General features: G+C 39.0%; 2 protein-coding genes across 8 annotated transcripts in view; one reads left to right on the top strand and one right to left on the bottom strand.

The window, feature by feature from the left end:
• Nucleotides 1-14,023, top strand: part of ZNF283 (zinc finger protein 283) — a 16,708-nt gene extending 2,685 nt beyond the window's left edge. For 3 of the 7 annotated variants that reach the window (XM_033224849.1, XM_033224848.1, XM_033224850.1), the window contains 4 exons: nucleotides 1,619-1,682; nucleotides 5,774-5,861; nucleotides 7,997-8,123; nucleotides 12,064-14,023. In XM_033224849.1, the coding sequence (XP_033080740.1) occupies nucleotides 1,669-1,682; nucleotides 5,774-5,861; nucleotides 7,997-8,123; nucleotides 12,064-13,766 (1,932 nt within the window). In that variant the 5' untranslated portion in view covers nucleotides 1,619-1,668 and the 3' untranslated portion in view covers nucleotides 13,767-14,023. Of the gene's footprint in view, nucleotides 1-1,618; nucleotides 1,683-3,584; nucleotides 4,219-5,773; nucleotides 5,862-7,996; nucleotides 8,124-12,063 lie in introns of those variants that run through there. The other 4 variants (XM_033224852.1, XM_033224853.1, XM_033224854.1 and 1 more) reach the window with 3 other exon arrangements.
• A 27,645-nt stretch (nucleotides 14,024-41,668) lies between these two features.
• Nucleotides 41,669-64,880, bottom strand: ZNF404 (zinc finger protein 404). The gene is given in 8 exon segments (XM_033224857.1): nucleotides 41,669-42,634; nucleotides 42,636-42,912; nucleotides 42,915-43,268; nucleotides 49,932-49,943; nucleotides 51,108-51,139; nucleotides 51,141-51,220; nucleotides 63,412-63,505; nucleotides 63,588-64,880. Coding segments are annotated over 7 exon segments (1,695 nt in total). The 5' UTR covers nucleotides 63,466-63,505; nucleotides 63,588-64,880; the 3' UTR covers nucleotides 41,669-41,748.
• Between the last annotated feature and the right edge of the window lie 1,675 nt (nucleotides 64,881-66,555).

Raw genomic sequence — 66,555 nt, 5'->3', positions numbered from 1 at the left:
ATACGAAGTTGATTGTGACAGGTGCTTGCAAATTAACAAAAAAGTGGGGGCTGAGTGTGGTGGCTCACACCAGTAATCCCAGCACTTTGGGAGGCCAAGGCGGGTGGATCACAAGGTCAGGAGTTCGAGACCAGCCTGGCCAGCATGGTGAAACTCCGTCTCTACTAAAAATACAAAAAATTAGCCGGGATGGTGGCAGGTGGCTGTAGTCCCAGCTACTCGGGAGACTGAGGCAGGAGAATTGCTTGAACCCAGCAGTTGGAGGTTGCAGTGAGCTGAGATCGTGCCACTGCACTCCAGGCTGGGTGACAGAGCGAGACTCCGTCTCAAAAAAAAAAAAAAGAAAAAAAAGTGACCAGATACTCAAATGATCTAGGACAGGAAAACTTTAAAAAAAAAAAAAAAAAAAGCAGGGTCTTGGCCTTTTGCTGAAGCTGGAGTACAGTGGCATGATCATGGCTCACTGCAGCCTTGGCCTCCCAGGCTCAAGCAATCCTCCCACCTCAGCCTCCCTAGTACCTGAGACTACAGGTACGTGCCATGAAGCCTGGCCAGTTTTTGGATTTTTTATAGAGAGGGGATTTTACTATGTTGCCCAGGCTGGTCTCAAACTCCTGGACTCAAGCAATCTACCTGACTCAGGCTCCTCAAGTGCTCGGATTACAGGTGTGAGCTACTGTGCCCAGCCTTAGGACAGGAAGTCTTAACCTGAGGTCTTCTTGTTCATTGACAAGCTTCTAGGTGACCAAAACCCCTTGAAATCGAGACCAAATTTTTGTAAATATATGTAAATGTGTTTTTTTAAGTGGGCAAAGTGTCTGTAATTTCATGAGATTATCAAAAGTGACCATGACCCAAAAAGATCTAGCTCCATTGTTCTGGAAAAAAGACTGTAATTACTGAGAAGGAGCTTGAAAAAAATTAGTCCAGCTGGGTGCAGTGGCCCACGCCTGTAATTCCAACACTTTGGGAGGCGGAGGCGGGTGGATCACTTGACGTCAGGAGTTAGACCAGCCTGACCAATATGGTGAAACCCCAGCTCTACTAAAATTACAAAAATTAGCCGGGCGTGGTGGTGTGGGCCTGTAGTCCCAGCTACTCAGGAGGCTGAGGCAGGAGAATCGGTTGAACCCAGGAGACAGAGGTTGCTGTGAGCCAAGATTGCGCCACTGCACTCCAGCCTAAGTGACAGAGTGAGACTCCATCTCAAAAAAAAAAAGAAAAAAAAATTAGTGTCCAATAGAATGGAAATAGTCAAGTAAATTGCAGTGTATCTAGTGATGGAATGATATGCACCTAATAAAAATTACGTTTATAAAGAGTCAAAGGAAGGAAAAATATAAATGATGCAATTTTAAGCAATCGTTATAGTTATAAACAAAAGTGCTCAAGTATATTGTGTTACCTGTCAATCCCATCTAATAAGACAGGGTTTTGGAGATGTATTTCAAGGATTACATCTAAAATATTACTTTAATTCTTCATTCAGTGAAGAAGTGGAGAGGTGCAGCCATACTTATTGAGCATCTGCTGTGTACCAAATACTGTTTTGTTTATGCACATTTATTTTCTTCCTCAGACTTTGAAGGTGGTTTATCTAATTTGTGTTGATTTACAGGAGAATCTTGACAGTGAACATGTCTCATTACATTGAATAACAGCTACAGGATGTTCAAGAGCTGGTAGGTGTGAATTGTTTCGGGCCCATTGATTTTCCGTGTTGTCGCCGTTTGTTCAATTTTCTTCATGACTGAAATATATCCCTCCTGTCACTCAGTTTTTTACGTTTGGAAATGTCTTTATAGTTCCAATTATGGAATTAATGCAGGCTTGGTCCAAAAAAACCTCAGCAATCCAGGAGACATCGAGAAGGAAGCTAAAAATCGCATCCTCTAGAGTTAATCATTTTTAATGTTTTGGTGTTTTTTTTTTCTTTTTTGAGTAGTAGTGTCTCACTCTGTCACCCAGGTTGGAGTGCAGTGGTACAGTGTCAGCTCACTGCAGCCTCCACCTCCCAGGCTCAAGCGATCCTCCCACCTCAGAGGGAAGGTAGCTGGGACCACAGGTGTGTGCCACCATGCCTGGCTAATTTTTCCTGTTTTTGGTAGAGCTGGGGTTTCGCCATATTTCCCAGGCTGGTCTTGAACTCCTGAGCTCAAGCAATCTGCCTCCTCTGGCCTCCCAAAGTGCTGGAATTACAGGCGTGAGCCACCGCACCCGGCACTTTGGAATATTTTTGTTTAAATCCTTTTTCCTTTGAGCCTATGGGTCTGTTTTTTTTTTTTTTTTTTTCCTGCAGAATAAAATTATAGTAATTCATGATGTAAATGAATTGAAGACTCTTTAGTTCTTAGTTTGAAAAAGAAACAACCCAGATCTAGGTTGTATGTTAATTTTGAATATTTAGGGATAAGAGGGAAGTGCTAGTGATTCCCTTATTTGAAAATCTTCAAATATGTACAACTTCTGGGATTACAGAAATGTCATTTAAAAATGAATTACCAGGCCAAAAGGAGTTTTAGAATTATATTATTTTAAAGGTTACCTCTACAGACAATGGCAATAATCTCCAATATAGAGCCATCTTACAAAAAATACATTTTACAGATAATATTTCCAAAGACAAGTGTAAATATCAGGAGGTAGAAAAAGAAGGTTATGGCTGTAAATGTTTAAACCACCAATTTGTACAGAAGAGTAAGACTGAGCCTCTGGTTAAGTTCTCAGCTTGATACCTAATCAGGTTGTATTTTCTGATGCAGCTTAATGATGCTGAATCTCTATTTATCTTCTGGGAGGAAGTGGTGTTTTCCTCTGCATGTTTCTGAGAACCTGTTTTTCTCACATTGTTATTTAGGAAGAGTACACAGGCTCAAGGCTGACCTGTGAAATTTGAGTTTGTGTTATAAGAAAGCAGGTCTGAGAAGGACACGTTTTACTGTGAGCAAAAGAGAGTAGCATTAAGTTTCTTTGTTATAACAGGATAAGGGACAGTAATATTCTTCATTTTCTTTTCTTTTCTTTTCTTTTTTTTTTTTTTGAGATGGAGTCTCACTCTGTCGCCCAGGCTGGAGTGCAGTGGCGCGATCTCGGCTCACAGCAAGCTCCGTCTCCCGGGTTCACACCATTCTCCTGCCTCAGCCTCCCAAGTAGCTGGGACTACAGGCGTCCACTACCATGTCCAGCTAATTTTTTGTATTTTTAGTAGAGACAGGGTTTCACCATGTTAGCCACGATGGTCTCGATCTCCTGACCTTGTGATCCACCCGCCTCCGCCTCCCAAAGTGCTGTGATTATAGGCGTGAGCCACTGTGCCTGGTCATTTTCAATAATAATGATGACAACGTGGGCAAGCCTAGTGGCTTACACCTGTAATCCCAGCACTTTGGGAGGTCAAGACAGGAGGATTCCTTAAGCTCAGGTGTTCAAGACCAGCCTGGACAACACAGTGTCTCTACAAACAATTTTAAAAAATAATAATTAGCAGGGCATGGTGGCATGCACCTGTGGCTCTAGTTACTGGGGAGGGAGGCTGAGGTGGGAGGATCACCTGAGTCCAGGAGGTTGGGGCTGCATTGAGCTGTGTTTCTGCCACATCATTCCAGCCTAGGCAACAGAGCAAGACCCTGTCTCTGAAGAAAAAAAAAAAGACAACTTATAAACAATTATCATATACCATTCAGTATTTTGTATGGATTTCTTACTCTTCTATGGTGAACACTGTTCTCACCCCTCTTATTGATGGGGAAAAAGAAGTGTTGAGAAATTGGTAACTATCAAAGCTCAAATTCACATCCTAAAGGTCTGACACCAGATCTTGTATCTCAATTTCAACAGAATATACCTCCCACATTATGTTAGTCACAAACCTGCCTGCCTAAGGAATTGATCATATATGTCTTTCTTCATCAATTAATATGAACCAACACCATCATAACCAATGAGGGTATGGTGGGTCATAATTTATTAAACCTTTTGTTTACTATTACCTAGTTTCTCATTCTTAGTGATCAGAAGTTATTTTTGGTTGAATATCCTTGTGTATTCCTCTTGTGTGCTTCTTTGTTCTTCAGCAATTTCTTAAGGATACATTTCTAGAAGTGAAGTTTTGGGTGAAGAATTTGCCCCAAATGCCTGACCCTGTAATACTTGTACTTAGGGGGTAATACAGTGTTTGGAAGACATAGTTGTTACCTTGGAGACCAAATATGCCTTGGGGTAAGTGTAAGGCAGTCAGCAGCCAGCAACAAAAGCCAGTAGGCAATCCAGGGGACCTGCTTTAGGAACTCATAGGAAGGGAGTTACAAGCAATACTGTTGAATCATGATCAAGTATTTGGAGGCAAATGGAATTTATTCTGTAAAGTTTATACTACTAATGTTAGTTGCAAAGTGAGCCTAATAGGATCAGGTGATTCAGCAGTTACCTGAAGGATACCATGTTTAAGACAGGTTCAGATACAAAATAAGTCTATCAGTCAAGATAAGAAAAGCAGAATCAAAACCTCATTAATGGAGGGCGAACAAAAAAAAAAAAAAAAAAATAGGCCGTCCACGGTAGCTCAAGCCTGTAATCCCAGCACTTTGGGAGGCCGAGGCGGGCGGATCACAAGGTCAGGAAATCGAGACCATCCTGGCTAACAGGGCGAGACCCCGTCTCTACTAAAAAATACAAAAAATTAGCTGGGCATGGTGGCGGGCACCTGTAGTCCCAGCTACTTGGGAGGCTGAGGCGAGAGAATGGCGTAAACCCGGGAGGCGGAGCTTGCAGTGAGCTGAGATCCGGCCACTGCACTCCAGCCTGGGCGACAGAGCGAGACTCCGTCTCAACAAAAAAAAAAAATAAATAAATAAATAAATAAATAAAATAAAACCCCCAAAAAATAAAAATGAAAAGAAAAGATGAAATTCCCCAACTTATGCTATGGATATATTCATATTATACACTAATATTATTCTATTAATATATCCATGGCATAACTTGGGGAATTTCATCCTTTTTTTTTTTTAGGCAAGACATAGGCATATGCAGAAATTATACAGTTCCTGTAATGCATGGCCATGGTTACAATGATTATGTGGATTACCTAAACAAAAAACATGATCGTAAGGAAAAGATAAATGTTATTAATATATATAGATATGTAATTTATTTTTTATTTTTTGTTTCTTTCTTGAGATATATAACTCTAAACATTTTTTATCTATTGATGTGATTGTCAGTCTTTCTGTATTGATATGTATGTATTTTATAAATGTAATCATACCATAAATCTCATAACCTCCTTTTTCTATTGAGTATATCTTATTTCCCTAAGTTAGCATGTACTCATTGCATGATGTTCCGTGTCATGAATATTACTGATATATGCATTGGAAAGTCAGCTTTTTGGGTTCCCGATGAATTCTTTATACATCCTGTCCAGCTCCCCTGTCTTGATCAACTTCTTTCAGTCCTGAGCCCGTGAAGGACATTCTAGCGTGGACCATGACAGGTATTCCTGAGAGGTAGGAATGGAAGGAGGATGATCTGATCTCCTGGGCAGGACTGAATCGTCAGATCCCAGGTCCAGGTTCACATCCTCAGAACCAGACACTGCCAGAAACCTCCCTGCTGAAGAACTTTGGGGTTTAGGTGAAAGTTTGGATTCCATAAATGGCACGTGGGGTATGTAGCACAAGCAGGCATGGAGAAGATAAGATCTTCTATTAGCGTAAGTCAGGATGGGATCACTGAGGCACACCTGGTTTAACACTTGGTTTTCCCTCCCCAGTTCTGGCTTTTCTGGATTCTGTGCTTCACCAATAGAGGAATCCCATGGAGCATTAATTAGTTCTTGCAATTCCAGAACCATGACTGATGTAAGTTGGTATTTTTCTCTCCATGAAATACTGTGATTTTCAGGGCGTGTGAATCTTTTTTTTTTTAAATTTTCCTGAAGCCTTCTCTCTGACAGAACTCCATCCCTGAACCCGCTTCTCAGTTCTTCCTATTCCAGTGGAGGATGGTGCCAAATAGCATAGTGTCCTCCCCTTGTACCCCTCCCCTTTTTAATCAATGTCATATTCATTGAAGATGTTACTTAACATCTCCTGTGTTCCCAGTCTTCTAGTAAGAGCAGTGATAGAGCAGTGGCGTCTTCTGAGGGAAATACTTAAGCTTCTGTTAAGGATAACTCAAAGAAATAGTTAACAACACACTTTTACTTGAATGCAAAGAAAACCAATAGTGCATTGATTTCCTCCATCAAAGGCACCAACGCGAGTCATATAAAGGAGGAAAGGGAAGAGAATGAAAGACTGCAGGGATTTTGAAAACAGCAGTATTTTTTAATTTAGGGTAAGATGCTGATTTTAGAAGGTGGCTACCAAAGACACCCTGTCATTAGACAGCTGGATGGTCACCTGGAAGAGTGATGTTAGTTGTTTATGCATTCTCTGGGAGCACTTTCATGTTTAACCATCTTGACTGTCTTGGGTGATGCCTTTTGGTATCATCTCTGATTGGCCACATCGGCACCATTTCCCTTACCCGAGTTTCTCATTCCCATGTCAGGTCTGCAGTGTGATTAGTTAGTGATGAGGGTCCCATTGGACCACATGCAAAACCTTGGAACTTCTCCATAGACCCAAGTTTTCCACAGAGATAAGATGGACTTTGGGGTTTCTTGGTCTCAACCTCGGTTTATGTGAAGTTGCATGTGTTGCGAGGTGCTTCAGATTAGAGAGAGGGGAGCTAGTGGTTCTTTCCAGGAGTTTCCTAAGAGATGAAGACCAGTGTTCTCTGGAGTCACCAAAGGACTCCATCACCAGTGGATTTTGAACCAGTTGACTTTGAAGTCATTTTGTCATCAACCAGGATGTGTAGGTCATGAGTGACATTTGTGTCATGTGCAATATCCTGTATCAGTGTCCTCATGTGTCCTGTATCAGCATCCTCTAATTCAGGAACAAGTAACGTACTAAGCGAGGGGTAGTTGATAGTAACAGATAAGATGATGTCTAAGGTCTAGATGATAATATATTTCCACAATCAAGAAAATCTACAGAAGTTTTGTTCAGCCTAAATGTACAGATGTAATTGAGTGATTAAGCTCATATATTGAGAGGATAAAATGAATTGCAACAAATAAAAAAATTTATTCATCATAAGAAAAAATGCTTATGATGTAATCTAACAGTGATGTATTTGAGTCTTGTTGATAGTCCCTAATTTAATGGGAATCGGTTTTATAAAATAAAGATTTTGTAGTACATTTGGGAAAAAGTTTTCATGTTTTCCTATTTCTTTCTTTCTTTTTGAGACAGAGTCTTGCTGTCACCCAGGCTGGAGTGCAGTGGTGCAACCTCGGCTCACTGCAACTTCCACCTCCCAGGTTCAAGCGATTCTTCTGCCTCAGCCTCCCAAGTAGCTGGGATTACAGGCATCTGCCACCACACCTGGTTAATTTTTGTATTGTTAGTAGAGATGGGGTTTCACATGTTGGCCAGGCTGGTCTCGAACTCCTGACCTCAAGTGATTTGCTTGCCTCAGCCTCCCAAAGTGCTTGCGATTACAGGCATGAACCATTGCACCAGGCCTTGTTTTTATTTCTTAAAGGGGAAAGATGGTGAGCAATTCACTTTTACAAATAATTTATGAGAAAGGCACATAGCACATTGTCAAATATGCATGATGTATACACCCATGCACTTTTTATTTAACAGAGAAGAAACTGAGATTTTAAAAATATATTACCAGACAGGTCTGGATAGCTGAGTTATCTTATAGCATCCGGGAAGTTTATCCTGCTGTAACAGGAGTCTTCTAGAACATGTTGACATTCTGCTTTAGTCACACTGATTTTCTTGCTTTTTCCTACCTATATCAGAGGCTTTCAGCCTCCTTGATTGTTGTATTTCTCCCCTTCTTTGTAGTTTATCCTTCATACCCTCTTTTTCCCTCTTGGAAATGTTTTCTTTAATTTCACAAGTAATACATGGGTTTTTGGTTTTAGGGGTTGGTGACATTCAGGGATGTGGCCATCGACTTCTCTCAGGAGGAGTGGGAATGCCTGGACCCTGCTCAGAGGGACTTGTACGTGGATGTGATGTTGGAGAACTATAGTAACGTGGTGTCACTGGGTAAGGTCATCTGCCTGAAATAATTTAGTCTCCTGTTTGCATCATCAGTTTTCTGCACTGGAAATTCCAGGGCTATCTTTGAAGAAACCAGGTGAATTTCTTCTCCCCCTTCCCAAGGGTATGTTTTTATACTTGCTGGGTTAGAAATGGGTTCGTTAAACACATTGACCTTCCCCATGCCTCAGTGAGCTTTACACCATTCTTGGGCCCTCCCTACAATCACCTCTCTCCTTTAATGGCCAAGGGGCTGGATTTGCATTTTAGGACATTTATTTCGTAACCATTGTCAAAGAAACCAGATTTCATAAATTCTGCAAATATTATATCGAATATCTACTTCTGGCCAGCCTTATGCTGAGCACTATTAATTGAATCATGAACAAGTTTTAATAACTTGCCTATTTTCATGCAGTTTACTTTGTAGTAAAGGAGAAACATCAAATAAGTAAGTGAATAAATAAATAGTGTGTAATGAACCAAATTCTTTGGAAAAGGTAAACAGTGTAAGGGAATAGAAAATGATGGGGACGGACAGGGCTAATTTAGATAAGATGGTCAAGGAACGCTTTCTTGAACAGATGTTCAATAGAGATATTCAAGCTATGTGAATATGTGGGAGAAGAACAGATCAATCACAGTGAACAGCAAATGCAAAGGCCCTGTTGTTGGAAAGGAACTTTACCAGAAGTCTAGGGTAGAGTTATTAAAGGAATATGTACTAAGAAATTACTCCAGGGAGATAGGAAGGGGCCAGATAATGTATTGTTTTGTTGTTCTTGTTTGTGGAATTTGGATTGTTTAGTCTCTTTCAGTTTGAAACAGTTCACATGTCTTTCCTTGACTTGCACATATGTCTGTGATGCTTTTGAAGATTACAGGCCAGTTATTTTGTACAGTGTTCCTCAGTTTGGGTTTGTCTGCTCTTTCTTCATGATTAGATTTAGAGTATGGATCTTTGGCAGGATTATCACAGAATTGATGCTGCATTCTTCTCCCTGCATTTTGTTGGGTAGTATGAATGATTTGTCATTACTCATGTTATTCACTCTGAGTACTTGATTAAGGTGGTGTCTGCTGGCTTCCTCCTTGTGCAGTTGCTTTTTTTCCCTTCCATAAGTATTCTATAGGGAGGAACTTTGAAACTATTAAATATTGTAGAACTGGGCACAGTGGTGGCTCAAACCTGTAATCCCAGCACTTTGGGAGGCTGAGACGGGTGGATTGCTTGAGGCCAGGAGTTCAAGACCAGCATGGGGCAACATGGCAAAACCCCATCTCTTTAAAAAATACAAAATAATTAGCTGGGCTCTGGTGGTGCACACCTGTAGTCCCAGCAACTGGAGAGGCTGAGATGACTGGATTGCTTGAGCCTAAGAGGTTGAGGCTGCAGTGAGCTAAGATTGTGTCACCACACTCCAGCCTGGGTGACAGAGCAAGACCCTGTCTCAATAAATAAATATTGTGGTCCTCATCAAACTTTCCATTTATTCATATGTTGGATTTCTAGTCAATGGGCTATATTCTGTTTTTTCTGTTATTTATTTTGAAGCTCAAAGTGTTGGAGCTTGTTCCAGATTTGGTCAGTGGGAATCCTTTCATGATATGGCTTTTTGGCATACTCTTTTAAGTACCTCCTGATTTTCTGATAAACAAGGTGTCAGAGGTTCATCTTGTATGAAATTTCTCTGCTCTAGTTTTATAATCAGCTATTGCTTTGAAATGCCGGGTTACTTTAAGACAGATTTATAGTTATTATTTTATGCATTTGTCTTTTAAATCAACAAATCAAAAGTACAATAATACTAACTTTTATATTTACTAATGTAGTTACCATTACCAATGTTCTTTATTTCTTCTTATGGCTTGTAATTACTGTTTTGTGACCTTTCACTTGCGCCTGAAACACTCCCTCTAACATTTCTTCTAGAGTAGGTCTACTGGTAATCACCTCTTTCGGCTTTTGTTTTTTCTGGAAATGTCTTAATTTTACCTTTATTCTTAAAGGACAGTTTTTGCTGGTGTAGAATTCTTGGTTGACAGTGTTTTTTCTTTTGGGACTTTTCAGTATACCATCCTACTACTTTCTGTTCTCCATGGTTTCTGATGAGAAATTAGCTGTTAGTCTTGTTGAGGATTCTTGTATGTGTTAGGCTTCTGCTTTCTTCCTGTGTTCGGAAGTCTTTTTGTCTTTGGGTTTCCATAATTTGACTATAATGTGTCTAGATATGAGTCTCTTTGGGTTTATCCTGCCTGAAGTTGTTGCGTCTCTTGCATATGTGTATTCCTGCCTTTTGTCAGATTTTGGAAGTTTTCAGACATTCTTCACATTTTTTTTCTGTACTTTCATCTCTCTTCTTTTTCTGCGACTCTTAAGATGTGTATGTTGGTGTACTTGATGGTATCCCATCAATCCCTCCGGCTCTCTTCATTGTTCATTATTTCTTTTTCTTTTTGCTCCTCTAGTGCAGTAATTTCAAATGACTAATTTTCAAGTTTGCTGAATCTTTCTTCTGCTGAATCCACTACTGAAATTTTCATTTCAGTTGCTTTACTCCAGAATTTGTTTGGTTCCTTTTTTTTTTTTTTTTTTAATAATTTCTATCCTTTTATTGATATTTTCATTTTGTTCATATATTGTTTTCCTGATTTCCTTTAGCTCTTGGTCCATGGTTTCTTTAGGCTCATTGAGCATATTGGATAGTTCACTCAATGTCTAGGCTTCCTCTGGAATGGTTTCTGTCAAATTCTTTTTTTCTTGTGAACGGGCACCCTATTTTCCTGTTTCATTGTATGCTTTGTAATTTTTTGTTAGAACTGGGCATTTTGAGTATAATGTGGTACCTCTGGAGATTCAATTTTCCCATTCCTCAGGCATGGCTGATTTCTGCTTGTTGAGGGCTGGAGCTGTCAGACTTTTTAAAACTCTTTTGGCAAATTGTATATTCCTTATTGTATGTGGTCACTGAAGTTTCTGTTCCATCATCTCTGCAGTCAGTTAGTACCAGACAAAGATTTACTTAAATATCTGGCTATAAAAAGGGGGAGAAGAAAAGGTCCATTAGCCCTTTAATCTTCCAATAGATGCTTCTGGGGAAAGCTTCTGTGACTGATGGAGCTAAAATCGAGGCAGTCATCTGTGCTGGTCCCTCAAAGTAACACAAAACCCACCAAACTGCACAACCCTGAAGTTTTTGGAAGACAAAGTCACACTGCCCACCCAGGTCCCAGCTGGCTGTTCCAGGAATACAGGCTGCTGCCCTCCCCAAGTTGTGGTGGGGCTGAGGAGTAAGGGATGTGATTAGCTGGTACACACCATATCTGTGAACTTTTCATACTATGTTACATTAAAATCATTGCACTTTGAATAATCTTTTATCCATGCGTAATTTTGTAACATCATACACCAAATCCACCTGTTTCTACAAATAAAGTTGTATGGAACATAGTCTTACCCATTTGTTTATATGTTTACATATTGTTCGTGGCTGCCTCGATAAAATGACAGAGTTGTGACAATTGAGTTGTTAAGACAAAAGAGTTGTTAGACAAAACAAAATCAGCCAAAGCTCATTATGATAAGAATTTGATTCCCATTAAGATACATACCTAGCAGGGGACACTGGATGACCACAACTGGGCACATAAGGGCTTGACTGATGGAAGCTGACATTTGGTTTGAGGCAACATCAGCATGGGAAAATGAGGGACTTGTTGAAGTGAACTTTGTGGAATCCTCCAGAAAACTATAAAATCAGAACATTAAGATCACAAGAGCTGCAAAATCAAGGCTAAGTTTGTTATTTAATAGGGGAGTGCCTTGATACTCAGGAGTGAGTTCAGTAAAGTCACCTAATTTGTCATATATTTCTACTGTAGTTTTTTTTTTCTTTTTTTTCCTAGTGAAGGAAATAAAATATGTGGTTTTCTTGTTTTCTTTCAGATTTGGAGTCAACAACATATGAGACCACAAAAATATTTTCAGAAAAGGATATTTTTGAAATAAATTTTTCCCAATGGGAGATGAAGGAAAAAAGTAAAACCCTTGGCCTTGAGGCATCCATTTTCAGAAATAATTGGAAGTGCAAAAGCATATTCGAGGGACTAAAAGGATATCAAGAGGGGTACTTCAGTCAAATGATAATCAGCTATGAAAAAATACCCTCTTACAGAAAAAGTAAATCTCTTACTCCACATCAAAGCATTCATAATACAGAGAAACCCTATGTTTATAAGAAATGTGTGAAGGCTTGCAGTCATGGCTCAAAACTTGTTCAACACAAGAGAACTCATACAGCTGAAAAACACTTTGAATGTAAAGAATGTGGGAAGAATTATTTAAGTGCCTATCAACTCAATGTGCATCAGAGATTTCATACTGGTGAGAAACCGTATGAGTGTAAGGAATGTGGGAAGACCTTTAGTTGGGGATCAAGTCTTGTTAAACATGAGAGAATCCATACTGGTGAGAAACCCTATGAATGTAAAGAATGTGGGAAGGCCTTTAGTCGTGGCTATCACCTTACTCAACATCAGAAAATTCATATTGGTGTGAAATCTTATAAATGTAAGGAATGTGGGAAGGCCTTTTTTTGGGGCTCAAGCCTCGCTAAACATGAGATAATTCATACAGGGGAGAAACCTTATAAATGTAAAGAATGTGGGAAGGCCTTCAGTCGTGGCTATCAACTTACTCAGCATCAGAAAATCCATACTGGTAAGAAACCTTATGAATGTAAAATATGTGGAAAGGCTTTTTGTTGGGGCTATCAACTTACTCGACATCAGATATTTCATACTGGTGAGAAACCCTATGAATGTAAGGAATGTGGGAAGGCTTTTAATTGCGGATCAAGTCTTATTCAACATGCAAGAATTCATACTGGTGAGAAACCTTATGAATGTAAAGAATGTGGAAAGGCCTTTAGTCGTGGCTATCACCTTTCTCAACATCAGAAAATTCATACTGGTGAGAAACCTTTTGAATGTAAGGAATGTGGGAAGGCCTTTAGCTGGGGTTCAAGCCTTGTTAAACATGAGAGAGTTCATACTGGTGAGAAATCCCATGAATGTAAAGAATGTGGAAAGACCTTTTGTAGTGGGTATCAACTTACTCGACATCAGGTATTTCATACTGGTGAGAAACCCTATGAATGTAAGGAATGTGGGAAGGCTTTTAATTGTGGATCAAGTCTTGTTCAACATGAGAGAATCCATACAGGGGAGAAACCTTATGAATGTAAAGAATGTGGGAAGGCTTTTAGTCGTGGCTATCACCTTACTCAACATCAGAAAATTCATACCGGCGAGAAACCTTTTAAATGTAAGGAATGTGGGAAGGCCTTCAGTTGGGGTTCAAGCCTAATTAAGCATGAGAGAGTGCATACTAATGAGAAGTCTTATGGATGTAAAGACTGTGGGAAGGCCTTTGGTAGTGGCTATCAACTTAGTGTTCATCAGAGATTTCATACTGGCGAGAAGCTTTATCAATGTAAGGAATTCGAGAAGACCTTTACTCATGGCTCAAAACTTGTTCATGAGAGAACTTGTAGTAATGCTAAACCCTACAAATATAAAGAATGTGGGGAAGCCTTTCTGTGGACAACTTACTCAAATGAGAAAATTGATACCAATGAAACCTTATGATTGAAAGTTGTAACAGAACATTTTGTGTGTGTATACAGACAATTCATCATAATAAGAACTCTTACTCTTAAGAAACCTTGTGAATGTAAGGGATGTGCAAAAGCCATTCATTTCTGTTTATGGACAATTATCTTGCTATCTAGCAATTCATACTAGTGAGAAATATTTTGAATATAACTAATATGAAAAGGCCTTTAGACTTCTGTACAGTCTTATTGGATATCAATTTATACTGATGTAAAATCATTTAAATGTAAGGAATGTGTGAAGATCTTTATTCATGACACAGAGTCTGATTAACATCAGATAATTGGTATTTGTTAAAAAGAGTTTAAATGGAAGGAATGTGGGAAGGACCTAAACTTAATTCAGTTCTTGCTGCACATCAGAGAATTCATACTGCTGTGTAATCCTATGCACATAAGGAATTTGGGAAGGCTTATAGACATAGTAAATATCCTAGAGTACATCAGAGAATTCATCCAAATGAGAAATCATTTGAATTAGAATTATAAGAAGGCCTTTAGACAGATGCTATTCAAATTATTATCCAGAGACTGGTGCAGTCATAAAATTGTCATCTGTCAATCATGAGATAAATGTGGAAAGTGAGTAAATATTTGGAACTTTTATAGCATTTTGACATTTCCATAACATTCTTATTCTATTTTACAAAATTATCAGTCCATAAATGATTGAGAATTGAAAACAAAGTTTGTTCTCTTCCAGAAATAATTTTAGAGACAAGAGTCACATTTTTCAAGACATGAGACAAGTCACATTATAATTTAATTTAAATAAGAAATTCTTCGCTTGCACCTCTCTGATTAGAATAGCAGAAGTCATACTATAGCAAGATTTGGCAAATGAGGGAATCAAAATTTTCTAATGCCTGTAACAGCATAAGATAATTTATACCAGATACGTTAAATGTACAGAAGCCTTCTAACACTATTCAATCTTTGTTAAACTTCAGTAAATTCATCCTAGAGAATAACTCTGTTAATGTAACAAATGTAGGAAAACCTTTATCCATGGTATATACTATACTGTCATCACCATTTCACCTCCATACTACCTGTAGGATGGTGAGCAAAATGCTTATCTCCTCTAGACATGATGTTTAAAATGCTGATGGTAACTAATAATGCTGTTACAGAGATTAGATGGATTTAGTATGCATCGTATCCTTGGAAGAGTATCTGGTATGTAGCCTATGCTCAAAACATATTAGCTATTGTTCATATTGCCTTTATTATTAGTATTACTACTGGTGAATTCTTAGGAGAAGCACAACCATTTGGAGGAACGAATTCAGAAAAGCTTCCTATAACCACTCATCCATTTGAATTTCAGATAGTTCATTCTGGATAAGATCTAGTACAGTATAAAGAATTTGAGGGGATTTTAATTTAGAGTTTATCCCTTAAGCTGAGCTAAAAATTGAGACTTGAAAAAAACCCAGACTTTTGAAGAGTTTAGGAAAGCTGTTTTATAGAATGTCACACATTAGTTTCTTTCCTCGTGGTGAAATTTGATATTGCCCTCTTCTTCACATTTCTCATAACATGAAGTTGGAAATAGAGGCTTAAGCATTTTTTACCAGAACACTTCCTAGATGGTGATGTGTACTTCATCTTGCAATACATCAGAAGCAGATAGGATCCATTTCCCCCACTAGCACCAGTGCCAAGTTTGATCACTTACGATAACTACTAGAGTTGTCCGTTGTAAAGATCTATTATATACCTAATAGGATTGGTCAACCTTAATCAATGATCTTTGGAAATGTGTGATCATATGGTATGTATTTTACTTTTTTTTTTTTTTTTTTCTGAGACAGGATCTCTCTCTCTGTGGCCAAGGCTGGAGTGCGGTGATGTGATTTTGGCTCACTGCAACCTCCACCTCTTGGGTTCAAGTGATTCTTGTGCCTCAGCTTCCCAAGTAACTGGGTCCGCAGGTGTGCACCTGTGTGCTAATTGTATTTTTAGTAGAGATGGGGTTTTGCCATGTTGGTCCAGGCTGATCTTGAACTCCTGGTCTTAAGCAATCCACCTGCCTCAGCCTCCCAAAGTGTTGGGATTACGGGCGTGAGACACTGTGCCTGGCTGTATTTTACTATTTGGAAATCACAGTGCATCTTAAAATTGATGGCTTCTTGTAACCACTTTCAACCAGGTGGCTGGCATGATTTAGTGCTAGCATCAAGGCAGGTTAGTTACGATGAAATACAGTGTGTGTTTATATACTCACACAGTTAGAAATCGACCCTTTTAAAAATTATGTCTTTTTAAAAATAATGTTAGTTCCATCAGAACTAATGCATTGATAACTAAATGTCTGGGGTTCATTGTCATAAGTCTACACCTGACCTCTCTATTTTGTGCACATAGGGAATTTGTAATATCACTGTTCAATCAGTCATTCACCCTTTAGTGATCATCATTCTACATGATTGCACTTTTTCAAAGGCATAAAAAGCCAACAACTGCACTTTTAATAATCAAGTGTAACACAAAGCAGAGTACTTTGGGAGTTTTAACAGGATATATTATTGGTAATTGGCTATTATGCCACTCCCTCTGGGTACCACATTTGCCTGTTAACCAAGAAATGTAGACATGGTGCCTTATCCCAACATTTCTGAAATTATATCTCAAGGAATCACCAGTGCTTACGAGTCTTGAAAATGAAGGAGGATTTTATAGTTAAAGAAACTAAAGAAGCTTATAAAGTAGCATCTATTAAATCCCCTCTTAAGGAACAAGCAAAAGCACTTCACCAGCTTATCAAAAGACTAAAGAGAAGAGGAAAAAAAAGACTATTCCAGTGAAGAAAATGGTTGAACTTTGTTTAAACTGGTGTGTGGCAAACTTCATTGCTGAAATACTGATTCCCATGACTATTATCTTTGTAGGTGGGTGAAATTGCATTGGGAAATGCTGCTATAACCAAAAGATAATTTCACTCACCATGTCTGGTTGTTAGCTGTGATGGAATGGCTGCATCATGCTCTCAGTTACAAGTGAAAATCTTTGTTGTAGCTAAGTAGGGGTGCCTCCTGAGTTTAATTAAATGCCATTTCACTATCTCTTTCTACACTTGTATGGTATTTAATTTGTTAATGTGATGATTTATTCTGACAGATTCACTGACCTTTTCCCCATTCCTGGATATTCCAGTTAGTCACGGTATCCTTCTGATGCATTGCTTGATTTCATTTTGCCATTTTATTTAGTTATTTTTGCATCTCATGAGTGACATTATATAGTAGTTTTCTTTGTTATTGTATTTTTGTTTGTTTTGGTATTGCAATAACCTGTTCTTTAATATTGTATGATCCTGTTAGGTTATTTTGTTTGATCCTTGACTACTTTTCTAGTTCCATCTGTTGCATTTTTTTTTGGTCTTTTAATTCCTACTTCAGGCATAACAGATTTATTGAGTGTTCAGCACAGTTCCTTTAAGGAACCTTCATAGCCATGTAGTACTAGCCAAGATCCATATAAAAGAAGCATCCCAACATGGCCCCTTGTTGAAAATCTTTCATTATGTGTTCTTAAGTATAATGTGTTGGGAAGTCAGAACTTCCTTATAGGGCTGTTATGTTCATACTTGTACATGTCTTTTGGAGCACACCTGTACACGTTTCTTTCTGTATACACGGGGAGTGGAATTGCTGGGGTGTGGTCATGGATACATATCTGTTCAACTTTTTAGTAAGTTTAAGTTCTTCTGAACAGTTTGCCAAACAGATGAACTGACTTATACTCTCACCAGCAGTATACCAATGTTCTGCTTTCTCCACATCTTTGATAATACTTGACATCATCAGTTTAAAGAATATTTTCATTACTCTTATAGGTAATAGAGTGGCATTTGATTGTTGATAATTGTGGCTTAATTTTCCATTTTCTGATTGTTGCCTATTTGTATATTCTTGCAATTTTTCTCTGCTCCTTGCTCCGGGCATTGGATACCTTCGATGTGTCTGTTTCTTACAGAGCCTCTGTTCAGTTTGGAGGACAACAATGAACACCTAGGCCATGACACATGACATTCTCTCTCTCTGTCTCTGTGTATGTGTGTGTGTTTATTCCCCACCTGATAGTGAGCTGGTTTTGATGGCTGTGATGGAATCAGCTTTATCTCTGCATCTCCAGTTCCCAGTATGAACCATAACCCTTAGTTGTTTGATTCAGTTAGGATACACTTCGTAGAAATTAAAATACCACACTGGGGCCAGGCGCGGTGGCTCACGCCTGTAATCCCAGCACTTTGGGAGGCTGAGGCAGGCAGATCACGAGGTCAGGAGATCGAGACCATCCTGGGGAACACGGCGAAACCCCGTCTCTACTAAAAATACAAAAAAAAAAAAAAAAATTAGCTGGGCATGGTGACTTATGCCTTTAGACGCAGCTACTCGGGAGGCTGAGGCAGGAGAACGGCATGAACCCGGGAGGCAGAGCTCACAGTGAGCTGAGATAGCGCCCTGCACACCAGCCTGGTGACACAGTGAGACTCTGTCTCAAGAAAAAAAAAAAAAAAAAAAAAACCACACTGGCTAGAACAATGAGGAAGTATATTGAATGATATAACATGCTTTCAGAGGGACAGTGGGTTCCAGATATTTTTGCTTCATCAGCAAAATTAAGTTTTCAGAGGCTCAGTTTCTCTTCCATTTCCCACTCTGCACTCCCCACTGTTGGCTGGCACCATGATGGCTGGCAGGCTTCCCGATATTACAAACAGACATGACAACATCCACAGAAAATAATAAGGGAGAGCATCTCCCATGACAGAAGCAAGGAAACATTTCCCATTAGCCAGCAGCGTACATCTGCTTTTAGTTGCTCAAATGGGTTATATGTAATTCCTGAAATAATCATTGGTATTACTTTAACCATAGACTCTAAAAGGTTTTATTTAAATAAAAAATCAGACTCTTAAGTTTCATTAGCTTTTTATATATATGTGAGACATAATAAGTGATCCTTCATTTTAAAAAGTAAAATTACAAATATGTATAAATTTCATAAGATAATTTAAATTAAATGTATATATTAAGACCACCAAACATAATTTCAGCTTTTTAGAGATTAATGTTAAATTTTTTTTTTTTTTTTGAGACAGAGTGTCGCTCTTTTTGCCCAGGCTGGAGTGCAATGTCGCGATCTCAGCTCACCGCAACCTCCGCCTCCCAGGTTCAAGCGATTGTCCTGCCTCAGCCTCCCGAGTAGCTGGGATTACAAGCATGTGCCACCACGCCTGGCTAATTTTGTATTTTTAGTAGAGACAGGGTTTCTCCATGTTGATCAGGCTGGTCTCGAACTCCCGACCTCAGGTGATCCGCTCGCCTCGGCCTCCCAAAGTACTGGGATTACAGGCATGAGCCACCGCGCCCGGACTTAATGTTAATTTTTAAAAGCAGAAATCCTGAAATATAAAGTCTATATTGTTAGAACATTTACTAGGAATTTTTCGTGATATAGAATATTATCTGATTGTTTGTAGATGTAGGGGACAGGGAAAATATTTTTGGTCTAACCTTGTTAAGTATTTTTTCTTCCAGACTCAGAGGAGTCTACGCTTAATTTCTGGAATTCTGTTAGTTAACCTGAAGACTGAGAAGGCCAAGATTTACAATGTGGAAATGAAACCAAGTTGTAATTGGAATTTGGGTGTGAAGGAGGCCAGCCCCTCCGCAGCCTGTGGGTGTTTCTTGTCAGGTGGGATGAAAGACTGAGAAAAGAAATAAGACACAGAGACAAAATATAGAGAAAGAACAGTGGGCCCAGGGGACCCGTGCTCAGCATACGGGAGGACCCACGCGCCGGCTCTGGTCTCTGAGTTCCCTCAGTATTTATTGATTACTATCTCTACCATCTCGGAGAGGGGGATGTGGCAGGACAATAGGGTAATAGTGAGGAGAGGGTCAGCAGGAAAACGTGAACAAAGGTCTCTGTGTCATAAATAAGTTTAAGGAAAGGTGCTGTGCCTGGATGTGCACACACACAAACATCTCAGTGCAATAAAGAGCAGTATTGCCGCCAGCATGTCTCACCTCCAGCCCTAAGGTGATTTTCTCCTGTCTCAGTAAATAGAACATACTATCGGATTTTACACTGAGACATTCTATTCCCAGGGATGAGCAGGAGACAGATGCCTTCCTCTTATCTCAACTGCAGAGAGGCCTTCCTCTTTTACTAATCCTCCTCAGCACAGATCCTTTACAGGTGTCGGGCTGGGGGACAGTCAGGTCTTTCCCTTCGCATGAGGCCATATCTCAGGCTATCACATGGGGAGAAACCTTGGACAATACGTGGCTTTCTTAGGCAAAAGTCCCTGCGGCCTTCCGCAGTGTATTGTGTCCCTGGGTACTTGAGATTAGAGAATGGTGATGACTTTTACCAAGCATACTGCCTTCAAGCACTTTTTAAACAAAGCACGTCCTGCACAGCTCTAAATCCATTAAACCTTGAGTCAACACAGACCATGTCTCTGCAAGCACAAGGTTGGGGCTAGGGTTACAAATTAACAGCATCTCAAGGCAGAAGAATTTCCCTTAGTACAGAAAAAATGGAGTCTCTTATGTCTACTTCTTTCTACATAGATGCAGTAACAGTCTGATCTCTCTTTCTTTTCCTCACAGGGTGAACATATTTACTCAATTCATTTTTTTTTTTTTTATTTGAGACAGAGTCTCTCTCTGTCACCCAGGCTGGAGTACAGTGGCGTGATCTCACTGCAACCTCTGCCTCCCAGGTTCAAGTGATTCTCCTGCTTCAGCCTCCCGAATAGCTGGGACTACAAGCGTGCACCACCGTGCCCAGCTAATTTTTGTATTTTTAGTAGAGACAGGGTTTTGCCATGTAGGCCAGGTGGGTCTTGAACTCCTGGCTTCAAGTGATCCACCTGCCTCCACCTCCCAAAGTGCTGGGATTACAGGTGTGAGCCACCACACCCGGCCTCAGTTCATTTTTACAGCACACATACATAGCACTAAATTCAAAAGAAACAAAAATCTTATCTCTCATCTTTTCTGAAGCTATAAAATCATCCTTTTCAGAGACGACTACACTTTCCAGCCTCTTCTGTGTTCTTGAGCAGATAGTCCATGTAAATAGCAGAGTACATTGCCTTAGAGTAGACATTCAAGATTTGAAAGTATTCCTTTAATATCTCATAATTCAGTGTTAGTCATATACCAGTGTCATTATGGATTTCATCAATAAAAATTTTGGTTCAGTTTATTTTCACTGTACCCAAGTAGTGGAGGAAGGGTCTGCAGTGTCCTTGGCCACATTTTAAAAATATAGTTCATTCTGGACTGTTTGCCCAGATCTCTGCCTGGTACACAAGAGATATTGTGGCCTCCACCACCATCACCATTGGGATTCTCTTCACCTCTCTCCTCTACTGAATTTCTTGTTTTCTACTCATTCATTTTGGTGGAAAATCCTGTCCACCTGCTTTCTTTGAAGAGGTGACTTGGAAATAATTCACGTGGTTGAAAGGATTTTATTCTACCCTTCTGTTTTTGGTGTCTCCCTATTCTTGGCCAGCAGGTTCCTAGGCATGTTCTTTTCATAGTAGATGGCAGAAACACAAGAGGCTGAGCCAAAGCATGTTTAAAGTATCTATATCCATTGCAATCCACCCAAATTCTGTTGACAGACACATGGCCAAGCCCAACACCAATGGGGCAGGGATGAGCTCTGCCAAGGGCGGACAGTAAGGGAAGAATTGTGGGCAAATACTCTAAGCTACCAGACTCATACCAACATTACTGGCATCACTGTGAGTCAACACATTCCACTGTGGGGGGCAACTGAGAAGTCATTAATGGTTTCATTGAGAATAGTTTATTCCCATGTCTTTAGTCAACTGGAAAATATAAACCTTTACTATAAAAATGTTCCCAGTTGGGCCAGGCGCAGTAGTAGCTCACGCCTGTAATTCCAGCACGTTGGGAGGCCAAGGAGAGCGGATCACAAAGGTCAGGAGATGCAGACCTTCCTGGCTAACATGGTGAAACCCCATCTCTACTAAAAATACAAAAAAAAAAATTAGCCAGGTGTGGTGGTGGGCGCCTGTAGTCCCAGCTACTCGGGAGGCTGAGGCAGGAGAATGGTGTGAACCCGGGAGGCAGAGCTTGCAGTGAGCCGAGATTGCGCCACTGCACTCCAGCCTGGGCGACAGAGCGAGACTCCGCCTCAAAAAAAAAAAAAGTTCCTGGTTGTTACATGAATATATAAAATTTCTATCTATTTTGTACATGTTTAACAATAGCAAAACAGTTGAGTAAATGATTCTATATTAATATTGCTTAAAATGAGTATTATGGCTTGTAGCAGAATGATTAAAGTCACAAAGTATGTCTGTTCATGAATAATTGTGGGGATAAAAACAGGAAGAAAGGAGAAAATCTGACCATTTTGGTTTGAGTGAGAAGGAGAAAGATTTTAGGAGAACATGTCTTGTCTGTGCGTGTTAGTTTTGGAATTATTTCTACAGCTGCAGACTTCTAGAGAGAATTTACAGTGAATTTTGGGGTGGTCATTCAACAGTGGAAAATCTGTGCCTCACTGCCCCATCCCATAGTACAGCTTATTAAACTAAAAGCAAAGCAGTGTGCTCAAAGCAAAGCTAATTTTCTGTCTGCAAACTTGGGCACGATGCCTATGTATTCTTTCTACATTTCCTCTTGGGATGTTACTAAAAGTTTCCAGTCTGCATCAGGGACTCATATTACAAAAACCACATCCTCAATTTCTGTAATTTGCAGGTTAATGTTTTGGATGGGGACATTTATCCTGCACACAGTCCTGTGCCAGGACAGAAACAGTCAGAAGTCAAGAACTCTACAATGAGCAGTGATTCAGGATCAACTAGAGGCTTTTTCTAGGGGGAAAATGCCCTCCAGTCTCTGGGGGGCATAAATGGTAAAGGAATCAGATTCTTTTCTAAAAGAAGTGCAGTGATGTGTGTACCAGGGAATAGTGTGCTTTTAAGCTGCAGTTGTGCTTAAAAATTACTTTGCAAAATTGCAAATTGGCATTTAGCAGGAATGGGAATCTATCTTCCTTACAGAGGCTCTCTGAGATGCCTTCTGTCTGTATACACTTGCATTCCTGTATCCAACTGAAAAACAAAATTTTAAAGGGATTTGAAATATCCTTCTTTCTGTCCTTGATCCCTTATTATCTTTACAGAGCAACGGGATGAGGATGAGAGAGTTGGGAGTAATGATGACTCTGCCCCTGGGATTCAGGAAACGAATAATGGGTGGGTTTAGTGAGATAAGGATAAATAGGTATATAGAGGTGAAATTACTTTTCCACATAATTTCCCATTGCAACAGTGGCTCCATGCCTCGTGTTCCAGAGAGAATGTCAGTGGGGTTTTTTGGGGGGGACACAAATTTAGGGGTTTCAAATTTCATGAGATAGAAGCAAGATTAACAAGCTAATTTTATATTGGTGCATTATTTCTTTTGTTGTTATTTAAGTATCTCTAGTGCTAAGCCCCTCCAAAGGCTTCCAATCACAGTTGGAATCAAATTTAAACTCATCATTAATTCCTACAGGTCATATATGGTCTTGAGTACAGGATTCTGACATTATTTCTATGGCTCCCCTCCCCTCACTGCCTGCCATGGTCTACTATACTCCATCCAGGATGAAGCATTTCTGTTCCTTAAAAAATAGCAAGCTATCACTTGCTGGCCACTCTGTTGGAATGCACCTCCTCAGTTCTTCACAGGCTTCTTGTAATTCGGGTCTCTGCCCAAATGCCACCTGATTGAACAACTCTTTCTTGACCACCCACTTGACTAGCCCCACCCTTCTGTCAGTCACACTCTTTTGGATTATTTAAAAAATTTTCTTCATTGCACCAAACACTAAGTGACATTCTTTTATTTTATGTATTTATTTAATTTTTTGAGATGGAGTCTTGCTCTGTTGCCTGTGTCGGAGTGTAGTCGCACGATCTCAGCTCACTGCAACCTCCCGAGTTCAAGCAATTTTCCTGCCTCAGCCTCCCGAGTAGCTGAGATTACAAGCATGTGCCACCACATCCCGCTAATTTTTGTATTTTTAGTAGAAATGGGGTTTCACCGTGTTGGTCAGGCTGGTCTTGAACTCCTGACCTCAAGTGATCACCTACCTTAGCCTCCCAAAGTGCTGGGATTACAGGCGTGAGCTACCGTGCCCAGCCAGGCATTCTTTGATTTTAAATAACGTGTCAGAGAAAGTGACATTATTTGTCCCCATGCTGATTGTCTATACTCTTGGTTATAAGTTCCAAAGGATCAGGGAATATGCTTCTCTTGCTATCATTGTATCTCCAGTATCTAGAGAAATGTATGGCTCAGAGAAGATGCTCAAATATTTGTTAAAGGAATAAAAGAGAAAATGGATTGATTCATATTTAGACTCTAAATAGAGGTGGAGTACTGCTGCCTCCTTTAGAGAATAAAACTCAAGGCTCTGAATAGTATGAGTTTCTCATATTAAGGGAAGGAAAATATGTGAGGACCAAAGTGGAGTTAAATGCACTGAGGAACCTAATATTTATGAGGATGCAATTTGGAATAATATTACTTCCTGGATTTAATTAACTTCTGGTAATTTGAATGTAGTGTGAAGGAATCAAACCTTATTCTTTGATTCTGGAACTCACACCACACAAAATAGTGCAGTGGTTGAGGGCATTGTCTCAGAGACTAAACCTCCACCACTTACTGGTAGTTTCCTCAATGTCTTAATCTCAATTCACTTAATCTTTAGTATCTATAATAGAGATATAACAATAGTATAACTATGTCATAGCACTGTGGAGGGTGTTATATGAGTGAAAACATGTAGCATGGTTAATGCACTGCCTGTAAATTCTGTATAAAGGCTTCTCACAAACCTCTAGATCTGGCTTGCCAAGACTGTAAGTGGCATCCAAAAGGCATGGGCAAAAGCCCTGAATCCATACCTTTTCTGAAGTCTCATATTAGTTCTAATAATTTATCTGATGATTTTTTGGTGTTTTCTTAGTTTATTATATTATCTAAAATATTAATTTTATCGTGTTCTTTTTATGTATTTTCTTTCTCTGGCTTTATTTATATATTTTTTTGAGACAGGGTCTTGCTCTGTTGCCCAGGCTGGAGTGCAGTGGTATGATCATAGCTCACTGCAGCCTTGAACTCCTGGGCTCCATTGGTCCTTCCACCTCAGCCTCCCAAGTAGCTGGGACTACAGGCACGGGCCACCATGCCTGGCTGGTTTTTAAACTTTTTGTAGAGACAGGGTCTCCCTATGTTGCCTGGACTAGTCTCAAACTCCTAAGTTCAAGAGATCCTCCTGCCTCAGCCTCCCAAAGTGTTGGGATTACACGTACGAGCCGCCAGGTCTGGCCCTAGTTTTCTTACTTTAAAGCAGGGGTCCCCAAGACTGTTAGGAACTGCGCCACACAGCAGGAGGTAAGCAGTAGGAGAGCAAGCAAAGTTCATCTGTAGTTACAACCACTCCCCATCACTCACATTACTAAGGTCCCCCTTCTGTCAGATCAGTAGAGGCATTAAATTGTCATAGTAGCATGAACCCTATTGTGAAATGTGCATGCAAGAGTTCTAGGTTGTGTGCTCTTTATGAAAATCTAATGCCTGATGATCTGTCAATGTCCCCATCACCCCCAGATGGGACGGTCTATTTGCAGGAAATCAAGCTCAGGGTTCCCACTGATTCTACATTATGGTGAGTTATATAATTATTTCATTATATATTATAACGTAACAATAATAGAAATAAAGTGCACAATAAATGTAATGTGCTTGAGTCATCCCAAAACCATCCCTTCCCTGGCCCCAGAGCATGGAAAAATTGTCTTCCAGGAAATCGGTCCCTGGTGCCTTTAAAAAGGTTGGAACCACCACTTTAAAGTGTTGGACAGTAGCTCCACTACTAATTTAAAAGAAGCAGTAATGAAGGACATTCTTGCTTTTTTTCCTGGTATGAAGTGAAATGAAATAAATTTCCCCAGTATTAATTATTGCTAAAGGTTTTCTGACTATAACCTTGAATAACTCCAGGAAGTGCTCTATTTCTAGTTTGCTAATTAAAAAAATAATAGACTGATTTAAATCATTGAAATCTATTGAGATAAACTTCTCATTTTTTTTTTTTCTATCAGACAGTTAATGTGGTAAATTACATTGACAGACTTTATAATGTTCACCCATACATTCATTTCTCCTGGTTATAAGATGGATATGGTCAGTTGGCCCTCTGCATGCATTTCAGCCGCCTCCTAATGTGCCTTTCTGTACTCAACAACCTGAAACACTGAAAACTAAGTTTACCAGTTACTTTCCCGCTTACATTTGTGGGTACAATATAGGGTTTTAAAAATTCTTATATTTAATCATTTTTTAAAATTTTGTGCTTGAAAGGATGCACTTAAGAAAGTGAAAAGGCAACTCACAGAGTGGGAGAAAACATTTGCAAAACATATATCTGATATGGGACTTGTATCTAGAATGTATAAACAACTCTTAACAACTCAATAATACAAAGACAAGTATTATATTTAACAATGGAAAAAGGATCTGAATGGGCATTTCTCCAAAGAAGACATACAAATGGCCAATAAACACAATAAAAGATGCCAGCTGAGCAGCCTTGCACCCACCTCCTGGGCCTGAGAAATAGCCCACTGGGGCCACCCACAGCAGACACACCCAGGCCAGCTGGGAAACTGTATGGCTATGTTTTGGATCTGAGAAACAGTTCCATGGCTGCAACTACTAGATACATGCTGAGGCTGGCCAAAAAACTGTGTGCTTATGTTCTGGGCATGAGAAACAGCCCTGCAGACCTCCCCAGGTGAGCACACTCCCAGGCAGCTGAGCAGCCTTGCACCTGGGCCTGAGAAACAGCTCTAGGGCCTCAATTTTGGCAAGCCAGAATTGAGTGGGTTGACCCACTATATGCATGCATGTGCCCCTGACTTCAGAAACAGCCTGGTGAGCCCACTACCAGTGAAGCCACATCATTACCACGACAAAGTCTCATCCTAGGCCACTGACACACTCATAAGTGTCACTAGCATGGATTACAGCTGAAAAAAGTACACGGGGACCACACTGCTATGTTTACCAAGAATGAAAGGCAACACATTCTACCAAATGACATTCCAAGACCCACCCAAGCAGGTAAGTCTTTTCCTATAAAACCTATTCCAAAATATTGGAAGATGTGAGTTTCACTAGATGACTAGAAATCAACATAGGGAAACATCAAACATGAAAATGCAAGAAAACATAACACCTCCAAAGAAACACAATAATTCTTCAATAATAGACCCAATCATAAGGAAATATATGAAATGCCAGTACAAAAGTTCAAAATAACGATTATAAGAAAATTCAACAAGGTACAAGAGAACACAGATAGATAATTCAACAAAATCAGGGCAACAATTTATGATTTGAATGAGAAATTCAACAGAGAGAAACATCATAAAAAAGAACCAAACAGAAAATTTAGAGCTGAGGAATTCAATGAATAAAATAAAAAATACAGTCAAGTGCTTCAAAAACAGACTAGGCCAAGCAGAAGAAAGAATTTCTGAACTTGAAGACAGGCTGTTTGAAATAACATAGGCGGACAAAAAAAGAAAAAAGAATGAAAAAACCTTACAGGATTTGTGGTACACTATTCAGTGTACAAATATTCACATTATGGGCATTCCAGAAGGAGAAGAGAAGGAGGAAGCTGAGGGAAACATATTTAATGAAATAATAGCTAATTTATTCATAGATGGCAGAAATAAAAATAAGTAATAGCTGAAAACCTATAAACACCATCATGGAAACATGCAAAACTATAAAACTCACTGGTAGAGCCAATGCACAAGAAAAGAAAGGAATCAAACCTTATCACTACAGAATACCACCCAAACAAAAATAAACAAGAAGAAGTAAGGAACAAAGAATATATAAAACAACCAGAAAATATTCAATAAAATGACAGGAGTATGCCCTCACCTATTCATAATAACTTTGCATGTAAACAGATTAAATTTCATATTTAAAATATATAGACTAGCTAAATGGATTAAAAAAAAAAACCCAAGACCTACCTATACGCTGCCTATAAGAAACTCACTTCACCTATAAAGACACACATAGGCTAAAAGTGAAGAGATGAAAAAAAGGTATTCCATGCAAATAGAAACCAAAAGTGAGCAGGAATAGCTATATGCATATTAGACAAAACAAATTTTAGGTCAAAAACTGTCAGAAGAGACAAAGAAGAACATTATATGATAATAAAGGGATCAATTAAGGAAGAAAATATAACAATTGTAAGTATATATGCACCCAACACTGGAACATTCAGATTTATAAAGCTAATATTATTAGATCTAAAGAGAGAGATAAAGCCAAATACAGTAATAGTTCAGGACTTTCACACTTTACTCTCAGCATTGGACAGATTATCTAGACAGAAAATTAACAAAGAAATATTGGATTTCAACTGCACCATAGATGAAATACAACTAACATATTTATGGAATATTTTGCTCAGTGGGTGCAGAATACACATTTTTTTCATCAGCATAATAAATACCTGCATCAAAAATAGAAAATTTCCAATAAACAACCTAATTATGCATCTCAAGGATCTAGAAAAGAAGAATAAGCCCAATTAGTAGAAAGACAGAAATAATAAAAATCAGAGCAAAAATAAAATTGAGAGTAAAAAATACAATAGAGCAATGAAACAAAAAATTGTTTTTTTGAAACAATAAAATCAACAATTAGCTAGACTAAATAAGAAAAGAGAGAAGACCCAAATAAATAAAATTAGAAATGAAAAATGAGACATTACAATGGATACCACAGAAATAAAAAAGGATCATTAGACAATACTATGAAAAAATATATGCCAATACAATTTTAAAATTAGAGGAAATGGATAAATTACTAGACATATACAACCTCCTAAGATTGAACCATGAAGAAACAGAAAACCTGAAAAGACTAATGACAGGTAACGAGATTAAATCAGTAATAAACTCCCAAAAAGAAAAGTCCAGGAATGGATGGCTTTAATTACTGAATTCTACCAAATCTTTAAAGAATTAATACCAATTTTTCTGAAAATATTTCCAAAAAATTGAAGCAGAGGGAACTGTTCCTAAATCATTTTATAAGACCAGCATAAATCTGATACCAAAGTCAGATAAGAATGCAACAAAAGAAAACTATAGGCCAATATCCTTGATGAACAGAGATGCAAAAGCCTCAGCAAAATACTAGCAAATGGAATACAACAATACATCAAAAAGACAATATACTATGATCAAGTGGGTTTATTCTGGAAATGCAAAAATGGTTCAACATATGGAAATCAATAAATGTGATACATCACACCAACAGAATGAAAGATAAAAGCTATATGATCACTCCAATAGAAGCAGAAAAAGCATCTGATAAAATTCAACATTCCTTCGTGATAAAAACTCTCAATAAATTAGGTATAGAAGAAAAGTTCCTCAACACAATAAAGACCATATATGACAAACCCAAAGCTGTCATCGTACTGAATGCAGAAAAGCTGAACGATTTTCCTCTAAGATCTGGAACAAAACAAGGATGCCCATTCTCAGCACTCTTATTCAACATAATACTGGAAGTCCTAGTTGGAGCTATTAGGCAAGAGAAAAATAATGGGTATCCAAACTGGAAAGAAGGAAGTCAAATTGTTCTTGTTTGCAGACAAGATAATTTTCTATATAGAAAAACCTAAAGACTCTACCAAAAAACTCTTAGAACAGATAAACAAATTCACTTAAGTTGCAGGATACAAAGTCAACATGCAAAATCAGTAGCATTTCTACACATGAACAACAAACCAGCTGAAAAAGAAATCAAAAAGGCAATCTCATTTTCTAAAGCTGCAAAAACATCATCAACAACAACAAAAACCTAGGAAGAAGCTTAACCAAGGAGGTAAAAGATCTCTATAAGGAAAACTACAAAATGCTGATGAAAGAAACTGAAGAGGATACAAGTAAATGTAAAAACACCTTATGCTCATGGATTGGAAGAATTAATATTGTTAAAATAACCATACTACCAAAAGGAATCTATGGATTCAGTGAAATCCCTATCAAAATACCCATGACATCTTCACAACAGAAAAAATCTCACAATTTGTATGGAACCGCAAAAGACCTCAAATAGTCAAAGCAATCTTGAGCAAAAAGAACAAAGCTGGAGACATCATACAATGAAACTTCAAATACACAACAAAGTTGCAGTATCCCAAACAGCATGGTACTGGCATAAAAATGCACACAGACCAATGGAAAGAATAGAGAACGCAGAAATTAATCCATATATACACAGTCAACTGATTTTTGTCAGAGGTTGAAGAACACTCATTGGAGAAAGGACATTCTCTTCAATAAATATTGCTGGGAAAACGGAATGTCCATATGCAAAAGAATGAATCTAGACACCTATCTTTCATGCTATACAAAAATAAACTCAAAATGGATCAAATATCAAATGTAAGACCCCAAACCACAAAACTAGTAGAGGAAAACATACAGGAATGTTTCAGGACACTGGTCTGGAAAAATTTTAATGAATTTTTTAAAATAAGATCACAGGTGACAAAAGGAAAAATAAACAAATGAAATTATATCAAACTAAAAAGCTTCTCACAGCAGAGGAAACAATCATCAGAGTGAAAAGACAACCTACAGAATTGGAGAAAATGTTTGCAAACTATTTATCTAACAGGGGATTAATATCCAGAATATACATTTCAACAGCAAAAAAATTTTTGGTTAAAAAATGGGCAAATTATTTGAACAGGCATTTCTCAAAAGAAGACACAGAAATGAATGACAAATATATGAAAAATTCCCAGCCTTATCATCAGGTAAATGCAAATCAAAACCAAAATGAAGTGTCATCTCATCCCACTTAGGATAGTTATTATCAAAATGACAAAAAAATTAAGTGCTGGCAAAAATGTGGAGAAAAGGGAACTCTTATATACTGGTGATGGGAATGTAACCGTGTATGGCCACTATGGAGAACAGTATGAAGGCTCCTCAAAAAAACCTATGAATAGAAGTAACCATACGGTCCAGCAATCCCACCCAGACATTTATCAAAGGACAGGATATCCATATATCCAAGAGACATCTACATCCCCATATTTATTGCAACACTATTTATAATAGCTAAGACATGAAATCAACCCGGGTGCCCAACAACAAATGAATGGATAAAGAAAATGTGGTATATATATACACAATGGAGTACTAAGCCATAAAAAGAATGAAATTCTGTCATTCACAGTAACATGGATGGAAGTGTGTTATGTTAAGTGAATAAGCCAGGAACAGAAAGTTAACTGCCACATGTTCTCATTCATATGTGGAAACCAAAAAAGTTGATCTCATAGAAGTAAAAAGTAGAACAGAGGATACTATAGGTTGGGAAGGGGAGAATATGAACAGATTTGTGAAGGATAAAAAAATCACAGCTAGATAGGAAAAATAAATTCTAGTATTCTATACTACTGTGGGATGCCTATAGCTAACAGTAATATAGTTTCAAATAGTTAGAAGAAGGATATTGAATATTCCCAACACAAAGAAATGAAATATGTGAAATGATGGCTATGCTAATTACTCTGATCTAATCACTATGCATTATATATATGTGTGTGTGTATATATATATATAAACATCACTATGTACCACATAAATATGTACACTTGTCAATTTTTAAGTTTCTATAAGTAAAATAATAGGTTTTTAACCCATAAAGTATTTCATAACAATTTAATTGTAATCAAGCAAATGAATATATACTTAGGTGCTAATTAGGAAAAAGTTGCTAGAAATAATTTAAGTATTACATATCTTCACAAGTATTTCTCTACTTTCAGAGGTGGAGAGGGAAGAGAGATATATCACTAAGTCAGAGCAAGGGGATTGGGAATTCATATGTGTATCAAGAATTATCTGTATACTGCATAAATAATAATTCTTGAATGTATGTAGCAATCTTTAGATATAAAGATACTGTTTTAATAAATGACAAAATTTTTAAAAAGTTAAAATATATTAAATCTCATACACACAAACACTTACAGACCATACATGGTACCATTTGCAGTTGAGAGAAATGTAATTATTGTAAAAATGCAGTATTAAATTATAACTGCATAAAATTAACTGTAGAGCATACTGTACTATTACAATAATATCATAGCCACCTTCAGTTGTTATTGCAGTGAATGAAAGTGTTGCAAGTATTCACTTAAAACACTATGTGATACTAGTCATTTCTGTGGGACCAGTTTGTCTCTCCAGTAATTATGTATTGCAGTAAAAAGTGATCTCTTTTTTTCATATATTTTTCATTATGTGCAGTGCAATACAGTAAACCATGAATAACAGCATGGGGCCCATACAAAGCACTGCTAGTGACATTCGAAGTGCTCCCAAGAAGCCGAGAAAAGTTATTACATTACAAGAAAAAGTTGAATTCCTTGTCATGTACCATAGACTGAGGTCTGTGGCTGCAGTTGCCTGCCATTTCAGACAGATGATTCATCTTATAAACAGATTACGTAAACATGTTTTGATAAATACAGTACAGTACTATAAATGTATTTTCTCTTTTTTATGATTTTCTTTAAAATATTTTTCTTTCTCAGCCAGCACTTTGGGAGGCCGAGGCAGGCAGATCACCTGAGGTCAGGAGTTCAAGACCAGCCTGGCTAACATGGTGAAACCGTCTCTACTAAAAATACAAAAAATTAGCTGGGCATGGTGGTGTCTGCCTGTAGTCCCAGGTACTAGGGAGGCTGAGGCACAAAAATCACTGGAACTCCAGAGGCAGAGGTTTCAGTGAGCTGAGATCACACAACATTGCACTCCAGCCTGGGTGACAGAGTGAGACTCTGTCTCGAAAAATTTTTTTTTTCTTTCTCTAGCTTACTTCATTTTATGAATACAGTGTGTAATACACATAGCATACAAAATTGTGTTGCCTGTTTACGTTATTGGTAATGCTCAATAGTAGGTTATTAGTATAAGTACTAATTGGTGCAGTCAAAAGTTGTATGTCGGTTTCTGACTGTGCAGGGGGTTGGAACTCCTCTGGACTTTCAAGGGTCAATTGTAGTTGTTATACTGTATTTTTAAAATTTTGCATTTTTTATTGTTGTTTTTTTTTTTATGGTCCTTGGTTGAATCTGCAGATGCATAATCCACAAATACAGAGGGCAGACTGTGTTTGCTTTACGAGTATTTAATTTTGGTTAATGTGCATGTGTGATTTATGAATGATGGCAATAGCTATGCAGTGGCAGCAAGTTGGACGTTTATGCCCTATAATGTGTTTCTGAAGGCAGAATACCGCTAGGTGAAATTGACAAGACCTAAATATATAGAGAAATATACCATGTTCATGGATTGAAATACTCCACATTGTTAAGATGTTTATTCTTCACATATTGATATGAAGATTCGATGCAATCCTAACAAAAATCCCAGCAAACATTTTGTAAATCTTTCCAAGCTAATTCTAAAACGTACATAGAAATAAAAAGGTCCAGAATTGCCAAGAGCAGTCTTGAAGAGGAAAAACATTGGAATATTTAGCTTACCTTGTTTCAAAGCTTAATACAGAGCTATTTCACAGAGTGTAGTAGTTGTATAAGGAAAGTTAAATATATCAGTGTAACAGAAGAGAGGCTCCAGAAATAATTCCAAATATATGCAACCAATTGATTTACAAGAGTCACCTATGCAAATCAATGAGGGAAATAATTTTTTATCTTAAAAAATCTATTTGGAGAGATTTTATAATAAAAAATTCCTGCAAACTATTCAAAATCCATCAATAGAAGAACAGATGAATAAACTATGGTATATTCATACCTTGAATATTACTAAACAATAAAAAGCTATAAACTAATCTAAGCAATAACATAGCAGAATCTCAAATTTTTATACTGAACGAAAGAATTCAGGCATAGTAGTATTCATAATGTATGATTCCATTTACATGAAGATCAAGATAAGGTAAAACACATTAATTGTAATAGAAATCAGAACAATGGTAGCCTTAGGAGAATGAAAGATAAGAAGCAAGAGAAAACTTTTAGGACTGATGGAAATGTTCTATAAATGTCTCCCTGTTGCAGATACTCAGAATTTTTTGATGAGTTGGCGATGAGTCCTTACATGGAAACACTCATGGAAAGTATTAGCTCTGGTTTGTTTTTGTTTGTTTTATTTTTTGTTTTTGACAAGAGTCTCGCTCTGTTGCCCAGGTTGGAGGGCAGTGGCACCATCTCGGCTCACTGCAACCTCTGCCTCCCAAGTTCAAGCAATTCTTGTGCTTCAGCCTCCTGAGGAGCTGGGATTACAGGCATGCATCACTGCACCAGGCTAATTTTTGTATTTCTAGTAACCTCGGGGTTTTGCCGTGTGGGCCAGGCCAAGAACTCCTGGCCTCAACTGATCTGCCTGCTTCGGCCTCCCAAATGCTGAGATTACAGGCATGAGCCATTGCACCCTGCCTTGATGTATTTATTTGAATACTTTGAAAAGAACAAGAGTTACGGTGATACTAAAGAAATCATAATTAGTAATTAAATGTAAATACTTAGTAGTTTATAATTAAATTATTATTCTAGGTTGAAAAATAAGTATGGACAAGTTTTAAAATTTAAAATGAAGGCATATTACGCAGAATTGAGTGGAGACCAGTACTATGCTCAGAATTGTAAAAAATGAGCCTGGAAGGTAATATACTATTAATTTCATGATTAATGTCAATTGCAATTTGCTGTGAGACAGCAAAACAAAAAGTTGTTTATTACATAACAAATTAAATTGTTAAAGAGGAAAATATTGTGAAACATTTTCAGCAAATATGTAGTAAATTTGATGAGACTTTTCTTTTGATAAGCAAAATGGAATCAATGAAGTTAGTTGCCTGAAATTAGAATTAAATGTCCAACCAAAATATTTAAACAATTTTTAAACAGAATCTGAGTTTGTAGCCTTTTTGAGCTATAAAATGGCTCTGATTCTTGCACAAAAAATAAATTTTGGATATAGAGATAAGATAAATTATTAGTTTAGTTGCAAAAATCTTGTTAGCAAATTCTGAGAAAGACTAACATGATCTTATAAAAAGTAAAAAAATATTTAAGTCACCTAAAAACTGCTCATAGAATACAAGATATTTCTAACAATATCATGGATCAATTAATTCAAAGTTAGCAAAAGCTTCAAGTCCTCCTCTTTAGCCATATATGAATTGTGCAATATAAGATAATGTAGCCCAACTGATACTGTGGGTACATTTTATCTCAAAAGAGCCCCAAATAAAAAAAGCTGTAAATTCGCAGCCTACAAAACCAGAGTCATGATATAGATATTTTTGTCTTTTATATCTGTCAAAGAAAACTTTCTGTTAGGTATGAAAAAATATTTCTATCACAATAGATGATACACCAGCTATATTAGGTTAAAAATCTGAATTCCTTGAAATTTTAATGCAAGAGACCGATGTCTCCCTAACTGCTTTGCTCTACTGTATAAAGAGTATACCTATGAAGTATATACATGTAAATATTATGAATCACGACTACTTCATGGAACTGTTAAAAGAAACAGAGGCCAGGCGCGGTGGCTGACGCCTGTAATCCCAGCATTTTGGAAGGCTGAGGTGGGCGATCATGAGGTCAGGAGATCGAGGCCATCCTGGCTAATACGGTGAAACCCTGTCTCTACTAAAAATACAAAATATTAGCCAGGTGTGGTGGTGGGCACCTGTAGTCCCAGCTACTTGGGAGGCTGAGGCAGGAGAATGGAATGAACTCGGGAGGTGGAGCTTGCAGTGAGCTGAGATCGTGCCATTGCACTCTAGCCTGGGTGATAGAGCAAGACTCCATCTCAAAAAACATAACAAAACAAAACAAAACAAAACAGAAATAGAGAACAATTTATCTTATGTTCTTTCCCAATGCTCACCTGTTTAATGGTATAAGAGATTTACAAAGATTTCTTGTACTTTGAACTTCAGTTCAAGATTTTCGTTAAGGAAAGTTTCCCAAATATTCAATAATCAAGGGAAAAAAGACAGTGATGGCCGGGCGCGGTGGCTCAAGCCTGTAATCCCAGCACTTTGGGAGGCTGAGACGGGTGGATCACGAGGTCAGGAGATCGAGACCATCCTGGCTAACACGGTGAAACCCCGTCTCTACTAAAAAAATACAAAAAATTAGCCGGGCGAGATGGCGGGCGCCTGTAGTCCCAGCTACTCGGGAGGCTGAGGCAGGAGAATGGCGTAAACCGGGAGGCGGAGCTTGCAGTGAGCCGAGATCGCGCCACTGCACTCCAGCCTGGGTGACAGAGCGAGACTCCGTCTCAAAAAAAAAAAAAAAAAAAGACAGTGATTTTTTTCTCACCAGTATCACACTGCATATGAATAAACAAAATCTGAAACTCCAAGGAAAGGAAAAGCTTTTTTCTGTGACCTAGTCAAAATAATAGGAACATTCACTGAAATGAAAACTTTTCACAGTATAAGTTCATAATGATTTTATATATTTTTCTAGTATGAATCAATATATAGAGGATTTTAACAGGACTTAAAAGCCTTGTGAAAAGATGCATGCAATGAAGAAACAGGTAATCTTAGTAAAGAAATAGGAACTATAAAAGTACTAAAGGAAAATTCTAGAACTAAAAAATGTAATATCTGAAATTAAACAATTTGATAGATAGGCTTGGCAGCAGAACTGAAATGATAGAAAAAAAGAATAAGTGAACTTGAAAATAGAGTAACAGAAGTTGTCCAAGCTAAAGAACAGAAAAAAATTACTGAAGATAAATAACAAAGACAGTGACCTGTGGGACAGTACCAAAAGATTTAATGTAAGAGTACAGTAAATGCAGAAAAAATATTTGAAGATATAATGGCCAAGAATTTCTGGAATTTGGTGAAAGGCACATGTGTACAAGTTTCAGAGGCTCAGAGTATCCCAAGCAGAATTAACACAAAGAAAACCATACCTAGGCACATCATACTCAAACAGCTGAAAACCAAAGGTAATAAGAAAATCTGGAAAGCACCCAGAGAAAAAGGACACATTACATACAGAGAAAAAACAATTCAAATGACTTCTTCTTGCAATCTATGGAGACCTGAAGACCAGAAGTCAGTGATTTATATATATATGAAACAATATATATCTCTTTACCTTTGTAAGTATATATATGTGTGTGTATTGTGTGTATATACACACACATATATTCATATATCTCCAAAAAACTGCCAACCCAGAATTCTATAGCCAGAAAAAATCCTTAAAAAATAAAGGCATTTCAGTAAAAGAAACTATGAAAATTCATCACCAGCAGATGTTCACTCCAAGAAATGCTAAGTTAAGTTCCTCAAAGTGTAGGGAAATGATATCAGAGGAAAATTCAGATCTCTGGAAAGAAATAATGAGCATGGGAAATAGTAAATATACGGGTAAATATAAATGATGAGGATTTTCATCTTAATTTCTTTAAGCAACTGGGTGTAGCACTGTGTGCCTATAGTCTCAGCTACTCCAGAGGTTGAGGCAGGAGGATTGCCTTAGCCCAGGAGTTCAAGGCTATAGTGTGCTATATCACATCTGTGAATAGCCACTGAATTCTAGCTTGGGCAACATAGCAATACCCCATCTCCGAAAATAGAATACAGAAGACTGTTTAAATTTCCAGCATGACTTTCCATGGATTACTTATTTAATTGCAAAGAAAAAATTCGCCCATAAAATGGAAGGAGCTGGTGGTCAATACATGAATCAAGGGATAAAACCTAGTTTCACTTGTAGGCCACCTGACATTTTACAATATTAAGTACATGATACAATCTATGAAGTAGTCTTTTAAAAATGTTTAATATGAAACCCAATGAAGCCTCTAATTATAACCTCCAGGTCACAGTAAATATAGAGGACAAAGAAACAAGTTAATCACACCTTCAGAAACAGTAAGACAAACACAGGATGTGCAACACTATTTAGGTCAAATCTAAAGTCTTCAAAAAGTCTGTATCACAAAATGATGAAGGGTAGGCTCTTGACTAAAAGAGACTTAATAAGCCATAATCATATAAAATATATGAGATTAGTTTGGTTCTTGACTTGTAAAAAAGCCAGTGCTAAAAGACATTATTTTAAAAATTGGAGAAATTTGCAAATGGAGTGAATATTTTAAGACATTATAGGGTTATTTACTTTTTTTGTGATAATAGTTAAGTAGACATCTAGAAGATTATCTTTGATCCTAGCAGTTGTATGTTGCTTTTTAGAGGTGAATGATACCTAAAACATTCACTCAAAAAACAGGAAAAATTATGTATGTAATATATATATTCATGTGTAATAAGTATGATATATATGTCTATGTATATACATAGATATGAGACATGTATGGGTATATATGTATTTGTGTGTATATGTGTGTTAGTATATACATATAAAAAAGAGAGACATCAGATGTACTGAAACTAGGTGAAGGGCAAACAAGCCTTCATTGCACCACTGTAAACAGTTACCTTTTCTCTAAATATGTAAATCTTAACATTTTCATAAACTTGGGGAAAACTTTTCCAAGTTAATATCCATCTTTTGGCTACCTAACTGTTCATTTCTAGTAGAGGATGCCAAATGTATGTTATCTGTATTATAGAATTTGTGAAAAAATTTCTTTAAACCACTCTCTAATTTTCAACAGCTATACTTTCATTATTCAATAAATACACAGTATTTATTCCAGCATTAATCTTTAGGGGTATGAATTTTGAATTTAAAAATTTCTCATTTAATATATTCTACAGGATTTTGTCCAGAATAAATTATATGAAGTGATGATAGAACATTTTCAAAATATCACGCTCATAGGGTCTTCCTTCTATAAAATTTATTTTTAGTAATTCTAACAATTATCATAAAAATAATATATTTAGTAAGCAAATACTATGTGCAAGATGCCTTTCCAAGTGTTTATATTCTATATTAACTAGTTTAATCTTCTCTATAGGCTGGGCGTGGTGGCTCACACCTGTAATCTCAGCACTTTAGGAGGCCAAGGCAGGCAGATCATGAGGTCAGGAGATCGAGACCATCCTGGATACATAGCGAAACCCCGTCTCTACTAAAAAAATACAAAAAATTAGCCAGGCATAGTGGCGGGTGCCTGTAGTCCCAGCTGTTCAGGAGGCTGAGGCAGGAGGATGGCGTGAACCTGGGGGGCGGAGCTTGCAGTGAACCCAGATAGTGCCACTGCACTCCAGCCTGGGAAACAGAGCGAGAATCCGTCTCAAAAAAAAAAAAACATCTGGGGCGGAGCAAGATGGCCGAATAGGAACAGCTCCAGTCTCCAACTCCCAGCGCAAGCGACACAGAAGACCGGTGATTTCTGCATTTTCAACTGAGGTACTGGGGTCATCTCACTAGGGAGTGCCGGACAATCGGTGCTGGTCAGCTGCTGCAGCCTGACCAGCGAGAGCTGAAGCAGGGCGAGGCATCGCCTCACCTGGAAGCGCAAGGGGGAAGGAAATCCGTTTTCCTAGCCAGGGGAACTGAGACACACAACACCTGGAAAATCGGGTAACTCCCACCCCAATACTGCGCTTTAAGGAAACAGGCACACCAGGAGAATATATCCCACACCTGGCTGGGAGGGTCCCACGCCCACGGAGCCTCCCTCACTGCTAACTCAGCAGTCTGCCGCGATCTGTCGGCAAGGCAGCAGCCAGGCTGGGGGAGGGGTGCCCGCCATTGCTGAGGCTTAAGTAGGTAAACAAAGCCGCTGGGAAGCTTGAACTGGGTGGAGCTCACAGCAGCTCAAGGAAGCCTGCCTGTCTCTGTAGACTCCACCTCTGGGGAGAGCCCACAGCTGAAGTCCAATAGGGAAAGCAGCGGGGGCCGGTGCAGACGCGAACGACTCTGTCTGACAGCTTTGGGGAGAGCCGTGGATCTCCCAACGCAGAGGTTGAGATCCGAGAACGGACAGACTGCCTGCTCAGGTGGGTCCCTGACCCCTGAGTAGCCTAGCTGGGAGACATCCCCCACTAGGGGCAGTCTGACACCCCACACCTCACAGGGTGGAGTCACCCCTGAGAGGAAACTTCCAAAGGAAGAATCAGACAGGTACACTCGCTGTTCAGCAATATTCTATCTTCGGCAACCTCTGCTGCTGATACCCAGGCAAAAAGGGTCTGGAGTGGACCTCAAGCAATCTCCAACAGACCAACAGACAGTCCTTCTGACTGTCAGACGGAAAACGATCAAACAGGAGGACACCTATACCAAAACCCCATCAGTACGTCACCATCATCAAAGACGGAGACAGATAAAACCACAAAGATGGGGAAGAAGCAGGGCAGAAAAGCTGGAAATTCAAAAAATAAGAGCGCATCTCCCCCTGCAAAGGAGCGCAGCCCATCGCCAGCAACGGATCAAAGCTGGTCAGAGAATGACTTTGACGAGATGAGAGAAGAAGGCTTCAGTCCATCAAACTTCTCAGAGCTAAAGGAGGAATTACGTACCCAGCGCAAAGAAACTAAAAATCTTGAAAAAAGAGTGGAAGAATGGACAGCTAGACTAATTAATGCAGAGAAGATCATAAACGAAATGACAGAGATGAAAACCATGACACGAGAAATACGTGACAAATGCACAAGCTTCAGTAACCGACTCGATCAACTGGAAGAAAGAGTATCAGCGATTGAGGATCAAATGAATGAAATGAAGCGAGAAGAGAAACCAAAAGAAAAAAGAAGAAAAAGAAATGAACAAAGCCTGCAAGAAGTATGGGATTATGTAAAAAGACCAAATCTACGTCTGATTGGGGTGCCTGAAAGTGAGGGGGAAAATGGAACCAAGTTGGAAAACACTCTTCAGGATATCATCCAGGAGAACTTCCCCAACCTAGTAGGGCAGGCCAACATTCAAATTCAGGAAATACAGAGAACACCACAAAGATACTCCTCCAGAAGAGCAACTCCAAGACACATAATTGCCAGATTCACCAAAGTTGAAATGAAGGAAAAAATCTTAAGGGCAGCCAGAGAGAAAGGTCGGGTTACCCACAAAGGGAAGCCCATCAGACTAACAGCAGATCTCTCGGCAGAAACTCTACAAGCCAGAAGAGAGTGGGGGCCAATATTCAACGTTCTTAAAGAAAAGAATTTTAAACCCAGAATTTCATATCCAGCCAAACTAAGTTTCATCAGTGAAGGAGAAAGAAAATCCTTTACAGATAAGCAAATGCTTAGAGATTTTGTCACCACCAGGCCTGCCTTACAAGAGACCCTGAAGGAAGCCCTAAACATGGAAAGGAACAACGGTACCAGCCATTGCAAAAACATGCCAAAATGTAAAGACCATCGAGGCTAGGAAGAAACTGCATCAACTAACGAGCAAAATAACCAGTTAATATCATAATGACAGGATCAAGTTCACACATAACAATATTAACCTTAAATGTAAATGGACTAAATGCTCCAATTAAAAGACACAGACTGGCAAACTGGATAAAGAGTCAAGACCCATCAGTGTGCTGTATTCAGGAGACCCATCTCACATGCAGAGACATACATAGGCTCAAAATAAAGGGATGGAGGAAGATCTACCAAGCAAATGGAGAATGGGTTCTGACGAGTTGATGGGTGCAGCACACCAACATGGCATAAGTATACATATGTAACAAACCTGCACGTTATGCACATGTACCCTAGAACTTAAAGTATAATAAAAAAAATAATAAAAAACAAAACAAAACAAAACAAAAAAAAAACATCTTCACTATAGCATCATAATAGTGACAATGGTAAAAGATGTGCCATGGCTAAAGGCTTTCCCTCTTATTACATTAAGAATCTCTCACCACGGTGAAATCTTTGATGTTGACTAAGTTGATAGCAATGACTAAAGGCCTTACCAGATTCTTTGCATTTGTGTGGTTTCACACCAGTATGAATTCTCTGATGTTGAGTAAGTCGATCACTACGATTAAATGCCTTACCACATTCTTTACATTCATAGGGTTTTTCACCAGTATGAATTCTCTTATGTTGAGAAAGACCTGAGATAGAACGAAAGGCCTTCTTACATTCTTTACATATATAGGGTTTCAAACCAGTATGAATTGTCTGATGATAAATTAGTTGAGAATTAAGTCTAAAGGTTTTTCCACATTCCTTGCATTCATAGGGTTTCTCCCCAGCATGAATTGACTGATGTATCTTAAGGTCTCCAACACGACTGAAGGCCTTCCCACATTGCTTACATTCATATGGCTTCAAATCAGTATGAATTATCTGATGTTGAATAAGATATGAATGAAGCTTAAAAGTCTTCCCACATTCTTTACATTCATATGGCTTCTCACCAGTATGCATTCTCTGATGCTGTGTAAGTTGAGAGCCTCTACAAAAGGCCTTTCTGCAATCCTTACAATCATAGAGTTTCTCACTACCGTGAATTCTCTTATGTTTAAGAAGGCTTGAGCCCCTACTAAAAGCCTTTCCACATTCCATGCGTTCATGAGGTTTCTCACCAGGATGACTTCTTTGATGTTCAACAAGTAGATAGCTGCGAACAAAGGCCTTTTCACATTGTTCATATTTATATGGTTTCTCACCAGAATGAATTTTCTTATGTTGGTAAAGACTTGAACGATGACCAAAACCCTTTCCACATTCTTTACATTTATAGGGTTTCACACCATGATGAATTTTCTGATGCAGACACATGTCGACATAATCTAAACGTTTCCCCACATTCCTTACATTCAAAGGGTTTCAAGCCAATATGAATTTTCTGATGTTCTGTAAGGTGAGAATGATGTCTAAAAGCCTTCCCACATTGCTTACATTCATAGGGTTTCATACCAGTATGAATTATCTGATGCTGAATAAGCTGTGAATAAAACCTAAAGGCCTTCTCACATCCATTGTATTCATAGGGTTTCAAATCAGTGTGGATTTTTCGATGTCTAATAAAATGCTAGGAAATTACAAATGCTTTTCACATTCATTACATTCATAGGGTCTCACACCGGTATGTTCTCTCAGGTGTTCAGTAAGGTGTGAATATTTTCTAAAGCCCTTCTTACATTCCTTACACTCATATGATTTCTCTCTTGTGTTATTTCTCTGATGTAGGGGAAGGGATTTATGTTTTTTGAATATCACTTGACTAAAACATCCCACTTTAGGTTCCTGTTGTCTCCCAAATTCAATTGTGTACTGTGGGTCATTTCTGAAAATAAACCTCATAAGGTTGAAGGTTTTCCTTCTTTTCAGTGTCTCCTGATGGTATGCATTTACTTCATAATTTCTTTTTTCTGAAGACAACTTGTCACTTTCAGTTGTGAAATCAAGGTCTGGAAGAAAATGAAAAAACAAACAAATGCTATTTTCTGATAATAGGGGTAGGGAGAGGACATCTATACTAAAAATAGTGATAAACTAAAAGTGTATCTGGCCGGGCGCGGTGGCTCACGCTTGTAATCCCAGCACTTTGGGAGGCCGAGGTGGGCGGATCACAAGGTCAGGAGATTGAGACCACAGTGAAACCCCGTCTCTACTAAAAATACAAAAAAAATTAGCCAGGCACGGTGGCGGGCACCTGTAGTCCCAGCTACTCAGGAGGCTGAGGCAGGAGAATGGCATGAACCCGGGAGGCGGAGCTTGCAGTGAGCTGAGATCCGGCCACTGCACTCCAGCCTGGGCGACACAGCGAGACTCTGTCTCAAAAAAAAAAAAAAAAAAAAAAGTGTATCTGTTAGTAGTAAAAGAGTTTAGAAAATTCTAAAATACTGCCATGCAATTTTTAAAAGGCAAGAAGGGCTCAGAAAATTATGAAAGTACACAGGAGGATGCAAGATTTATGAGTAGGCAAAGAGAAAGTCACTAGTTCTCATATTTAGTTGCAAATCAGAATTACCACAGGAGCGTTTTATGTATACTACCTTTTAGATACCCACTCAGACTGAGTGGGTCAGAATACACAGGAGTATATCCTGAATATCTCCATTCATAACACTATCACATTGCTCTCTACATAATATTGTCAGTGGTTTTTCTTTATCTTAGAATGAAAACCAAACACATAACCATGAATAAAAGGCCCTGTCTCATCCACACAAATTCATTTCAAGCCCTTGATGTCTGCTCCCTATATTGTACCACATTGCATCTTTTCAGCTATGAGAACACACCACAAATCTTTCCCATCTCCTGGGGTGTTACACAGATGTTCCGCCTTTCAGAAATCCTCTTAAGTGGCTTCTTTAAATAATCGACTAACTTTAAGCAAATTCATATATTTAAGTCTATATTCCAATTTCCAATTATTTGCCTTTATACTGCTTCTCTCAGTTGTGTATTTACTAAATCTCATTTGTTTTACTACTTATTTTGTTACCCTAAAACATAAGCATAGATGCAAATCTTCTTTCAACTCCCATTGAAAAATAAGTCCCTACCATATGGTAAGTATTACGTAATTCATTGTAGAATAAAATGTTGAGTTAAAAATGTAAATTGGATGAAAATAAAGGTCATTGAAAAAGACAGCTGAGTAAAATAACCATTTCATTTCTGAAAATTATATAAAAATTATTAAGTATCTCTCCCTGACTCTAATCTCTCACTCCTTATTAATTTTTTACCTCACATTTGCTTTACAGGTGAGAAAAATGCACTTCCAAAATAGCTCAGTCAAAAATATAAGTGGTTGCCAGGCGCGGTGGCTCAAGCCTGTAATCCCAGCACTTTGGGAGGCCGAGACGGGCGGATCACGAGGTCAGGAGATCGAGACTATCCTGGCTAACATGGTGAAACTCCGTCTTTACTAAAAAAAATACAAAAAACTAGCTGGGCGAGGTGGCGGACGCCTATAGTCCCAGCTACTCCGGAGGCTGAAGCAGGAGAATGGTGTGAACCCGGGAGGTGGAGCTTTCAGTGAGCTGAGATCTGGCCACTGCACTCCAGCCTGGGCGACAGAGCGAGCCTCCGTCTCAAAAACAAAAACAAAAAATAAGTGGAAAAGGCTGATATGTGGCCATTCTGCAATAACCTGTCCCCTTAAAAATATACATGCCTCTATCACTGGTGTTCATTCCTTCCTTTGCATAGCTATGCTTTTCTGTTTCTATCTCAATCAAAGTAATCACATGTTGCATTAACTTTTTCAGTAATGTTTTAAATAATGTTTTTTTTATATCTACAAATAAAGCCTGTAAGGTTGAAGGGTTTACTTCTTTTCATTCTACACATGTTCAATCTGTTGTGTTTCTTCAATGCCTTTCCCAAATTCTCCCTTCTATTCATTTAAAGCCAAGGTGAATCATTCTTAACTTGTATAGAAATGCATCTCAGCAATTTTTCAGGAATTGCACAAATTAATATATTGAAAGGCTTATCAAAGTCAAAGCAAATAAACTTGGGGATATTAGGAAAAATAAAGTAAAAAATGGGGCAAGAGTCTAGGAAACTGAGTGCCTAGTACTTTGCAAGAAAGAGTATGTTGGATGTAGGCTGAAGATTGATAATCTGTGTGAGGGAGCAGCCTTTGAAATCTAATATGCTAAATGGGTCAAGTATTGAAGACATGTGGAATTCTTCTATGAAAAAAGTATAAATTTAAAAAGCCAAAACAATACAGATATTATCCTCTGATGCAATAAAGGATAAGTAGCAATATCAAAAAGCCAAAACACTTCCTATTTATAAACAAAAAGCACTCAACAACTACTGTTAGGTCAAAGAGAAAATATAAACTAAAACTGTAGAATTTCTTGAAGACAGTGATAATGGACATACTACATATCAGAATCTATGGCTTTCAATTATAATGCACTGAGGCAAACTCAAAGATTAACATGCTTACATCCAATTAAAAATAAAAGAATTAAAATGAATAAATGAAGCATCTCATTTAAAAATTAGAGAAAACAGCCAGGCTCAATGGCTCATGCCCGTAATCCCAGCACTTTGGGAGGCCAAAGCAGGCAGACTGCTTGAGGCCAGGAGTTCAAGACCAACCTGGCCAACAATGGGAAACCTAAAATTACAAAAATTAGCCAGGTGTGGTGGCACACACCTGTAGTCCCAGCTCCATGGGAAGCTGAGGCACAAGAATCATTTGAAACCAGGAGGTTGGCCGGGCGCGGTGGCTCAAGCCTGTAATCCCAGCACTTTGGGAGGCCGAGACGGGCGGATCACGAGGTCAGGAGATCGAGACCATCCCGGCTAACACGGTGAAACCCCGTCTCTACTAAAAAAAAATACAAAAACTAGCCGGGCGAGGTGGCGGGCGCCTGTAGTCCCAGCTACTCGGGAGGCTGAGGCAGGAGAATGGCGTAAACCCGGGAGGCGGAGCTTGCAGTGAGCTGAGATCTGGCCACTGCACTCCAGTCCGGGCGACAGAGCGAGACTCTGCCTCAAAAAAAAAAAAAGAAACCAGGAGGCAGAGGTTGCAGTGAGCTGAGATTGTGCCACTGTACTCTAGCCTGGGCGACAGAGGGAGATTCTGTCTCAAAAATAAATAAATAAATAAATAAATAAATAAATACAAGAATTAGGGAGACATTAGGAAAAGAATGATAAACTGATGGACTGCAGAAAAGGAAAATACAATAAAAGCAAAATTTAAATAAAACAGTAGAATTAACATATACAAACCATTATTTCCTTTATACCTCAGGAACAAAAGATGGGGGGAAAATCCAAACCTAATGACAAGGGGGAAATGACCATCAATAAAGAAATAAAGAATGTTAAAAAAAATCATACAACTGTGCTAATATATTTCAAATGTACATGAAATGATGACTCTTCCTGAAAATAAAATTAATCAGAAGTGACACCAGCTAGGCTTACTGACTGGTTTCTAGCAAACAGAGTATGAAAAGGGAAAAATAATAACTTTACAATGAAGAACAATGACAGACACCACCTTAAACAAATTTATAAGGTTAATACCCCAGCAATAAATCATGCTGATATCATGTATTTCTGATATGATATGATGAGAAAGGTACTTCTCTGATATTCTTCCCCAAAGCCGATAATCCCAGTCTAATCATAAAAAATTCAACAAACCCAAATTGTTGAGCACTTTACAAAATACCTGACTAGTTCTCTTCAAAAAGTATCAAGGCCAGAAAGGACAAGGAAAGACAAAAACTATCACAGATAGGAGAAAACGAAAACACATGATGGCTAAATGCAATGTGATATCCTGGATTGAATCATGGAATAGAAAAAAAGACAGTGGAAAAACTGGTACAACTGAATAAAATCTATAGTTTTGCTGATAGTTTGTCTATAGTTTTGTTAACAATGTTAACTTGTTAGTTTGCATAAATGTACCATGGTTATGTAAGATGTTATCATTACAGGAACCTGTTATACCACATTTGTAACTCATCTATAACTCTAAAATTATTTCAAAATAAAACGTAAAACAATAACAACAATAAATAGACTCCAGAAGAGATGGAAAATCTAAACAGACCAATTTCCATGAAAAATAAAAGAAAAAAATTTTAAAATATTTTTCCCCACAAAAAGCTGGTCACAGTTAGTTAGCTCCCTGTTGGCCAGGCTTGTCTCTATACACTATTTCCCATTAATGTGAGCTAGGGTGCGCTGGAGAAATAGCTAATTCTTAGTTCAGGGAGGGAAGATACAAGGCCAGTCTGGAACCTCTTGTTCTAAAATGCAAAGAAGCTTTTAAAAATCACAGTCAGTAACTCGTGCTTTTGTTATGAAACATTAAGAGGGATCAGATTTCCCCTTTTACTTTAAATAACTAAACATAAACAAACAAAATATAGGAAACAGGAGCTTTCAGATACAGGGCAGTAGGGAGTGCAGAATAGGGAAACAAACGAGGTGAACCTAACAGTGCTACAACTGGCCGGGCGCGGTGGCTCAAGCCTGTAATCCCAGCACTTTGGGAGGCCGAGACGGGCGGATCACAAGGTCAGGAGATCGAGACCACCCTGGCTAATACGGTGAAACCCCGTCTCTACTAAAGAATACAAAAAACTAGCCGGACGACGAGGCGGGCGCCTGTAGTCCCAGCTACTTGGGAGGCGGCGGCAGGAGAATGGCGTAAACCCGGGAGGCGGAGCTTGCAGTGAGCTGAGATCCGGCCACTGCACTCCAGCCTGGGCGACAGAGCCAGACTCCGTCTCAAAAAAAAAAAAAAAAAAAACAGTGCTACAACTGACTGCCTAGAGAATTTCCAAAAGAAAGCACAGGCAAGGGGAGCCGGAGCAGAGTCCAGCAGTATGCCCAAGCAGAGGAGGCAGAACACAGAGTGCGGGGACAGTAAGGTATACAGAAATTGCAAGACAGACTACCAGAGAGGAGGGAGCTGCACAGAAAGAGTGAGTTCTGGAGATGTGTAGAGGGATCCCCTGGAGACTCTGGCTGAGTACTGATATGAATATACATGTGAGCAAATTAATGAGGCAAAGCAAAGCACCACGATATAGGGGTAGGCAGAACAATACCTGAAAGTCACTAAGGGTAGGTAGGGGATAGTTCCTGTTTCCACCAGCCAGAGTAGAAAGAGACTGTAACAATGAGGCATCAAACACAGTCCCCAAAATGGTATTGCTTGTTAGGATTGATCCAGGACAGCTTTTGGTCTAGACAAAAGCTTAAAAGCAAACCACGAAAGGATAAAATAGGTTCCAAATTACATCACTGCATCCCTGAACAAAACACCAAAATATGCCAAAGAACATTAAAAATCTGGCATTCCAACAAAGTAAACTTCACAATGTCTAGTATCTAATAAAAATGATCAGGCAGGCAAAAAAAGGGAAAATATTACTAGTAGAAAAGTCACCCCAAAAAAGATACCAAGGAATGACACAGATAATAAACAAGGATATTAAATGAGCTATTATAAATATTCTTTTTTTTTTTTTTTTGAGATGGAGTTTCACTCTTGTTGCCCAGGTTGGAGTGCAGTGGCGCGATCTCGGCTCACTGCAACCTCCGCCTCCTGGTTTCAAGCGATTCTCCTGCCTCAGCCTCCTAGTAGCTGGGATTACAGGCATGCGTCACCACCCCTGGCTAATTTTGTATTTTTTAGTAGAGACGGGGTTTCTCCATGTTAGTCAGACTGGTCTCGAACTCCTGACCTCAGGTGATCCGCCTGCCTTGGCTGCCCAAAGTGCTGGGATTACAGGCGTGATCCACTGCACCTGGCCTATTATAAATATTCTTCATATGTTTAATAAGATGGTTATTTTTCTGCATATCTCTTACTTTTCTGTAATTGATTCTTTGTTACACTCAACATGCAAAAGAGCTCACAGAAAAAAAATTCCCCAAATTATTGCATGTTCAAACTATTGCATTCAGACTTTCATGACAAACCATCTAGGGCTAAATTATCCAGTTTTGGGGGAAGATGTTGATGACTGATCCAGTTTCTTTAGTAATACATACAAGGCTTTTCAAGTTTTCTATTTTTTTCTAAAGTCAAGATTTTATAGATTAAAATTTCCTAATAATTTATTTCATTTATCAAAATTTCTGACATAGTCTTTCCAAAACATCATCATATTTTCAAGGCTTCGTGATTTGTAAAGACAGCTCCCTTTTTTCCTTACATAGATTTTTTTCTTGATTCATGTTGAGAGAGTTGCACCAATTTTGTGAGTTGTTCTTTTGTATGTTTGTGCTTTATTTAACTAATTTCTGTTATTTTTTTATTATTTCCTTTCTTCTACTTTCTTTAAGTCTACCATGCTCTTCTTTTTCTGATTTTTCATATGGATGATTAACTTATTAATTTTAAGCACTTTTCCTGGAAACAAAACATTCATCAGGATAAGAAGCTTAAAATAAAAGCAAATAAGCAATAACAGCCACTAAAGGAGTGGTAAGTTGGCCCTAAGTCTCTACAACTACCTTTCCCCTGAAAAAACTCACTGATTCTAAGTACAGCAAGAGTTAAAAGAACAGTGATTACAAAGAGGTAGCTGAGCATTACCAAACTGAAAACCAGCAGTGACCCAGTTTAATTCCTAGTTGTATTATAGTCATCAACCTGCATTCTATCAGACTAATAGAGGAAAACATAAATACCCTCTGGTGGAAGATACCATCATCTGAAACCTCTTCCGTTATTATATATGTAACGTCCAGTATACAATCACAACCACTAGTAACTTGAAGAGGCATTAACAAATGACGAATAACAAGAGTAAAAAGAAAGAAACAGAGAAGCAGACCCCCAGATGATACAAAAAAGAGGCATAAAATAATTTAAAAATTAACAATGATTAAAATGTTCCAAGAAAACAGATGAAAATTTAGAAATAAAAGGAAAGCAAATAAAAGAATGAAGATTTCAACAATTATTTGGAAGTTATTAAAGAGAATTAAATTGAATTTCTGGAACTGAAAAAGACAATATCTAAAATGAAAAGCCCCTCTTTAAAAGCAGACTTATCACAGCAGAAAACAGAATAAGTGAGCTGGAATACAGGTCAACAGAAAACGTTAAAACTCCATCATATGAAAAGTAGAGGGGAAAGACAGGAGAAAAGCAGATAAGGACATGATAAAGTTGTGGGATATGCTCAAAAGACCTAACATAGGTGTAATTAAAGTCCCAGATTGGAGGACAGAATGGTTCGTATCTTCCAAAAACTGAACAAAGACTGCCCCTTCTGCATGGAATGTATCAGATCACTGGAAGCCAACAGGCCCACTGCTAGAACTACAAAAATAACAGTAAAAAAGAGAATAATCTTAATTCATTCTACTACTATAAAAATTATGGAGGCTCTTTTGTAGTAAAGAGAAAACCATGTTTTTTATGTAGGAAGATCAGCAAGTAAATATTTACGGACATTCTGAACACACATATAATTTAAAATTTGTTTTTGCTGATAGTGTCTTTGTGGAAAAATGCCAGAATTCAAACCTCTAGTCATTTAGAAAAAGAAGTAATTGTAGGACAGGGCAGAGGCAGGCATAAAGGCAAGTGAAGAATAGTGAAGATTCAGGTGCTGAATGGGGGTGCCCATTTCCACCTAGCAAACTTCAAACCAATCATTTGAGAATATGGAACAGAAACGTAGCTGGTTTCTTGGCATAGACCATAAAATATACAACAGAGAAGGCTGATATTCTAGAGAGCATATTGTACATCATTTTGTGCAGATATTCTTACCCAATGAGACCGTTAGTATAATTCTCCAACATCACATCTCTACAAATCTCTCTGATCTAAGTTTAAATATTTCCACTCTTCCTGAGAAAAGTCTATGGCAACATCGCTGAATGTCAATGGCACCTGAAATGACAAACCCGTGTATTATTTAGAAAAGTAAAGAAAACCTTTCAAGATGGAACATTAAATTGCAAAAAAGGGGCAATATGTAAAAAGAAGTAGTCTAGAGTTACAAGATGATGACATGGTTACATAAGAGTAAATAAATTAGCATGTCTTAAGTAGAGCACCCACATAATCTTAAAGAATCCTGTTGGAGCACACAAAATTTCCTTAGTAATATTAGAGAGAAATCCAAATACATGAAAACAAATGAAGTAACCAAACTTTCCAAATTAAATAGTATATATAAGCACAATACCGTCTATGTATCTAAACCATATAATATTAATAAACGCAAGTTCTTACAGCTTTTCTCTTCAAGAAATATGAAAAAAATGAATTGACAACTACCCCCTCCCACAATTGTATTATAAAATCTTTTCCAGCCAAGATGGAATAACAGGGATTGAATTTACCTTCCTGCATGAAATAACTGAAAACCTGAACAAAATATATTAAACCAAGGTTTTCAAGACAGAAAACATTGGGCAATGATACCTGAAAGACAAGTAACAAATGAGGCGAAACCTGCAGTCACACTAGTTTACTGTAAGGAGACAATTTCTAGGCTATGGCACAGGGAGTGGGAACCTAAGCAAAGCCCACTGGATTCCGCTGAGAACGAGAAAAGTACAAACCAATTTCCATCATGGACACAGATGCAACGATTCCAAACAAAGTTTTAGCACATCAAATCTAACAATATATAAGAAAGGGAACTCTATTATGACCAAGGCTCAATCCAAGGCTTGTCTCACATTTAAAAATCAATCAAGGTAATTCACCATATTCACAAACTACAAAAGAAAAACCATAAGAACATATCAATAGATGCAGAAAAGGCATCTGAAAAAAGCCAACATCCACTCCTGATATCCTCGGTGAAGTAAGAAAAGAAGGCAACATCCTTAATCCAATGAATGAGATCTATAAAAACCTATAGCGAACATCACATTTGATAGTGAAAGGCTGAATGCTTTCCTCCCCAAATCAGGAATACAGCAAGGATGTCTACTCTCACCACTTCTATTCAACATTGTACTAGAGGTTCTAGCCAGTGCAAGTCAGGCAGGAAGAAGAAATAAAAAGCATCCGGATTGAAAAAGAAGTAAGAATATCTTTAGTCACAGATAACATGATTGTCTATATAGAAAATCTAATAGAATCTAATAAATATTAATTAAAACTATCAAGTGAGTTAGCAAGCTGAGAAGATACAAGCTCAATATGTTAAACACAAATGGCATTTTAATTAGCAACAATTGGTGGAAATTAAAATTAAAAATACTGAATATCAAATGAAAAAATATAAGGCCGGGCGCGGTGGCTCAAGCCTGTAATCCCAGCACTTTGGGAGGCCGAGACGGGCGGATCACGAGGTCAGGAGATCGAGACCATCCTGGCTAACACGGTGAAACCCCGTCTCTACTAAAAAAAATACAAAAATCTAGCCGGGCGAGGTGGCGGGCGCCTGTAGTCCCAGCTACTCGGGAGGCTGAGGCAGGAGAATGGCGTAAACCCGGGAGGCGGAGCTTGCAGTGAGCTGAGATCCGGCCACTGCACTCCAGCCCGGGCGACAGAGCGAGACTCCGTCTCAAAAAAAAAAAAAAAAAAAAAAAAAAAAAGAAAAAATATAAAATACTTAGGAATCAACCTAACAAAAGATGTACAATACTAATACTGTCATAACTACAAATAATTACTGAGAAAAAACTTAAAAGATCTAAATAAATAGAAAGCTATAATATGTTCATCAGTCAGATGACTCTTACCTTTGCAAACAGATCCACAGATTTAACATAATCTCAATCAAAATCCCAGCAGAGGCTGGGTGTGATGCTCCTGTAATCCCAGCACTTTGGGAGGCTGAGGCAGGAGGATCACCTGAGGTTGGGAGTTTGAGACCAGCCTGACCAACATGGAGAAACCCTGTCTCTACTAAAAAATACAAAATTAGTGCCTGTAATCCCAGCACTTTGGGAGGCCAAGGCGGGCAGATCACCTGAGGTCCAGAGTTCAAGACCAGCCTGACCAACATGGAGAAACCCTGTCTCTACTAAAAATACAAAATTATCTGAGCATGGTGACACATGCCTGTAATCCCAGCTACTCCGGAGGCTGAGGCAGGAGACTGGCTTGAACCCGGGAGGTATAGGTTGCTGTGAGCTGAGATCGCGCCATTGCACTCCAGCCTGGGCAACAAAGCAAAACTCCGTCTCACAAAAAAAAAAAAAAAAAAAAAAATTAGCAAGGCATGGTAGCACATGTCTGTAATCCCAGCTGCTCAGGAGGCTGAGGCAGGAGAATCACTTGAACCCAGGAGGCAGAGGTTATGGTGAGCCAAGATCGCACCATTGCACTCCAACCTGGGCAACAAGAGCAAAACTCTGTCTCAAAAAAAAAAAAAAAAAGAAAAAGAAAATCCCAGCAGAGCTTCTGTAAAAATGGACAAGCTCATTCTAAAATTCAGATGAAAACACAAAGGCTCTAGAATAACCTAGACAACACTGAAGAAGAACAAAGCTGGAGGATCAACCCTACTAATTGGAAAGCTTAACATAATGCTACAATAATCAAGAGTATGTGCTGTTGGCATAAATGTAGACAAATAAGTTAATGGAACAGAGTTGAGAAATAGACCTACACATAGCTAGACAACTGGCTTTATACAAGTGACCAAAGGCAATTCAGTGGAGAAAGGACCGTCTTTTAAAAAAATGGTGTAGGAACAACTGGATATCTATATGTAAGATAAAAGATCTATACCTTATACCACATGCCAAGATTAAGTTAAAATGGCTAATGGAGATAAACATTAACACCTAAAACTATAGATCTTCTGTGAGAAAACACAGTATAAAAATCTACATAAGCTTGGGGTGAGGCAAAGATTTCTTAGATACAATAACAGTACAATTCCTAAAGAAAAAGTACAATCTGTAAAGAAAAGAAAACGCTGATAAACTGGATTTCATCCAGAAATAGAACCTCATACACTGTTGGTGGGAAATATAAAATGGTATTATCACTTTGAAAAATTGAAAACTTCTGCTCTTCAAAATTCAGTTAAAAGAACGAAAAAATGGCCAAGTGTGGTGGCTTATGCCTGTAATCTCAGCACTTTGGGAGGCTGAGGTGGGAGGATCACCTGAGCCCAGAAGTTTGAGGCTGCAGTAAGCCTTGATAACAAAACTGCACTCCAGCTTGGGCAAGAGAGCAAGACCCCATCTCTAAAAAAAAAAAAAAAAAAAAAAAATGAAAAGAGGCTGGGCGTTGTGGCTCATACCTGTAACCCCAGCACTTTGAAAGGCTGAGGTGGGCAGATCACTTGAGGTCAGGAATTTGAGACCAGCCTGGCCAACATGGCGAAACCCCATCTTTACTAAAAATACAAAAATTAGCTGGGCATGGTGGCAGGCACCTGTAATCCTGGCTACTTGGGAGGCTGAGGCAGAAGAATCACTTGAACCCGGACAGCAGAGATTGCAGTGAGCCAAGATAACGCCACCGCACTCTATCCTGGGTGAAACAGCAAGACTCCATCTCAAAGAAAAAAAAAAAGAGTAAAGTGACAAGCACCCTCTTATTAGAGTTCATCTTTCTTAAGGTATTAAGGCACTATTAATAATAATATTATTGTATAAAGTATTATACTAACATGGCATGTATGTTGGACACAAATCCCAACTTCTTCCCCATAGTTCAGTATCACCTACCACATATCATTCTAGATGATTTTCCTTTCTACAACCCTCTATAGATCTGTTCCTGAGTTGGAACACAGTAATGTAGAATGATCTAGAACAACCTTGATTCCCTCAAGACTGTCAATTTCTCTTCCACTACAAAATGGGACCTTGGAAGTGTTTTCATTTCTCAGTGATCCCTTAGCTAGATCCCTAATCTCTCTCTAGGTGAGTGATGATCCCATCTTCACTCAAACCTAAATGCTTTTCATATAGGTGAGATCCTGTCACTACTGGAAATACAAAAATTAGCCCGGTGTGGTGGCACACGCCTGTAATCCCCGCTACTTAGAAGGCTGAGGCAGTGCCGGGCGCGGTGGCTCAAGCCTGTAATCCCAGCACTTTGGGAGGCCGAGACGGGCGGATCACGAGGTCAGGAGATCGAGACCATCCTGGCTAACCCGGTGAAACCCCGTCTCTACTAAAAAATACAAAAAACTAGCCGGGCGAGGTGGCGGGCACCTATAGTCCCAGCTACTCCGGAGGCTGAGGCAGGAGAATGGCATGAACCCGAAAGGCGGAGCTTGCAGTGAGCTGAGATCCGGCCACTTCACTCCAGTTTGGGCTACAGAGCGAGACTCTGTCTCAAAAAAAAAAAAAGAAGGCTGAGGCAGAAGAATCACTTGAACTGGGGAAATGGGGGTTGCAGTGAGCTGAGATCGTGCCACTGCACTCCAGCCTGGGTGACATAGGGAGACTCCGTCTCAAAAAAAGAGCTTATTATGCAACATTAAGTCAAATTTGCAATAATCTTTCTTTCAAAAAAATCCTCCATGTTTATTATTATTATTTTAGAGATGAGGTCTTATTCTGTCACCCAGGCTGGAGTGCAGTGGTATGATCATAGCTCACTGCAGCCTCAAACTGCTGGGCTCAAGTGATCCTCACACCTCAGCTTCCCAAGTAGCTGGAATGACAAGTCTGAGGCAATGCACTGCGCCTCAAATTAACAACAATCTTATGCAGAGAGGGGAAAAAAAGAGAACACAATTGAAAAGAAAAATGCAAGAAACAGTGAAAATGTGACGCTGAACATCTAGAAGAAAATAAGAGAGAATGGGACAGAAAAATTATTTAAAGAAATAATGAACAAAAACATTCCAAATCTCAGGAAATACCTTGATATATAAATAAAAAAACTTGTCAAACTTAATCAAAATAAAATGAGGAAATTCACACCTAGAGATATCATAGTCAAACTGCTGAAAAACAACATTGAAAAACATAACTTAAAACCACATAGTTTAAAAAAAAAAAGCTGTCAGCTATAAGAAAACAGTAAGAAAGGCCGGGCGCGGTGGCTCAAGCCTGTAATCCCAGCACTTTGGGAGGCCGAGACGGGCGGATCACGAGGTCAGGAGATCGAGACCATCCTGGCTAACACGGTGAAACCCCATCTCTACTTAAAAATACAAAAAAAAACTAGCCGGGCGACGAGGCGGGCGCCTGTAGTCCCAGCTACTCGGGAGGCTGAGGCAGGAGAATGGCGTAAACCCGGGAGGCGGAGCTTGCAGTGAGCTGAGATCCGGCCACTGCACCCCAGCCTGGGTGGCAGAGCGAGACTCCGTCTCAAAAAAAAAAAAAAAAAAAAGAAAACAGTAAGAAAAATGGTTGACTTCTCAATAGAAACTATCGTAGCCTAAAGAATGGAATGTATATTTTTAAAGTGCTGAAAGAAAAAAACTGAATTTTATACCCAGAAAAAAATTTTTCAGAAATAAAGGTGAACTAAATACTTGTTGAAACAAATGCTACGAAAAAAAAAAAAAAAAAAAACAAAAAAAGAAATACTAAAAGAAAGCATTAGGCTAAAGGAAAGTAATCCCAGATGGAAGCAAGAATATGCAAACAAGCAATGAACAGCTGTAGATGGAGTAAAGACACGACTGATACGACTAAACAAATGAATTATTTAAAGCAATGAAAATAATAATGTTTTATGGGGCTTGTAATATAGGATGGAGGAATGACAATAATAGCAAAAATGGTGAGCAAGGAGGTTAATGGAGTTAACATATTAGCCTCTATTAATGACTACTGAAATGTCCTTGCACTATGGGGACTCTATTAAAGATGCACATTATATTATAATACCTCAGTGGCCAGGAGTGGTGGCTCACACCTGTAATCCCAGGACTTCGGGAGGCTGAGGTGGGTGGATCACCTGAGGTCAGCCTGGCCAACATGGTGAAACCTCATCTCTACTAAAAATACAAAAATTAGCTGGGCTTGGTGGCATGCCTGTAATCCCAGTTACTTGGGAGTCTGAGGCAGGAGAATTGCTTGAACCTGGGAGGCGCAGGTTGCAGTGAGCCAAGACTATGCCACTGCCCTCCAACCTGGGTAACAGAGTAAGACCCTGTCTCAAAAAATAAATACATAAAAAAAGAATATACAAACATGTACAACTGAAAAACCTGATAGACAAGACCAGGCATGGTAGCTCATGCCTGTAATCCCAGCACTTTGGGAGGCCGAGGAGGGTAGACCACCTGAAGTCAGGAGCTCGAGACCAGCCTGGCCAACATGAGAAAACCTTGTCTCTTCTAAAAATACAAAAATGAGCCAGGCATGGTGGCGGGTGCCTGTAAGCCCAGCTACTCGGGAGGCTGAGGCAGGAGAATTGCTTGAACTTGGGAGGTGGAGGTTGCAATGAGCTGAGATCGAGTCATTGCACTCCAGCCTGGGCAAGAGTGAGACTCCATCTCCAAAAAAAAAACAAAAAAAACAAAAAACCCAAAACAACAACAACAACAAACTGACAGAGGAGATGAAATGGAATTAAAAAAAAAACTGAATTTATATAAAAAAGTCAGGAAAAGAGCAATTTAAAAAATAAAGAATGAGACAAACAGAAAACATATAGCAAGATGGCATTCTTAAACCAAAGTAATTATAGTAAATGTAAATGAACTAACCATTGCAATTCAAAACCAATATTATCAGATTAGGTTAAAAAGAAAAATAGGATCAATTAGGCTGCTTACAAGAAACGTTCTCTAAATGTAAAGACACGTGTGTTTAAAAACATGGAAAAATCTATCAAACAGTATTCAGAAGAAAACAGACATAGCTATACTAATAACAGATAAAGTAGATTTTAATGCAAGAAGTATTGTAAGTAATAAAGAGGGTCATATTCTGCAATTCAGCAAGAATACAACGGTAGGCCTATATTTGTATGTACCTAATAACATAGTTTCAAAAAACATAAAATAAATGTCAACAGAATTAAAGGAGAGACAAATTTTAAATTAAAGTTAGAGATTTCAACACTCTCTATTGGTAACTACGATAGGAAAACCAAAAATAAATCCACAAAAGCATAAAAGTTTGAACAAGATTAACCAAATTAAACCAAATGAACATTATACTCCCAAACTGCAGACTACACATTCTGTTCAAATGATTACATCATATTTATCAGAATAACATTCTGTGCTATAAAGCATCTACAAATTACAAAGGATTAATGTAAAACAATGTATATTTTCTCAGCCTTTACAATTAGCTTAGAACTCAAAAAGAAGAGGTTCTCAAATATTTCCAAATACAGACAGACCATGGAGATATTGCCGGCTCGGCCCCAGACCACCACGATAAAGCGAATACTGCAGTAAAGTGAGCCACATGAATTTTTTGGTTTCCCAGTGCATAGAAAAGTTATGTTTATACTGTATTATTAAGTGTGTAATAGCATTATGCCTAAAAAATAAGGTTCATACCTTAATTTAAATATACTTCATTGCTAAAAAATGCTAATGGTCATCTGAGCCTTCAGAGAGTCATAACCTTTTTGCTGGTGGAAGGTAATGCCTTGATGTTGATGGCTGCTCACTGGTCAGTGTTGCTGAAGGGTGGGATGGCTATGACAATTTCTAAAAATAGACAGTAATGGGCCAGGTGCAGTGGCTTATGCCTGTAATCCTAGCATTTTGAGAGGCCGAGGTGGGTGGATCACGAGGTCAAGAGATTGAGACCATTCTAGCCAACATAGTGAAACTCTGTCTCTACTAAAAATACAAAAATTAGCCGGGCACGGTGGCTCACACCTGTAATCCCAGCACTTTGGGAGGCCGAGGTGGGTGAATCACAAGGTCAGGAGTTCAAGATCAGCCTGGCCAACATGGTGAAACCCCACCTCTACTAAAAATACAAAAATTCGCCAGGCGTGGTGGCGGGCACCTGTCATCCCAGCTACTTGGAGGCTGAGGCAGAGAACTGCTTGAACCCGGGAGGTGGAGGCTGCAGTGAGCTGAGATCGTGCCACTGCACTCTAGCCTGGGCGACAGAGAGAGACTCTGTCTCAAAAAAAAAAAAAAAAAAAATTAGCTGGGCGTGGTGGTGTACAGCTGTAGTCTCAGTTACTTGGGACGCTGAGGCAGAAGAAGCACTTGAACCTGGGAGGCAGAGGTTGCAGTGAGCAGAGATCACACCACTGCACTCCAGTCTGGGTGACAGAGCAAGACACTGTCTTTAAAAAAAAAAAAAAAAAAGAAAAAGACAATAATGAAGTTTGCCACATCAATTGACTCTTCCTTTCCAAAAGATTTCTCTGTAGCATGCAATCCTGTTTGATAGCATTTTACTCACAGGGGATCTTTTTTCAAAATTGGGGTCAATCTTTTCCAACCCTGCTGCTGCTTTATCAACTAAGCTTGTGTACTATTCAAAATTATTTGCTTTCATTTCAACAACATTCACAGCATTTTCACCAGGAGTAGATTCCATCTCAAGAAACCACTTTAGCTACTCATCCGTAAGAAGCAACTCCTCCTCCATTAAAGGTTTATCATGAGATTGCAGAAATTCAGCCACATCTTCAGGCTCCATGTCTAATTCAAGTTCTCTTGCTATTTTTGCCACATCTGCAGTTACTTCCTCCACTCAAGTCTTGAACCCCTCAAAGTCATCCGTGAGGGTTGGAATCAGCTTCTTCCAAACTCTTGTTAAACATTTTGACCTCTTTCTATGAATCAGGAATGTTCTTAATGGTATCTAGAATGTTAAATCCATTCCAGAAGCTTTTCAATTCACTTTGCCTAGATCCATTAGATAAATCACAATCCACGGCAGCTAGAGTTTTATGAAATGTATTTCTTAAAAAAATAAAACTTGAAAGTTGAAATTAATCCTTGATCCATGCATGGGCTGCAGGGTGGATGTTGTGTTAGTAGGCATGAAAGCAAAATTTATCTTTTCCATACATCCCCATCAGAGTGCCTGGGTGACCAGGTGCAATGTCAATCAGCAGTAATATTTTGAAAGGAATCTTTTTTTTTTCTTTCTGAGCAGTGGGTCTCAACAGTGGGTTTACAATATTGTGTAAACCATGCCATAAACAGATATGCTGTCATTCAGGCTTTGGGACAACAGTCCCATTTCTAGAGCACAGGCAGAGTAGATTTAGCACAATTCTTAAGGGTGCTAGGATTTTCAGAATGGTAAATGAGTATTGCCTTCAACTTACAGTCACCAGCTGCATTAGCCTCTAACAAGAGAGTCAGCCTGCCGTTTGAAGCCAGGCATTGACTTCTTTCTAGCTATGAAAGTCCTAGATGGCATCTTCTTCCAACAGAAGGCTGTTTTGTCTACATGGAAAATCTTTTGTTTAATGTAGCCACCTTCATCAATTATCTTAGCCAGATCTTCCGGACAACTGGCTGCAACGTATACATCAGCACTTGCTGCTTCACCTTGCACTTTTTAGTTATGGAGATGACTTTTTTCCTTAAACCTTATGAACCAAGCTCTGCTAGCATCCAACCTTTCTTCTGTAGCTTCCTCACGTCTCTCAGACTTCACAAAATTGAAGAGAGTTAGGTCTTTGCTCTGGCTTTGGCTTAAAGGAATTTTGTGGCTGGCTTGAAAATTGAAGAGAGTTAGGTCTTTGCTCTGGCTTTGGCCTAAGGGAATTTTGTGGCTGGCTTGATCTTTTATCTGGACCACGAATCTTTCTCCGGATCAGCAGTATCTCCAAATGACTCGAGTAGCACTTTTCATTTCCTTCAAGAACTTTTCCTTTGCATTCACAACTAGACTAACTGGCACAAGAGGTCTAGCTTTGGGCCCGTTGTGGCTTTTGACATGCCTTCCTCGCTAAGCTTAATCACTTCTAGCTTTTGATTAAAAGTGAGAAACGGAGGACTCTTCCCTTCATTTGAACATTTAGAGGCTATTGTAGGGCTACTAATTGGCCTGATTTCAATATTGCTGTGTTTTAGGAAATAGGAAGGCACAAAGAGAGGATGAGAGACAGGAATAGCTGGTTGGTGGAGCAGTCAGAAGACACAGAACATACATTCATTCAGTTCACCATCTTATATGAGTGTGGCTCATGGTGTCCCAAAGCAATTACAACAGTAACATCAAGGACCCTGATCACAGTCACCATAAAAATAATGGAAAAGTTTTAAATATTGCTAGAATTACAAAAATGTGACACAGAGACAGAGTGAGCACATGCTGTTGAAAACCAGAGACAATGTACTTGCTCAATGCAGGGTTACTACAAATCTCGATTTGTAATATTTGCAAAGTGCAATAAAGCAACATGCAATAAAATGAGATGTGCCTGTGTAAAAGGGATGCTTCTGAATAGTTACTGGTCAAATAATAAATCAGTGGAAGCTAGAAAATATTTTGAGTTCAATGATAGTGAATGTAAGATATATCAAAGTTTGTGAGATGCAGGTAAACTGACAGACATCAATAAGTTGAAAAAAGTATGGAAAACATAAACCCGTATATTTTTTTTTTTTTTTTTTTTTTTTGAGACGGAGTCTCGCTCTGTCGCCCAGGCTGGAGTGCAGTGGCCGGATCTCAGCTCACTGCAAGCTCCGCCTCCCGGGTTTACGCCATTCTCTCGCCTCAGCCTCCCGAGTAGCTGGGACTACAGGCGCCCGCCATCTCGCCCGGCTAATTTTTTGTATTTTTTTTAATAGAGACGGGGTTTCACAGTGTTAGCCAGGATGGTCTCGATCTCCTGACCTCGTGATCCGCCCGTCTCGGCCTCCCAAAGTGCTGGGATTACAGGCTTGAGCCACCGCGCCCGGCCAAACCCGTATATTAACTTACTCAATATTTGTTTTACAGTCCTGGGTTTCTGCCTTTTCCTAAAAGTATATTTCATAAAATTAAACCTTTTTTTAAAAAAGCAACTATCTTACTTATTCCTATTTTTATTTATTCTTCCTTACTGGATACCAAGTCATTTGAGCATAGCAACTATATAGTTTTGTCTTGAGACACAGTTAGATAGATTTTTGAATTTTTAACAGAGCAATCTTCTCTCTGAACAGGTGGGAAAAAATCCTCCCTGCCTTACCTTTTAAATATCTTTTGATCTGGAGGAAAAAGCTTAGAATACTCTAGAACAAAGGTCCTCTAAATATAGTCCCTGGGAACTTGTTACCAGTGCAGACACTCTGCTCTACCTCAGAGCTACTGAATTAGAAACTCTGCCGCTGGGGCCCAGCAAACTCTGTTTGAACAAGCCCTGCGGGTGATTCTGATGCATTCTACATTTGAGAACCAATGCTGCTCTAAAAACTGCTGCTGTGTTTTATTGAAAGCTTTTACTTTATTTTCATCAGTTCCGATTACCTGAATCCACCCTATGATTCGTTTGCCTGTAGAAATATTATGTCAATGTAAATCGGAGACTCTGATATTTTGAATGCATTACTGGTAGTTTCAAAGCTGCTTCCTATTATATATTCCTAATGGGTTTATTTTACTTCTGTATCTGTCCTCCTAATCACAGTGTCCTGCAAACAGTTGTTAAGACATCTTGTTCCATTTAATGTCACTTTGCATTTAACATCATTAGAATAAAAACTCTAAGGTGTAAGACCCATTTTCTTTCACTGAATTCTCACAGTTTGATCATATCCTGACAATGCTGCTACAGTCAGAATAATGCCTCTTCCCTGTGAACTCCCAAGACAAGTCATCTGAATTTCTCTAGTGGCCTTTCACATCCACTATCTTTCTTATCCCTATTCTGATTTCATTTTCCTTACTGGATACCAAGTCATTTGAGGATAGTAACTATATCTTTTTGTCATTGTATCCCAACAAGTACAAGCACATGGTAAATATCTGATATTTGACTCACATTTTGAAACTAGGGTTTATCCTTAGGGAATGGCTATAAAAGAATGCAAAGATCTCTGCAAAATGGTGTTCATTATAGACTAGTTTTTAGTCAACAATTAGAAACATAATAGCTCGCAGTAGGCAAAACGTTAAATTATGAAGAGAAGGGCTTAAGGGCCCTGAAAGGAGGCTGTAATGGCATATTCACAGATATGTCACTGTTAGGGCATTTCCAAAGAGAAGAAAGAGTCTCCTGTCTTTAAAATTAAAGAGCATTTTACGAGTAATGAGGAAATATAAACTCACCTGGACTTTAGCTTTCAGTTGTGTAACAAAAATTCTTTCCTCTTTCAGGATCATGGTTTTTATTTATTTATTTATTTTTAACAGAAGGGCAGCACTGGAAAAGAGAAGGCAATCATGAGACATCTGGGGTTTCTTGGACAACACAGTAACTTAGGAAATATCTTCAGTAATCATACCTGCTCACCTACTTCACTGAGCACAACCAGATGGGAGTAGGAGGGAAACTGGAACAGTGTTGACCTTCCCAATACCAGAGAGGCCAACGTCACCGATGTCTAGGGTGGAACCTGTCTCTAATTCACAGCAGGTTCCTGGGGCTGGAGATTTAGAAATGCTGTGGTTACAAACATATAGCTGGCTCCTCGGAGCTTCCAAGGGGGAAATATCCAGGAGGGATTCCTATTCCTGAGAACTCTTTATGGAGTCTTCTCAGAGCCTGCCTTGAGGCCGCAGCCAACTTCAAAAATCTCATCTCAAGATCAAGTCTGTGTTTTCTTGCTGGGATCCTTCATGCCTCCATGAATCTGGCTTCTCTCTTATCTGCTGCAGATCCCAAGTGTCTGTGAGGCGACAGGGCTGAGGAATCTGCAGAGCCTAGAGCCTGGAGTCACAGTAACAATTTACACAGGTACACAACCCTGTTCATTCGTCTAACACACACACACACAACACTATTCGTTCATCACGCCCACACCCACACCCACACACACACACACACACACACACACACAGTCTCTCACAGGCACACACAATCTCCTCCTCTGCTGCTCAAGAAGACAGGCCTGAAATTCCACTGAAACTCCAGGCATGACACGCCCCGTCCACGCCCTGGGTCTTCTGGTCTTCAGCGCCTCTCACCCTCATCGCGGGTTCCATTCCAACCAGGGACTGTGGAAGCCTCCGCTGATTTCTTTTCTTTGGACACGATCTACTCACCACGTAGGGGCTACAGCCGCTTGGACACCGGAAAAAGACCTAGAGCTCGAAGGGGATCCAAACACGGTGACTTCTGGGAAATGTAGTCCATCTGGAATAACCATGTCCACGGCGCCCGCCACTCTGTAGACTATGCTCAGAGGGCGCATGCGCAAGAGCTTGGCCATCTGCACCGTTGGTTGACTTGCTCTGTTAAGGGCTATGATTTCAGGTCGTCCTGCGTGTTTAGAGGAGGCGAGTGAAATCTTGAGTCTCGGCCGGAAAAGGCAGAACACGGGTATGCAGACCTCAAAGCCTCAAACCTGCGTGTGAGAGGAGAAAGTGGCGAGCTCCAGAGTATGGTCCGCGGTTGGTACTCTAGGTGCGAGCTCTCTTGAGGACAGGGGCTTTTGTTTTTCGCGCTCCCAGGTAGCGCCAGCGCCTATAGTAACTCCAGGAGCACAGCAGGCGTTAAGTGTGCATTAGTTTTAGAGCAAGAATGCCTGTGTGTTTTCACTCTGTGACATTGTGGAATTCATTGTGTGAGACCATGGATGGGGTTGTATTCCTTATTATGGTTTGTTTCTAAGTGTGTTACTTTGGACATAAAATGGATTTGTTTCAGATTTTGAGATTACGTAAATTTTTAAAGCCCTCTCCCTTCACTCCAACTCCCACTCTGAAATTTCCCATGCCCATTTGCCATCCTCTCACTTAAAATACGAATCTGGCTGATTTGTCCAAGGTGCATACTACTGTGGCCTACTTATCCATTAGGCAGATGGGCAAAGTACCAAGAGCCCACAGAAATGTTTTCTTTCAAAATAAGAAAATGAATTTTAAGGTCAAAGAAACTTAATATCGTAGTTTACTGGCGAGTGTATAAATTGATACAATCACTTTGGAAAACTATTTGGCAAGATCTATTGAATTTGAATACATGCATTTGCTATAACCTAGGAGTTCCATTCTTTAACCCAAAAGTGTGTATACATATTCACCAAAATACATGAATGGGGATGTTTGTGGCATTGTCATTTTAATTGGAATTGCATTCAATATATGGGTACTTTTCAGGAAAATTGGTATTTTAAATGTTGTGAAAAGGCTGGGTGTGGTGGCTCATGCCTGTAATCCTAGCACTTTGGGAGGCCAAGGTGGGTGGATCACTTGAGACCAGGAGGTTGAGGCCAGCCTGGCCAACATGGCAAAACCCCATCTCTAGTAAAAATACAAAAATTAGCCGGGTGTGGGGGCACGTGCCTGTAGTCCCAGCTACTTGGGAGGCCGAGACAGGAGAATCACTTGAACCCAGGAGGTGGAGGTTGCAGTGAGCCAAGATCGTGCCACTGCACTCCAGCCTGGGAGAAAGTGTTAGATTCTGTCTCAAAAAAAAAAAAAAAAAAAAGAAAGAAAAGAAAAGAAAAAAAGAAAATTGAGAAGGGACTTCCAGGAAGATGGAATAGATGTGCTTTTTTCTATTCGTCCAACGAAGTACAATCAAAACCCTGGGCATTGGTTATTAAAAAAAAAAAGAGAGAGAGAGAGAGAAAGAAGACTGAGTGGTAGAGAAAAGGTAGACTGGTGCTGAGTTCCCTTGGTTTTCTTTGTGCCTCCTTTGTGCCAGACTTAAAGCCAAAGAAGCCAGCAGTCTCAGTATACCAGTGGGCACAGACAAAAAGTCCCAGCAAAAGCCTGCTCTCTTTAGCCAAAAGACAAGGAAGAGGGCAGCCTAGCAAGAAGGAAAACTTTTAGACAATTACTGCCGTGCTCTAGTCAAACACCACAGGAAAAACCTTCACCACTATCCCCAGCATGCAAGCAAAGACCCACGCTTCCACTGTTGCCTGGAGAGTTAGGACTTTCCTCACCACACAGTTAGGAATGAGGCCATTCCCCACCCCTTAACCCAGTGCTAACAGTAGAAACCACATGGAGTGCAGTAATAAGGCACTCTGTTCCCTCCAAAGAAAGGTATCAGTGGAGGTCTAGGGGGAACTCCCATCCCTGCAACTAGTAATGAGCACTCCCATGGGTATCAATGGAGGCTGAGTGGGAAATCTGGATTTCTGTCACTACCTCATAATAATGAGGCAGGACCCAATTCCCCTACCACAGTGATGTCAGAGGAGAGCAGGTGATATAAACTGAATTGTTTACTCCACTCCCTGAGTTCATATGTTGAAGTCCTAACTCTCAGTACCTCAACATGTGGACTGTATTTGGAGA

The sequence above is a fragment of the Trachypithecus francoisi genome, unplaced genomic scaffold (genome assembly GCF_009764315.1).
Source record: "Trachypithecus francoisi isolate TF-2019V2 unplaced genomic scaffold, Tfra_2.0 Lachesis_group12, whole genome shotgun sequence".
NCBI classification, from domain to species: domain Eukaryota; kingdom Metazoa; phylum Chordata; class Mammalia; order Primates; family Cercopithecidae; genus Trachypithecus; species Trachypithecus francoisi.
This window is presented reverse-complemented; position numbering and strand designations above follow the sequence as displayed.